Here is a 72,089-nt window from a genome sequence, read left to right on the forward strand (position 1 = left end):
TTCAACGACCATAGACCATAGCATAGAGAAGGGATTTCCTTGAGAGAGCATGAAGGCTGGAAAATATTGTGACAAGGTTTTGAATAGACATAGGAGGGATATATGTGAGCGCCCCCTTCCTCCAACTAGCAACTTGAGGTTTGATTGTAAACCACTTGGCACTGACAAGACATTAATCTCACAACAACACACGAACACAACTGGAAAACTTTAACACTTGAACTTCAAAACTCAAGGTAGTCGTGACGAAAAGCGGCAGAGTTCCACTTCTAGATGCACTAGCCCCAGAGCTTGGCACCCCTTTTGGTACTTTTTTTTTATATCAGCAATCACAAAGTACAACCGCTGGGGAGTCGCTCTACAAATGTGCAACCATGCATTGATCAGCCTGAGACGAAGGCTCATATTTTAAGGCCATTGGCCAAAAAGCTATCAGCCCAAAAGTTGGGCGTCCCCAAAAGGAACGACAACCAAAAACAATCTCTCAAAAAGCTCTTCAGCATCCGAAAAATTGGCCATGTTGACAAGAAGTGCACAGTGCGACTAGGAAAGCGCTGAGCCTTTGACTGTGAGGGTTCGAAGCAAAATCAAGCGAGTCGTAGAACCTTTATGACGCTAAAGACACACTTAGAAAGACCAAAACTCCAACCATGAAATCATCGCTATAAAAAAGAACCAAGAACAACTCAAAACTCTTGTGTGTGATGATTTGGTATAGCCTCGCTCCCAACTATGCAGATACAATGCTTATGTGCCCGGTTAAAACCCTAGCTTTACACTTCAATTCTTCATCGAGACCGTTTCATGAAAACTTCAGCCCTTCATTAGATAAGCCCAAATGCTTATTTGAAGAGGGAAAGCCCTATTTGATAGCCTTGAACACGAGGTGGAAATACCACAAGACTGCAATAGCACCTTCACTTAGAATGGTTGTATCTCCTTCATTATATTCCCAAATGAGTTCATTTTTGGGTCTATAAACTCTCCTCGAGTTTGAGCAAGGACGGCATCGTCATTGAAATGGCATTTCGAGCTAATTTTGGGCTATTTTTAACCCTTTTATATCCATTTTTAGCCTAAAAATGTTCTTTCCTGTCTGTAAAAAGCCCAAACGAGCTAGGAAAAATCCCTAAATTTGTGGAACAGTTCCTTTGGGCTCAAATTACATGCTAAACACAATTTTTTCACTTGGCAACCACTTTGGACACATCTTTATAAGGCCACGCATGAAACCTACTATTTTTGGCTGAGATCGCCCGCATTGAACTTTCTCGGCAAAAACAAATGTTCCATCTCCACGCACTTGACATATGTACATTTCTAAACCAAATTAGGCATGTTTTGATGTGATAAAACACGCAACAGTGCCACGTCTAAGGCCTTGCCTCCCTGGGAAGGTATGGGTATGTACAATGGATGCAACCGTGGCAACCGTTCTCACACATATGACACTATGTACATTGTAGCATTTGGTCCCACATAACAAAACACATGAAAAGTGAGACAATTAATTTCGCATTGTAAACATGCCACAGCACGACGTCGTGGCATCCGTACAGCCTTTTGCATTTTTCATCATCAATAGCGACGCGTTTTATGAGGACTGTCACGTCAGCCATGCGACCACAACATCATCAATCACGATCTCTTTCTCTCTTTGTTTTGTCTTCAGCTCCCCTCCTCCCCCATGCCCCCTCCCTCCCTTCTTAAAAGAAGAGTAATCGCCCTCGATTACACCTGCAAAAGTGGGCAAAAAAATAGTTCACGAGACACTGACTCTATACTTCCATGCATTTGACCACTTGAAACCATGCACTGGCACAAAGACACGAGTCACTAAGCAATGATAGTCACATTCACATCTCTATCCCCGTTGGGATCTGAGACATGAGCCGTGATCGTTATGACTTACTTAGCCATCACATTCAGACCGCACTGATCTCTCACGGATGTCTTGATGCACTAAATCTCGTCACTCTGAATTCACTTCAACATGACCAAATGCTGCAATATTCTGATATGATGATAACCACTTTTAAGATTGAGACTTCTGAAGCAAGTAGAACCCTGTAATCTATAAGTATATCATCAATCCTAGGTATTGGAAACTTGTTGTTGAAGGTAACCTTATTGAGAGCCTTGTAATCAAGACACAACCTCCAAGTTTTGTCTTTCTTTTGAACAAGCAATACCGGAGAAAAATAGGTAAGGTACCATGTTGGATCAATCCTTTCTTTGAGGTCACGTACTTGACTCATGATCTCTTCCTGTTGAGCACAGCTCACTCAGTAAGGGGATCGATTTGGAGTATTGCTGCCAGGGATCAGTTCTTGCAACAAGGCCTCGCGGCCCTCCCACATGTAGTCGGAGCTGCCCAGAAGTCTCTTAAACTGGCCCCTGAGTGTATGGATCAGTTCCAACCAAATGTAACGGACAGTCTCTGCTGGTGGGACAGGCCGAGCCCTGAAAGATGCGGAAGCGACGGGCTCACCGGATGAACCACATTGTCAGGTTGTAGATGAGCTCCCAACAACACTCTTTATCTCTGCTCCACTCCTAAGGGACAAGCTCTGTGGCGGGCTGGAGTGTAGGCCGGTCCTGTTGTACCACAATCATCTTGCTGACTGAAGCCATCTCAAAGCGAAGTGTTGGACCCGTGAGTATGGACCAAGCTGCAACACCCCAAGTGTACTGGTTGGCTGTAGAAAGTGCAAGCATCAGTCGAAGAATCCGAAGCCAAACCAGCTATGCATGGGGCAATCCCACTGACAGTGACGCTGGGTCTCAAGAGGATGGTCACACGCGGCACATCCCGCCGAGAGGCCATTATGTACCAACCAACTCCCGACTGTAGTAGCTCGATCTACAACTAGCCACTAGAACATGGTGACTCTCCTCAATTGTTTGCTGTCCCACAAGCGCTCCCAAAATCCTGCCAAGAACTCGAACGTGAGACCCTTCTCCTGTCAATGAACCGGTGCAGCGGGACGAGCCTCTCTCAACGCTGTCAGTATGTGGCGACCCAGCCAAGCCGTGTACCGGAAAAAGGTGGTCCCTGGGTGATCGGTTGGCGTAAAGGGATCCCGCCAAAACCACTCCCCCAAGTCCCACTGCACCCGCACCAAAGGGCGCCTTTCCCAAGCCCATAGCTGCCAGTGTCCTGACTCAAGATCTGACGGATTAGGGTCTGTGACACAAGTCCTCCCATTGATGCCCACAACTCGGACCCACTGAAAGCAACACTCAGCCGTCTCTGGTGCCTCGACATTGACTCTATCGAGGCGACCCTCTCTTTGTGGAGGCGACCCTCTCTCTGAACCTCAAAGAACATGTAAGAACCTGTGTCTGAGCAAGCCCTAACTAAAATGAGGACCTCCAATCACGTGAAAGCCCCCATCCAGCAAGGATCTGTCGGCTCAAGAGAGGTGCCACTCTGCCGGTAGAACCTCTACAGTATCCTGACACATGCTCTGCACTCCCCTCACGTCTCGCAACCGAAATGCTCTGAATCTCCTCAAGAAGTACTGTAAACAGCATTCATGTCTAGCAACCGAATGCTCTGAATCTCCTCAGGAAGTACTGTAAATTGCAGCCAGTCCCCAAAAGTGCGGGCTGGACCCTCTGCCATGAGACCCCAACAGACATGAGGTCTGTTACCAACCATGTGGCATCACTGTGTGCTGAGGGTTCCAAAACAAGTGGCTGTCTCAAAGGCTCCTCAATGCATGTGGGCTGGTGCTACTCAAGGCCACTCCGCAGTTGCTCCCAAGACCGAAGCAAGATAACAGCAAAGCGGTCCTCTCATCTCTTGCTCAAGGCTATTCTGAGCATCTCTATGAAAATCCACCAGCGTGTGGAAGGGCTCCATTGGCCACCCATCTGTGGGACCCAAGCACGATCCTATGCAGCAACAGCTCCTTCCAAGGATCCTCCCCTGGAAGAAGACCTCTGACAACAAGCTTCCCAAGAAGGGCTCTACTCTGCCGTGATGGGTCGATGATCCCCCAACCCTCTCTGAGAGCAAAGTAAAGTGATGACCTGCCAGGAGACTTTGGCACGAGGCGACTGTGCGTCTCACTTGACCACAAAATGTTTCTGATCAACGAAAATCCAGCAAGACGTGATGTACCACATAGTAGCCAAAAGCACCTGGTTGGCCACTAGCAAGAGAAAGCCGTGTTGAACTCCAATGGAGCAGTTTCCTCCTGAACGGAAGGAGGAGAGGAGCAATCTGCTACTCTGGAGCAGTCACTACTATGCGTGAGGCAAGGACTCCACAATATGTGACCAAAACTCAGCCGGTGCACTCGCATGGTTGGGCGCATAAATGTTCAAGAAGCCCACAAGGCTACCTTGAACCTACATGGTCACCCACAAGGCCCTGCTAAGCACAATAATACCTCTGCCCAAAATGGAATGCTGCCATGAGTCTGCAAGAGTCATACATACACCTCCTTGAATGCCTCCAGGCCCAAAAGCAGCACACCAAAAACTCTCATAATGGCCACGAAAGATCTGTCCACGACGCTGAATACGGCTCTCACAAAGGTGGAGCTCTTGAAGCATAAAAATATCTATCATGCCACCCACAAGGCATCTTTGAAGCTCCTATCGCAAACGACTCCTTTCGCATACAAACTAGGGTCCCCTCGACCCTGTACATTCCATGAGACAATACTCATGGGATCAATGGGAGAAAACCGATGCTACCGAGGCAGCCAACCTCGCAATCTTTGAGGCCAGTTTGAATGGGGAGTAATCCACATCTAGGCGACCCCGAGAGAGGGTGTCTGAAGTGACTATCCAACCCATGCCCAAGAAGAGCGTGCGATTTGTAGGGCTGCATCCTTTGTCCACGAATCCTCATATACAAATACATAACAAGGAGCACTCTGGGTGTTTGCAAAAAAGTATATCACAATGTGTCTACAACCAAAGTGTCTAAATCAAGTATGTCCCTCCCAGGTCCCCTATGTGGTGCAAGAACTCAACAGCCTCGACCTAGAGCCAATCTAGTATCATATGCAAAGTCCACGCAGTGTGATCCTTTGCACACATTGGAAAGGAGAAACTAGTCTGTAAGGTGCAGCGGAATGAATGTTGAACTTTGCTCAAGATGAGTGCTCCGAACTGTGCTCAAGGATTCCTTTTACTTAAGGAAGGGAGAGCCTTCCGTTCTTTTATGAGAGAGTGCAATGGACACAAACAAAGTGAATGAACACTGTGAATGAAGGTGCTGAGACTGAGAGATAGAGAGAGAAGAATACGACACCAGAATGTTGTCAAACCCTCCTCCAAAGGCCCCAGTCTCTATGGCGAGAGCGATCTGCTATTGATTGCACAAATCTCTACAATTCTTGGACTTGCCGACGACGATGAGGACGATGACGAGACGGGTTGGAATCTGAAAATGCTGATGGCTGAAATCTGCAAATCTTTATCTACTGAATTCTGACTCAATGTCAGTGACGATGTCGATGACGACGATGCGACGACAACGCGCTGAAAACGCGGATGCTGAAATCTGCGTTTTCCGGGCTGAAACTGCAAACTTCGATGGATCCCACCGTGCGGCGAGGAACTGTTGCGGGAAGGTGAAATCTGCGAGGTTTGGGGGTTCTACTGCGGGTACTGAATGCTGAAAACTGAAAACGCTGGTGCTATTGTGGATTCCGTCGCGGAGGAACTGCAAAACACTAGGGTTGAATTCTGCTGCTTGGGGAAAATCCACTAACGCTAGGGCTGATCTGTTGTTGCTGTGCAAATCTCCTATCGCTAGGAGTCTTCTGCTTCTTGATGTCGCCAAGCTATTGCCAATGCAAAAATGCTAGCTGATCTGGTCCAAAAACTCCAGCCTTCTACTGTGATGCAAAAACACTAGGCCTCTTGGGGGTTCTGCTGAGAAGTTGCCTGTTGAGCGTGTGCTCCTGCTGCCTCTTTTGCCAGAAAGTGCTAGCGCTAGGTTTGCTTATATACAAACTTAGCAAAATTGCCCTACCTACTTTCCAACAAAAGTCACTTAAAAATAATAAGTAAAAAATGTCAAAAATAGGAAAAATAGGTCTATGCATTGTAAAAGTGCTACTGATGGGATCTGACTGGAATTTGATGGTCATGCTGTGTGCAACCAGAGGATATGCATCTATTCTAAGTGTCTGAACATGGACGGTCTGCGAACACACTCACAAAAGTGCCAGATCACTTCCTATTCTAGACTGACTTGACTGAACTGAACCCTGGTCATGCTGTAGCTTGTCCACGGACACATGGGGTTGGATGTGTCACGTTACATCCCCTCCTTTTCAAAGTGAGGTACTGATACCGAACTGTATGGCGTCGAGGGAGATCGCCAACAATATCCGGAATCCTGGAAAGGACTCTTCGCCGGCCCACTCTGATGTGTGGGTTGTGCGATACTTGAACTTCATAAAGGTCTGCAACGCTTGCTTCTTTGGGCCGTGCCGAAAGTGACACAAAGTCTTGTGTGGCTCCTTCGATGCTTCAACTTCGTCGAGAGTCATGCTTCTTTCTTCTTCAAGAATCTCCATGGCTGAAAATTCCTGAAACCATTTCCAACACAAAACCATGAACATACCTATTCCATGTAAAGTGAGTGGAAAAAATAATGTCGTCCTAATAGACTGTGCATGCAAGATGAACAAAGAGACGGAGTGCCAAACCGTTCACCACACACACGCAAACAATGAGATCGAATCTTGTCTTGCTGATCCAAATCAATCAACTGTGGCAATTCACAACGGAAATGCCCATGCTTGATGCTCATACTTTCATGTGCTCTTTCTACAACTGTGTCGTGCCAAGGAAGAGACATGGAAGGTGACTTTCGTGAATGCAAACATTTCATCTTTTAATGAACAATCCGCATACATCCGTGCTCATTCATGAGTGAAATGTGCTCAACGTACAAGATCTCATGCCTAGGAAAAGGGATCACATAAAGACGCTAACTAAAATACAGGAAACGATCACGAATGAAACACTTGAACAATGCGTGCTGACTAATCATTCGAACACATAGTACTTCCTGTAAGGGTTCTTTCTTGCTTTGTTCTCACAATACAATCTTGCTTGTCTTTCTTTGTTCTCGTGCTCGTGCTCACGCTCTATGACTGCCATTCTTTCTTCGTATTCACGATCTATGGCTGCCCTTCTTTCTTTGTAGTCACGATCTATGGCTGCCCTTCTTTCTTTGTGTTCTGACTTCTTGTCCATAAACAACTGCGGCAACTCCTGCATAGGAGTTAGTGCGATCCTTGGCATAGATGGGGAAGGGGGAGGGTCGGAAAAACCTCCTGGTGAGAAAAAAAATTATTCACCTCTCTCATGCTCATCACCTCCAAGCGAAGTATCCATGCCGCTTCGAGTGATGACCATCCACTAAAGTCGTGGGTTTTTGTGGTCTGGGGTTCCTAAGTTCCCAAGGAACTTGGGTTCTTGGGGGTCTTGGTTCTTGGGGTTCTTGAGTTCTTGAGGTTCTTGCGGGTCTTGAGGTTCTTGCGGGTCTTGAGGTTCTTGCGGTTCTTCTTTCGCTTGCAATCTGTGTTAGAGAAGGATCTTCTCTTCACCCGAGTTCAGCTCTTTTCTGCGAGCGCACCCCTTGGCGGCCTTGAGGTCACACCAAGGTTGCTTTTTCCCACCTCACGTCGATTGGCCGGCCGCTAAGTGCACGGTCCGCTCTCAATGAGTGAAAAGAGAAACAAGGGGGGGCTGGACAAGCCCTTCTTTTTTGGATTTCTTGTCACTCTTCAAAAACACGATTAGGGATCGACACGCCCAAGAGGACTTGGGTTACGTGCGACCGCAACAAGCAAAAAAAAAAATCTTGTGGTTCTTTCCTTGAGTGACATAGAACACTGCCAAAGCTCTGATACCAATGTAAGGTGCAACGGAATGAATGTTGAACCTTGCTCAAGATGAGTGCTCCAAACTGTGCTCAAGGATTCCTTTTACTTATGGAAGGGAGAGCCTTCCGTTCTTTTATGAGAGAGTGCAATGGACACAAACAAAGTGAATGAACACTGTGAATGAAGGTGCTGAGACTGAGAGATAGAGAGAGAAGAATACGACACCAGAATGTTGTCAAACCCTCCTCCGAAGGCCCCACTTTCTATGGCGAGACCGGTCTACTATTGATTGCACAAATCTCTACAATGCTTGGACTTGCCGACGATGTCGACGACGATGAGGACGATGACGAGACGGGTTGGAATTTGAAAATGCTGATGGCTGAAATCTGCAAATCTTTATCTGCTGAATTCTGATACTATGTCGGTGACGATGTCAATGACGACGATGCGACGACGACGCGCTGAAAACGCAGATGCTGAAATCTGCGTTTTCCGGGCTGAAACTGCAAACTTTGATGCATCCCACCGTGCGGCGAGGAACTGTTGCGGGAAGGTGAGATCTGCGAGGTTTGGGGGTTCTACTCAAGTACTGAATGCTGAAAACTGAAAATGCTGGTGCTACTGTGGATTCCGTCGCGAAGGAATTGCCAAACGCTAGGTCGCCTGCTGCTCCAAAAACGCTAGGGTTGAATTCTGCTGCTGGGGGAAAATCCACTAACGCTAGGGCTGATCTGTTGTTGTTGTGCAAATCTGCTATCGCTAGGAGTCTTCTGCTTCTTGCTGTTGCCAAGCTGTTGCCAATGCAAAAACGCTGGCTGATCTAGTCCAAAAACGCCAACCTTCTGCTGTGATGCAAAAACGCTAGGCCTCTTGGGGGTTTTGCTGAGAAGTTGCTTGTTGAGCGTGTGCTCCTGCTGCCTCTTCTGCCAGAAAGTGCTAGCGCTAGGTTTGCTTATATGCAAACTTAGCAAAATTGCCCTATCTACTTTCCAACGGAGGTCACTTAAAAATATTAAGTGAAAAATGTCTAAAATAGGGAAAATAGGTCTATGCACTGTAAAAGTGCTACTGATGGGATTTGACTGGAATCTGATGGTCATGTTGTGTGCAACCAGAGGATATGCATCTATTCTAAGTATCTGGACATGGACGGTCTGCGAACACACTCACAAAAGTGCCAGATCACTTCCTATTCTAGATTGACTTGACTGAACTGAACCCTGGTCATGCTGTAGCTTGTCCACAGACACATAGGGTTGGTATGATTGAACTGTTGTATGTGGGGTCTCCCAAGACTGTCCCAATCTCGAAACCATTCCCGGATAGACGCGGGAGGTACTCTCCTCAGGCCGGGGAAGGAAACCAAAATGGGCAAATCTGCTTCCTCAATAAGAACACCAGAAGCTTGATCAACCATGGCGCCATTGTCTTTGAGTTTTACATCAATCATCACATCCCTATCCTTACTATTCTTGAGCTGAATGTTCTCAACCCTATAGTCCAGTACAACGTTGTTCTAGGCATGCCAAGGCATCCCTCAAAGAACATCACACCCTTCCGGCATAATGTTGAAGTCCTCGTGTGCCCTACGTAACCCTATTAATGCAGCCTCAGCTTGCCAATGGCAAGAGTTACAACGACTTCATGTCCTAGTGTGGCTAACGTTGCATCCATCTGTGGCCCCATGTCTTCACGCTTGATTCTCAAACAAGCCACCATACCTATCGAGATAAAATTGGCCTCGGCATCGCTAGCAAAGAAAATTATGGCTTCTTGATCTTGAACTTTGCCCCACGTCCTACATAGCTCTGTATTGGGATCAATGTGATCCTTGCACGTCCCCATGAAATCTGGTATAAGTCCGTCCTTGGTTTTCCCTTAGCTCGATCTTCTATCACTTTCGATGTTTCTAGTTTGTCTTCAATCTTCTCTTTCTTAGGATGCTTGGCGAAGATGTGCCCATTTCTTCACACATGAAGTAATTTCCTTGCAAGTAATACTCCGCTTTCTGCTCAGTAGATATCTGAGAGGTAATATATTTCTTCGTCTGCACCAACTTCTTGGATTTCATACTTCTTTCTCTGCAAGTTAGTCACTGGCTCATTTGTAGAATATGTCAACAATACTATTCTCAACTAGAAATGGTCCATAGCTCCATGAGTCGTTGTATACTTGAAGACCTCTGAAGCGAGTCATTGTATACTTGAAGACCTTTGCTTCACACAGTATCTTTATATCTCTTTAGGTAAACCGCAACATACCATTCCATTTGCTCCATTAAAGAGATTTTTTCGAAAGAAGCCATTGGAAAAAATGTATCCCAAATCCACTTATTATAAGTGGAAATAGTGTCTTCCTCTTTCATCCACAGATGGTTCCAAGCCGTCAAAATGTCAGCTTCAAGTAGCAAATAAATGAAAACAGCTTCTTGAACTTCACCCAGTTTCCAAGCACTTTCCCATGCAAAAACAACGTAGACCACCAAGTCTGGACATTCCCTTTCAGGAGGGACGCAACCTTCCGAACCTTCGAGGCTTCAGTGACATTGCCTTCGGAGAAAGCGGTGTCAAGCTGCTGAATAAAAGACGAGGCTCGAGGCGTATCCTTGTGGCCGAAGAAAGTGTCGAACTTTATGCTTTGGCTCCCATCCTTGAATTCCTTCTTGCCCTTTCTCCGCTCAAAGTTGTCGAACTTTGTTCCCAAATTAGATGACTCCTCTTTTTGTTGAAGGTGGTCCCAAGGTGTAGGAGTGCTAAGAAGCCAACGTCGTTAGTAGAGCCAATGTCTGAACAACAAAGTCTTTCGGGATCTCCTCTTCCGATACTTCCATTTTTTCAACTCCCATTGATCTTCCTTATTCGGAGGAGGAGGAGGACTGGTGTCATCTTTAAAGTGAACATGTTGACGAGGCTTGGGCTCGGGCTTTGATGCCAATGCAAGGACATGACCATGAACTGCCATAATCACAAAAATCGACCAGCTGCCTCGAGCCCTCGTGCCATGTGCACATTGCGTTGGAACATGGACAAGCTACTGCTACAAGATCTAGTGTGGCATTTTGTGAGCCACGTGCATGATCACGCACATCATACCCTCACTTGCACAATAGAGTCACTTAAGCATATAGGCATATGAACAATCACTTACGTCATTTATTAATAAGTGACTTAGACATGACATTTATAAAAAGTAGGTAGGGAAAATGGCTAAAAAACCTATAAAAGAGTCACTTGACCTTCTGTTTTTACGACATCAACTAGGAACCACTCACCCAACAGCTCAGTACCAGCATTTTTCAGCCATGAAGCACCAGTGTTTTCAACCTCAGCATGAGATTCAGCCCAGCGTTTTTGCATCAGAGCAACCATGGCGTTTTGCATCAGCATCAACCTAGCATTTTTGCATCAGTACTAGATCCCCTCAACATCAAGCATAGCATTCAGCATTTTCAGCATTTTCAGCATAGTATCAGCATTGTGCAAGTAATCTAAAGCAAGTACTTGCTATGGCAACAAAGCAAGAGGGCTCTTGAGGGTGGTTGGGACGCGCGACATTTGGTGTCGTCTCTCATTTCTCTCTCTCTGCCTCTGTCTTTTATTGTGTTCAATTCAGTTTCTCTCAAGTGAAGTAAAGTAACCTTGTGTTTGTGCGAAGCACTAGATCTAAGCTAAAAGCCTTAAACCCTTCCGCTGCACTGGACACCTCATCCCTAAACCCATAGGTTAGAGTCTGGCGAATCTCCACCCAATCATCCTATATATATATATACACTTTCTATGTATAGCCCTTGAACCGGTGAACGGAGCACACCTTAAAGCTGAATAAGGCTATGACGGGGCTATGAATGGACAAAGTTCCACCACCTAAGCTTCAATTATTTTCCCAAGGACAACAAACAGTTTTCCAAAGAAAGTAGACAGGAAATTGGGTATTGTAAACTGGATTTTCACTAATATTATGGCACACAGTTTTAAGTTAACAACATAGGCACAAATACTACTCAGGTGGTCTGCTTATCAAAAAAAATGAGAGAGAGACCTCATCAATATGTTACAAAGCACCAAGCTCCTATTTTACGCTATCTAAAAAGCTTGTGGACGACTTTTTCCCCTATTTCGGGGGATTACATTGGCAACAAAGGGATTGAAGCCCAGGTGTACAACAATATATGTGCACTAGGATTGGGGTATAAACATCCTCATTAAAGTAAACAAATACCTTGGGGCTCATATATCTACTTAACACCAGGAAATATGTGCTTACTGTAGATCTCAAGGTATTGCTCTGCTAGCCTCCTCACCTTCTCACCCTCAACAATAAGAAAATCAGCAGACTTCGCTTGCGAGTGATGCTGCATTACTTTATTGGTCGTCTTTGTGACAGCCCACTTGTATTGCTCTGTGGTGATAATATGGCTTTTATGCAGAGGTCGTATGTGCTCCTTCACATACAACTCGACCTATGGAAATCAGAAAATAGAATTGTAAACCACTCAAAAAATGTTGTCAGCAAATTGCATAAGACATAACAGCTTTAGAGATCAACATAGACACTAAAGGATTCCTTAGCAACCACTACGCTGTCATTGCTAGTGCCAATATGGTATGATAGGAAGCAAACACATTAATGCAATCGTGTAGAACTCAAAGCACTTTTTTAAATGCAAGATACAGCTACAAGAAAATCGACAAAATGTAGATCTTGTTAACGGTTGAAGATAATTGCTGTTGCAATTGAACAGGAATTGAACAATCACTACTTGAGTAATACCATTAGGAGCATCTACATTTGCCTGCTAAGCCAAAAAAGACTGTATCAATGAAGCTTAGCAATATAGGAAGTATGTCAATGTAGTTACTCGCCTGTTTTGAGATCTTTTCCATTGTTTCAAGTGTATGCTGTTCCGCCTGTGTGCTCGCATCCAAAGGAAACCCCTGTATCATATCTGATGGCTGTTCTTGAACAGGCATACTGACGGCAGAGCAGCAATGTTCAGTTTCCTTCAAGTTTCCTTCCTCGCCAGGTGCAGGTTCAAGCAATGTATGTTGGTCACAATTTGCTTCTTGGTCCTGTGCTTTTTCCTCAATCATTTCCTTTTGTGCACCCAGTTCCTTATCTTCTGGAACCTTCTCAGTATCATTGTTGGCATCATGCCTTAAAGTACCCTGTATGCACGTTTCTTCATCCCTGACATCCTCCACTCCGTTAGAACAGAATTTGTCACTTCCTGTCTCAGTATTGGTATCGACAGAGTTTGGAAGAATACCAATAGAGTGAGAATTTCCTGCAGGAGGGCTGTTGCGGTCATTTGGACTTTCTGAGTCTAAATTACCATCAGAAGGAATACAGTCGATTCTCATTCCAGGAACTTCTGTCTCTGGTCCACCGCACGTTTCTGGTGGAGAGTCAGAAATTAAACCTGCGGCCTTCCAGGCCATGAGAACAGCCCGATCATCATTGTTTGAGGTTCCTGCTGCTTCAACAGAGGTTTCTGCAGCTGAGAAAGGTGAAAACTCTGCAGCTCTAACTGGCGATGTCTCTTCTGCTTTTACAGTGGCAAGCTTTGGCAAGGAAGTAAGGGCTTGTACACATAGATTTACATACACACCCTTGGAGTTTGATCTATCATAAATCTCTTTCTCCTTGTTGATTGCTTCTCTTACGGCAGCTTGGCACTCAGGGTTATCACATACGATCTCTGTTGGTGCTTGTTGAAGATAATGCTCAAGAAAACGATCAAGTTGAATCTGCAAGACAGACATCACTATAGGGTGTATTTAGGCCACTAAAAAGGCAAACATTGAGGAGAAAGACATCAGCTATACAGAGCAGAGTTTTAAGGCAGTAACACCTGCCTAGTTGCAGAGGGCACTTTGCTTCGCCGGTCAAATTCCACGACAGGCCTCATGTGCCCAGGCAGCTCTGCCTGTATTTATCAGGTTGTCAGATCAAAAGTGATATAATCATTAGATCAAGATTAAAACATGCACCGATGATGAATGTGAAGTTGCAGCACAATTTTTAGCTTTGCTACAACGGCAATCACTCAAGGTGGATAAATAAGCAGTGCTTATGAGCAAAACTCACCAACAATGACCCATTGTTTCTTTGGATTTTTTCTGACTGCCCAGTCTTCCTTGCAAGAACTTCCAGTGCCCATCTCCGCTTGTCTGTCTTTACAGGTTGATTCCCATCAGTTTCTCCTGTATTAGAAACTCCTAATGTCGTCGCACGCTTTGGAGGCCCTTCTGGCGTCCTTACATGATTTAGAGATTTACTCTGAGGTGCGTAAACAGGATTGGTCTTGGCTGTACTCTGCTCAGACAGAGGCTTTATATCCTTCTGCCTTGGTAACAGAGACGTGTCTGCCAGGTAAACTCGACTTTTCAGGGAGTTGAGCTCAGCTTTAATTGATTTTTTCGATTCCTGCATTGCTTCTTCCATATGAGCCATCTCTTGCTGCAGTAGAGTCTTACTCGATTCCCTGGATTTCTTCTCACGTGTTATCCTCTCTCTCCAAAAGGAAACATCCCAATCTCTATCCCATGCTTGGCGCCGCTTCCCAGAACCACCATACAGCTTCTTCATGAGGTTTTGCCTTGATGCATCTAGTTTGGATCCCGGCTTTTGAACTGCCATTCTCTTCACAGGACTCGGGTGCTGCTGCCTCAGGTTTGCTTGTGAGCTTTGAATGGCTGCTTTAAATGCTACAAAGAACTTCTCGTCTGCAACATCCACTTTCCTATCATCACCTAAAATCCCCAAGGCAGCTGCTTCTCGTTGTAGGTGTTGTCGCATATCATTCACTATTCTACAAACATTTTCATCTAGTGTGCTCCCTCGATAAACAATTTTCCTTGTCCTAACACCTTCGCTTGACCCATTTGTTGCACTAGTTGTATTCTTTCGTGCAATTACAACTCTCCTGTGACAGGGAGCAGGCCCCTGAACTAATTCTTTCAGCTCGTCCATGACCTCTGATTTTGGCTTTAAAACTTCTTGCACAGATAGGGCTTCTGGCTCTGAAGAGGTACAATAATCAGATTCGTTTTTAGCTCTGACTTCCTCGTTGATTGATCGTTTGACTAGCTCCCTCGACTCAGCAGCTTCCGATGGTATGCTATCAAACGAACTCTCTCGAAGATGCATCATTTGGACCTTTGATCTGCTACTTGGCAGAGATCTCCTGCACCCACAAAAGTCAGTCACAAAACTTCACCTGAAACAAAATCCAAATAGCAAGTGCAAGCACAGGCAGTCTGAAAAGATTGCCAACTGGTCAACATTTGAAGCTGTGGTATACCTGTCTTCTAATTTAAGCTTCTTTTTCCCCCTTTGTTCTTTATCAGGAAGGCTGCATGGAGGCTCCCGTCTCTTTGGAACTTTGTTCTGTTGTTTGCCAGAGACAAGCTCTTGCTTCAGGTTTTCGTCTTCCTGAGCCCTGTGTAACTCCCCCTTGAATTCTTTACCCATGCTTTCAGACAACTTTCCTACATCTGGAGCATTTTGGTTATCTCCAGGAACTTGACTAGAAGACTGTGCACAGACAACTGTCATGCTACTGGTGTTCCCCTCATCTTGGATTGGTGGGGATAATGAAGACTTTACGACCAATTCATGAGTTGTGTTCAAATGAGGATAAGTTAAAGAACACTCTATACCAACTGCAGGCTTCACCGGACATGTTTCTGATGGTTGCTGCATGACATCTGCACACGATGATGGTTCCTCTACTGCAACATCTTTCTGACCAGTAACCTCGTCAAATGCACTTGCCTCTGGCTCAGTTACAGACACATTTGAAACCATATTGCTTGTATTGCTTAACAATTTCTCTATGATACACATAGAGGGCACCACAGGAATCTTTTCTGGATCCAAAGCGGTTTCCAGACAACCTTCATCCAGGCTGCCTTCAATGCCCAAGCTGGGACTGCCAGCTGAGACACCTCGGTCTGCTGCTTCATTGCCCAAACTGGGACTGCCAGCTGAGACACCTTGGTCTGCTGCTTCATCCAACACAGACCCCTCTGGATCCACAGAAGTTTCCAGACAAGTTTCATCCAGGCTGCTTTTAATGCCCAAGCTGGTACTCCGAGCTGGGACACCTTGGTCTGCTGCTTCATCCAGCACAGACCCAAAGCTGGCATCCATGGAAACCACAACAGCCGTCTCTCCTTCATCGACAAAAGTGAAGGAGCCATCTTTATGCAGAGACAAACTCTTACTTGAAAGTTTAGATGAAAGATTCTTGGAAGCAGACTGAAACTTAAATAAGTCCAGAACACCTGTTCCTACACATCTGCGAGAAAATGCTACTTAATAGATGTAAAGGATTAGCCTTGAATGTCAAGTGCAACTTTGGTGGAAGATAAAAACAGAACTACACAATTTTTTCCAGAATCTCAATGATAAAGACAGAAGTTTGTTGAGAAATACCTTGGGCAAATCCATGATCTTTCCCCTTGAGAATCAGGGTTGTATCCAACACAAGATGCATGATACCTGCTCACAATATCAAGAAAAATGACAGGTAATTGACAAGTTGTACTCAACAAAGCACATGACAGGTAGCGTTTACTATTACCAGCAGTCACATGAATCGCAGGCAACTGAGATATCTTCCAAACCTGACTCTGCATCCTTTTCATTAAGCCCCTTCCGCACAAGACAAGCATCTCCATCAAGGCAAACTACTGCCTACAAAATCCCAACAAGAAAGGAGCCTCTAAGTTTTCTACCACGAAATGTCAGTAAAAATTCAGGTAGTTACTCCCATAGACCTGCATAGGTGTAGACAAACAAAAGAAGAGTTTTGCGTACATCTTCATCAATGAAAAACGATGGAAAGGAGAGTGTTCCATCTTCCTCGTGTTCATCTATCCAATCGTCAACCCTGTTTATCAGCTTGACACAAAGAGACAATTAGCACTCAAGTTGCAGCAAGCCTATCATCTATGTATCCAACTGTCAGAAAATGGCCTTGCATGGCAAAGATCGATCACTAACCTTTCCTGTCCTAGGAAATCAAAAAATGCATCTTGAGTTTCAACATCACTTGCATCTCCATCATCTGCTGCCTTTAATCAATATATCCATCAATCAAATTAGAATTTATTTCCTTTATTTCTGTCTTGCTTTCCTTTTCATCTATTACTACCTATAACCTTAACAAACAAAATGCAGCCTCACTGTCCAAAAGGTCACACAACCTGAAGATTCTTACATCCTCAAAACCTGAAAATCCCTTTTTTGAGCTGAAAAATGCATGAGACAAAAACATTGTCATCATATGTGACAATACCCTATTTACAATGTACATTACAGTGTTCTTATCACTCAGAACATTTTTCTAATAGTTGTAGCAAAGCAATAAACAGCACTTTAAGTTCAGTATTTTTAGGCTATTCAGGATACCTTCACATCTTCAGAGGTGTGTATGCCCTAATAGCTTAATTTTGTTTGTATTAATCCTTTCCATCTAATGCTTTTGTTTAGTGCCAGCTTTATTTTGCCCAAGTCTGTCCTGCGTCCTCGGAGTAATGATAAGAACTCAATGCATAGGCCGTCATGTCCAAGGGTGTGTGTGTGTGTGTGTGTGTGTGTGTGTGTGTGTCAGGTTATATAGGAGCTTATGGATCCCGTTGCTAAATATGCGCTCAACGCGGTGATTCTTTTTTTCCCGGGAAGAATGCCTACGGCTTAGGATGTAGGCCAATGGGTTGATTTCCTGCTGAAACGGCAAGCAGTCCGAGGGGTTTACTTCGGCGCGCGCGGGTTCTATGAAGTCTTGTTGGCCGACATGGATGCTCGGGACGCTTTGCTTGAAATGTCTCCTCTTTTCTTCAATACGCAGATGACTCATGTACTGCCCTGGGCTCTCACCAAGGACTATCAAAGTCTCATTCGTCAAAAGTGTCCTGTTTGGGTTGAGGTGGTCGATTTTCCTCGCACCTGGCGTCACTTCCTTCCTTTGCTTGCTACTCAGCTGGGCAAAGTCATTTGCCCTCCGAAGCTGGACGCAAATACAAACCGTTTTTGTATTCTGTGGGACACAGATATCCCCACACAAGGAGGTATTTCCATCGATTCTGGGGATGCAGTGGTTGGCAAGCGTCCATTTAAGCTTAAGTGGGGCAAGTTTGCAAACTCTTGTTTCCGATGTGGCAAATTCGGCCATATGCAGTCCGAATGTCCGGAACCCAACCTGCAACCACCGCCTTCAGTTGTTCCTACTCCTCAACCCCACTCAAATTCGAAATCTTCTGCTGACGTTCAAACCAAAGGTGTTTCAACCTCCTCTCCGACAGCCGGGGTGAATAAAGGCAAGGGGAAACAACTCCAATTGTCTGCACTTTCTGCCTCTCCGAATATTAAAGACAAAGGCAAAGAACCGGCTTCAACGTCCCAAGCTTAGATGTTGCCCAAGAAACCCGTTAAAGCTGCTACAGCCCGTATTTCGGCATCTTCTCTTAATTATGTGTCCCCTTTGAAGAATGTTGCTCAAAAAAAGCTCCCTTGTAATGACAACATGTCTTTGGCTGAAGCCTGGGACAAGATGGTCCGTTCTTATAAGGAAGTTGTTACAGGCGAAGCCTCTTCATCGCAAGGTGCTTTTACTTTCAATCTTCAAAGTCCAGGTCTTGACCCACCTCCTGAGGTGATTGCAGCCAGGGAGGATGTGTCGATGGGCACTAGTACTTGAGTTTTTTCCCATTTTCTCATTTCCTCGCCCACTATATATACCATATCAGAATGCATAGTTCTTTGAAGTGCATCTCCTATAATGTGCGTGGGTTATGCAATCACGACAAGTGGCGGTTAACCTGGCACTATGTACATACATGTCAAGCAGATATTGTGGTTCTTCAGGAGCATAACTAGCATCAATTTGCAGGACAGACCTCTTACCTTGCAAGCTACTGGATAGCTTATGCAGGCTCGGCCGGCTATTCTGGTGTGCTTATACTTGTTCAACACGAACTCTTCCCAACCTTGGTTTTTAATGACCCAGCTGGAGATGGATGGTCATCCAATGTATTGTTGATGGAGAATTTTTGAATTTGGAGGCTTATATGCATACACAGCTTCTGTAGATAGGGCACGGTTGTGGAGCGCTATCTCCTCTTATTGTTGGCGTTATAATGCATTTCTTTGTGGGGACTTTAATAATGCACCTAACCATGCAGATAATACTATTGGGCATTCTCACATGCTTCATATGGAACGGCAATCGTGGGATCAATTTATGATGACATGTAATGGACTTGACTTGTGGCCCCTATCGCATGCTACTGATCCAGGATTCACTTTTCAACATAATGCTCAATTTATGTATCGCGCTCGACTTGATCGCTGATATCTTTTTCACATGCAACAATATGATAACTTTGTTTGCAAGTTGAAGATTGATTATGCTATGTGTCTTTCGGATCATTTTCCTGTATGCTTGAAGCTTCGTTTTGGCTCTTTTGATGCCAATGATCGCCTGCCCAAGAAGAGGCTATTGCATGTCAATAATGCTCATCTCAAGCATGAGCCTTTTCGGGCTATGATTGTGGATATCATCCCGCCTTTGATCTCCCAGATGTATGTTGATATGGACATAGCCTGGTTACGCTTTGTTATGCGTGTCCAATGTGTTATCCAGGATTATGGCAGGGATTATTTGTCACAATTCAAGGAACAGGTTACTCAGGCGAAGGATGCTTGTAGCAGACTAATGCACTTGGCGAATCATTCTTCTCTTACTGACACTCAAGCGACTGAGTTGTTTTCTGCTCGCGCTGTGTTACGGCACAATGATGAGAGGAAATTGGCCAAATGGCAAACTCGAGCTCGACAACAAGCTTTTGCAGATAAAGGCTGTTCTTCTAAACAATTTTTCCGGCATTTGCATCACTCCAGGCAGTCTCAAGCTATACAAAGAGTTAAATTACCATCAGGGGAATGGACCTCTACTTTACAAGAGCTAGCACTCGCCTTACATTCTCATTATGGCAAGATTTTTGAGGCCCCTTCTTCTCCCACGAGCGCTGCTTGTCGAGCGCGTCGCATGTTTCTATCCCATGTTACTCCCATCCTCTCGATGCGGCAGGCTCAAGACTTGGAGGCTGTTTTCACTGAGCCAGAATTGCATGCCAGCTTGCTTGATTTGGGTCGATGGAGGGCTCCTAGTTGGGATGGCCTCTCTGTGGAATTTTTCTTGTCCTTCTGGGATTATTTGAAGATGCCTCTGTTGTTCATGATGAATACAACTTGGGAACAGCAGGAATTGCCCTCCTCTTGGAAAGAAGGTTTGCTCAAGCTGATACCTAAGCATGCATTGTGCGAAGAATTCTCTCATTGGCGGCCTATTACACTTATGCCTGTGGTATATAAATTAATGGCCAAAATGCTAGCTAACCGACTCAAGTGCTTTTTGCATGAAGGCTTGCATCAATCTCAATACGGCTTCATTCCACGACGTCAAATTACTCATAACCTCGCGAATGTCATCATTGGTATGGAATATGCAAAATACACTCGACAGGATGTATTGGTCATGCAGGTTGACATTGAAAAGGCCTTTGATACTGTGCTTTGGGATTATATTGCAGGCACCATGCAACACTTGGGATTTGGGCCTAGGATATCCCGTGTCGTGCTGTTCTTGTATGCACATAGCACTTCTGCGGGTTTGCTGGATGGATTTCTTACAGAATCTTGGCCTTTGGGACGGTCAGTGAGAAAGAGCTGCCCTTTGAGTGCTATGCTCTATGCGATTGCCACTCACCCCTTGTTTATGTATTTGGATTCCTTCACTTCCAGTGGCAGGCTACATGGCCTATCTTTACCTTCGGGACGGCACTTTGCTGGTCAGGCTTATGCGGATGACTCTTTGTTTATGCCTCGTAACCACTATGAGGATGTACAGCAAATTATGCATACTCTTGACTTGTTTGGATTGGCGGCGGGTCTCAAGTTAACTTTAGTAAATCCAAGCTATTGCCTCTGAAGGAGTGTGACTGGCATCGAATATTATGGCCTGGGGAGATTGTTCCTCCACATGTTTTGGTTCGTCATTTGGGTTATCCGTTGGGTTGGAATGTATCGGCTATGCAAAAACTAGATTGGGTGCTCCAACGTCTACATTCCAAGTTAAATTATTGGAAACTATCCATGTGACGTGGCCACTTCATGTACGTCTCAGGATTGTCCAATGCATCCTTGTGGCTTATGTGCAGTTTTACTTGCCTTTGTTATCTTGGCCTCGGTTGTGCATGCAGTCCCTCATGTCCAATATTTTAGAGCATTTTTGGCGGACCTCATCTACCAAGAAGGGTCTTCGGCTTCTCTCTATGGACAAGCTGTGTTCTCCCAAGCGGCTTGGAGGGTTAAATATTTTGGACTTGCGACGTCATCTTTTGGCCCGGAAAGCTATGTTGTTGCCTATCTTGGTGGAGCAGCGGCAACCCTAGGCTCTCATGGTCACACATTTGTGTACGCACATTGTCACCCCAGCTTTTGGTCATTGGCAACCGACTTATTGGGATGTTGTTTTTGGGAAGCTTGAAGGACACATTCCTGGATGTCCCTTTACTTCTTCTCTCATTGTTGATTGGAAAGTTGTCACTTCGCATTTGGCTTGGAATGGTCGACCATCGGTTGCAGGTAATTCTCTTCGTTTGGAGAGTCTGCATTGGAGCAGGGCCTTCGCTTACACTTTGGTTCAACGGTCTCCTCGCCAAGCATAATTTTTTGCCCAAAAAGGAATCTATCAAGTGCATCAGGTGCTGGATGGCTCAGGTTATGTTATTTCGTTCGCTGATGCAGTGTCCCGCTTTCGGTTGGGTCCTCACTATTCTTCTCTTTGGCGGAGAATTCAAAGGATGCTTGCTGATTACTCACCCATTCCGCCTTTGGATGTGGACTCTCGCTTCTCTGATTGGAATCTGGCTCCGACTAGATTGGACTGCATCTCAGCTGGCAGTCTATATGCCATCCTTCGGTCTAATATATGGATTGTGCATCATGGTAATCGGTTGTGGTTGCTCTCCGAGTCATCCTTGTGGTGGCAACACACAATGTCTCGTATTTGGCAGAGTCATCTACCTTTGAAGGAACGGGTTTTCTTGTGGCGCTGCTTAGTGGGAGCTCTACCTGTTGGCAGTGTGTTGCATACTCGGCATATTGCACCTCCCCACTGCCCCAGATGCCTTGAAGCTGAGGAGACCGTGCCACACTTGCTATGGCGTTGTCGCCACTCCCGAGCCTTCATTCGGCAAGTGTCAACTGCTCTTCGACTGGGTTTTCCTTCCAATTCTTTTCATAGACGCTTTTGGCTTTTTGGAGTGCTTTGGCCATCGCATTCTCAGTGCTTCGGCCATCGCATTCTCAGTTTGCCGTGTTCTTCACTTGGGTCAGATTTTGGACCCTGTGGACTATCTGGCACCATCGGAACTCCTTAATGTTCCACGACACCTATGTTGACCCCTTCCACTATTTCAAATCATCTCTTGGTGAAGCACTACATTTTGCTCATGATGTTGGAGACATCACTCTTGATGCCTACAGGATTTACTTTGACTGTTTCTAGCTTTCGAAGCCTTACAATGCTCAGATTTTTGTATCCCTTTCTTTTCGTGGGTTTTCCTCGTTTTGAGGTTTCCCACTTGTAATGTAATCAAAGCAGATTTACAAAAAAAAAGTGTGTGGGTCAGGTTTTGGGCGTACCGGAGCCTGTGGCGACGGCGTAATGGCAATATGTTCCATCTCATACAGATCCCCTGCCTTTCTTCAAGCTTTCCCTTAGGCAGCCTTTGCGGTTTGCCTTGGAAGTTGGTGATATCACGACAGAGATACATCAACTTTCTTATGAATGCTTTCAGCCACTTTGTACAGCCGAACACTTTTGTGTTCCTTTTCTTGTACATCTTTTTTGGTGGGTTTTCCTCTCTTTGAGGTTTCCCACAGATAGATAAATCAAATTGATTTACAAAAAAGTGTGTGTGTGTGTGTGTGTGTGTGTGTGTGTGTGTGTGTGTGTGTTTGTGTACGTGCAGGCGTGCATGCGGCTTGTGTCTTCAAGCCTATTCTGTTGCGATTCTCTGTTGGTTTTTGTTTTAAATTTCAAAATGGCTATTATTAGGTCAAATATTTCAATGTTCTGGAGATGTGATGCTAGGTCAAACCCACAATCTTGAAATTATACAGCAGGTAATATGTTTGCTCTATTTCTACTGTTCCACGTGTTCCCTTGTCACCACACCTTCCGCTGCACTGTATTAAAGCCTAGTGCATAGTTACTAGGAAACCGCGTTTCAGACCTTAGAGACGGGAAACGGGCTTGCTTCACACCTTTGAAACGTTGAAGCACTTTGAAACGGAAGCCTTAGCCACGTAGCAATTTTTACACTCGCCTTGGTTTATACTTTACTTTTGACGATTCTCAGAGTTAGAAATGAAATGTTATATTAACGTCTTCAAAAGGCCAAAATGACCTATAAGATCAAAAAGTTACAACGCGGTGAATCTGATTTAATGTCTTGAGTACCAAAAATAAAAAAGGTATTGAAAAAAGGGGTACTATAGAATCCTAAACTACTAGATGTGAACTAAGCAGCTAGTTGGAATTGTGTAGGATATGAGTAGGGGGTGAAAGTAGTGAATGAAGGCTACTACAACACAATGTGAGAGCTGATACAAAGGTTGGTACAAGATGAACACGGTGTACAATCCTCAGAAGAGCTAAATCACAAGAGACCCATCATCGGTCGCTAGCGGATCTCATCAATCTCCTCCATGGTAGTAGGTTGACCGCGCTTCATGCATGCTGGGCCAAAGTGATCCGAATCCTCTAATGCAGCCTCCGTCGATGCTGTGTAGTCCTCCGTAGTCATGGGCGTCAGGATCTCCCTAGCTCGGTCGCTCCATCGATCAGCGTGCCTCTGGTATGAGGAGAATGTGAGCTCTACTAGCTACTCCTTCGGCTGCCCATTGTCTGCTCTAAAGAAGTATGTGATCCGTCTCTGAGACTAGCTAGCCTCTCCTCTCATCAGGCTCTCTCTGTGTTTGCACAGCTCGAGCAAAAACAGTCCCAGACATCTCTGGTCCTCATACCCCATGACTCTAGAGAGTGGCCCAAAGCCCTGCTTGAACAGGCAATGAAAGCGGCCTCGTATCTCATACTAAACTGGGCAGTGACATGTGTACTGCAACTCTGTCTCACGCTCCATGTGACAAAGGGGACATATTGTCACGAAGACATGGCAATGGCTAATTACTGTCACGAGGACGTGGCAACTACTAACCTTAGTTGTTGGTTTCTTTCCGATGATTTTCGTTTAATTTTTGAGACCCTCTTTTTGAAGTTGCAAATGGCCGCAGATTGTATGGCCAGTGTGAAACAGTAGTTTCACCCGCAGATGGGAAGTTGGTTGGCATTGGAATTCTAGTAGTAAAAGGGTGTCTAGGCTCAATTCAAAGTCATCTAGGTCCCCTCTCCGCACTTAATAAGTTGGTAAATACTAGGAAATTAACTCCATAGAGGCACAGTGACAAGGTGGGGTCACCCAGAGAAAATCACCAAAAAACTAGGCTACATTGCATTTTTGGATGTGGTCCCAATGGTGAAAGATGGCCAGATGACCAGTGAGAGTCCAATGGAAGCATCTCCTAAAATTCAGGGAACTGCTATTTTAGACCATGAAATCTGTTTGCGTCATTTGCTCCGGAATGACAAGAGGAACATTTCATTACTCTGTCGCTAAGTCAACTGAGCAACCGGTTGAGATATTTTTAGACCAGAAGATCCAAAGCGGGAATTAATGCATGAGTACCACTCGGCACATTTTTGGGCATTTTCCAACTAAAGAGAGAGAGAAGCATTAAAACAAAACGTGGGCTGCATTTTTCAACTGTATGGTGGATTGTTGCAGATACCAAAGCTATTGTGTGCTTGCCTACCCTCTATGTACAGTGAAGTGCAAGAACTGAAGCCTTGCACAGCATTCACTGCTCTCTCTCTCCCCTCCGTGCAGCTATGTGATACCCCACAAGAGGGCTCTTCATTTGACCTATGTACAGTTGTGTGGGTTCATGCGCGATTGCCGAGGCAAGAGCCTCTTGCACAGGTACTGGACTAGCTAGTTGCTAATCCCCGCAAGTATAGGTGAATTTGGAGAGGTTTCACGTGAGAAATCTCGTCCGATTCAAAGGGCAAGTAGCCCTACAAGTGCGGGAGCTGGAGGAGTTGCTACGGATGTGACCGGCTCGCGAAACAGAGCCCAAAACAGGAAAATACAGCCTATTGTGTATTTTTGCAGGTTTAGGGTTTCAGCCCTAAACGGTCCCTAATACCCCCAGAAGGTCCAGGGACACGAGGGGACCATTGTATAGGTGGTTTGACGCATTTTCAAGGCAGAAAACAAAGAATTCAGCATGCTGCAGATTCTCGCCAGGTTTTGCGAAGTGTCCGTATGCGTCGGGAAAGTCATATATTGCGTGGAGATACTGGCTCTGAAGCGTCCTAGTACAATTATGTTGCCGAAATTGGGCCAGAACAGGTCATTTTCAGCCCGGATTATGCGGGTCAGCTCGTAGGAAATCAAAGGTTTTTATTCCCTCTTAGAATACAATAAAGAAATACCGAAAGAGGCGCCAGTCTTTGGGGCCAACAAGTGTCTGCGTCTGCTTGGTAACGCTCTAGCTTCCAAGCCGTGTGTGTTTGAAGTATCAATTCCCGTTACAAGTTTTCTTTTGCAAAGTTTCTATGTGTCCTAAAGTCTAAAGTAAAGTTTCAGGTGAAAGCCTACGTCTACTGCCCTATGGGCCCGTTTCATGGTTCCGTTGCCAACACAAAATCCCTTTTTCCTCAAGAAGTGAGCCTCGGTTGGTTTGGTGAAGACACAGAGTATAGGAACACGGAATTACACTATGGCCGACAAAGGGAAGGGTATAATGGAAGAGGGTTCCTCTTCGAAGGACAGACAAGAAATTCCTACAGTGTTCGAGGTTGGCAAGAGTTCATGGCCACGTCTGTCTGTACCTCTTGTTGATGTGAATGTTCCCCCACTACAGAGCTTTATGACTGGGCAACTTGAAGATGATGCGTTCAGGACTCAATTAGTTGCCGTAGTGAACATGTTTTCATCACTGGTGCAGATTCCAAGGTTTGTGGAGTAAAATCCACGTTTCATTTTCTATAAGTGCATCATATTTTTTTTTCTTTGTAGCCATCCAATTTTTTAAATTCTCTCCCAAGCGCCACCAGTGCCATAGCAGTCAAGACATGTCACGTACACATCTAACCCTATGTGCATGTGGACAAGCTATCTCAAGTCTAGGGTTCAGGTCAGCTTAGGAAGTGTCCTGGCACCTTTGTGAGCCTGTGCGCAGGCCGTGCATGTCCAGGAACTTAAGAGTAGTTGCATATCCTCTGGTTGCACACAACATGATCATCAGCATGACAGTCAGTACCCATCATGAGCATTTTACAGTGCACAAAACCCATTTTCCCTATTTATCCATTTTTCACTTATTATTTAATAAGTGACTTTGTTGGGAAACGGGGTAGGGCAAATTTGCTAAGTTACTATATAAAAAAACTAGCGCTAGCACTTTCTGACAGAAGAGGCAGCAGAAGTTCCAGCAACTTGCAGTGCAACTTGTAAACATGAACGACAGGTGGCCTAGCGTTTCCAGCCAACAGCAAAACAGATGCGTTTTTGGCTACAGTTTCAGCCTAGAGTTTTCAGCAGTACCAAATTAGCCTGGCGTTAGCAGATACCAGATCAGCTTTGGCGTTTGGGCTAAAAATCTCCTCGCGTTTTTGCAGATTGCAGATAGCCTAGCGTTTTGCAGTTTTCCAGCGTCAGATCAGCCCATTGCAGCAGCGTTCTCAATTTTCAGCACTTAGACACAACAGATCCCGTCCCTAGCCTCGCAGATACCACCTACCCGCAGCAGATCCTCACCGTACCATTTGATCAGCCAACCTTTTCAGTTTCAGCCCGCTGTCCGCAGTTTTCAGCATCTGCGTTTTCAGCGCATCGTCGTCACGTCGTCGCCATCGCCGTCCTTGCCGACACAATGTCAGAATTCAGCATTTAGCAGATTTGCACATTTCAGCCCTAGCGTTTTCAGATTTCAGTCCATCCTCGTCGTCGTCATCATCATTGTCATCGATATCATCGACAAGTCCATTGCATCTAGACCATTGTACCAGACTTGTGCAATCAATAGCATAGACCTCTCTCGCCATAGAGAGGGGGGCCCTTGGAGGAGGGTTTGAGAACTGTCTGGTGCCGTATTCTTCTCTCTCTCTCTCTCTCAGTCTCGGCACCTTCATTCACAGTGTCATTCACTTTGTTTGTGATCATTGCACTCTCTCACTAAAAGAACGAAAGGCTCTCCTTTCCGTAAGTAAAAGGAACCCTTGAGCACAATTCGAAGCACTCATCTTGAGCAAAGTTCAACATTCACTTCCGTTGCACCTTACATTGGTATCAGAGCTTTGATAGTGTTCTGTATCACTCAAAGAAAGAACCACAATAAAAATTTTTTGCTTGTTGCGGTCGCACGTAACCCAAGTCCACTTGGGCATGTCGATTCCTAATCGTGTTTTTGAAGAGTGACAAGAAACCCAAGAAAGAAGGGCTTGTCCGGCCTCCCCTTGTTCCTCTTTTCACTCATTGAGAGCGGACCATGCACTTAGCGGCCGGCCAATCGACCTGATGTCGGTGATGCCACTCATTGGTATCACGCATAGCAAGAGGTACAGCTGACCGCGCACCTAGAGGAAGCCGAAGAAGCCGTGCCCCTTTCCTTCCATTGGGCCAACTTCCAAGACAAGCTCAAGGCGCGGTTTATGCCACCTCAGTACCTAGCGCGGTTGAAAGAAGATTGGTGCAATCTCAAGCAAAATGGTATGCCAGTCATGTCTTCCTCTAACCGTGTTTTGCAACTCGGCACCCAATTATGCAAATCAGATGATGAGCGCAAAGAGGCATTCCTTTTTGGGTTGGATGAATATCAAGTTTGATGTAGAAGTCTTCGACCCCGTGGATCTCAACAAGGCGGTAGCAATTGCTTTCTCCCAAGAGATGAAGCACAACAAAGGAAAGCCTAAGGAAAACAAGTCATCTCACATTAGCTCTCAGACTCCTCAAAATCCACAGAACGGTAAGAACGGTAACTCTTCTAGCCAATTTTCCTCTAGTCTTTCGGAAAAGAACACTCAAAATGAATCTAAGGGTAAAGCACAACAAAGGAAAGCCTAAGGAAAACAAGTCATCTCACATTAGCTCTCAGACTCCTCAAAATCCACAGAACGGTAAGAACGGTAACTCTTCTAGCCAATTTTCCTCTAGTCTTTCGAAAAAGAACACTCAAAATGAATCTAAGGGTAAAGCTAACACACCTGCTAAACCTAAGCTAACCCCGGATGAAAAAGCCGCACAAGGAATTTTAGGAGGATACATAACGGCAGAAGAACGTCATTTATTCTAAGGAAGGAAGATGTTATCAATGTCACACTAAGGGTCACATAAAACGAGATTGTCCTAAGAACGCACCTAAAGAACCCATTGAATTGACATCTTGTATTAATGCAATCAGAGAACACACTAATGTGTCCCAAGTTTCTCACGATCGTGCCGATGCATCTCTCATGCATTGTTATGGTTATGTGAATGGTCAACGCATTGCGGTCTTCTTTGATTCTGGTAGTATGCATGATGTGATTAGCGACTCTCTCGTGAAGAGCGCACGTCTAGAAGTTTGACCCATTGATCCCATTGAGGCCTCTGGTTTTACTCCTGGCATGCACTCTTCGTTTACGCATGAATATACCTTCATAAATTCAGAATAGTCTGAACTCACAAATTATAAGAGGGAATAAAGCACTCATAAAACTATAAAAGCAAGGGACACAAGAAAGAAAGAAAAAACAAAAACAAAAACAAACAAACAAACTAAATCACTTTGTTTGCTACGAAACAAAACTAGATAATACAAAACATTATTAACTTAAGAATGTTTTCAGAAAAGACATGCATAAAATAAGTTGACGCAACTTACTTGGCTTAAAACAAGTACTTAACTTTAAGCAAAAAAGGATAAGACATCTTACAAACTTAATCCTAGAAATCAAACTTCACACAACAACTTCTAAAGGAACACATTCTTAAGTTCTCAGGTAAGCTAAATACGAAATCAAAAAATAAATACTACTACAAACCTACGAAGAGCAAAGATCCAAACTTGACAATATGTGACCTCAACTTCGCTGCTTGTCCAAACAGGAAGAATACGATTATCACCTTTATCATGCATAGCTTGGACAACAACTATGACATCCCTACTCACGTCGTCAGTGCCCAAAAGTAGGTGCAAGTTTGTATAGAGGTTATTCATGCTTTGAACGTACTCTACAAAACCAACAAGCTGAGTTTCTATCACCCTCCGGAGGTGATGGACATACTCAGCCATGATAAAGGCTAGCATTTGTCAAGCTATAGTAAAAATACTAGAGTTACGCATGAATGTCCTGAAGTGACCGTGTCCATTCAAAATGTTCGTTTTCGTCAAAAGTTTGTGATTTCTCCTCTCTCAGGATACGATGTGATTTTTGGCATTAAGTGATTTAAAGGTCATAATTCACAAGTTTGTTGGAAAGAAAAACTCTCAGTCTCGCATTTGAAGGAGCACCTCTCGTGGTTCTTCAATGTGACACTAAGATTCCATCCATGTCACTAATCTCTCACTCTCATGTTTTGGACGAGGATAAAACACGTAGTCTCATTCTAGAGAAACATGATTTGTTGCAGGACAAAGAACAAGAACAGACACATGAAACGGAACCCAAAAAAGAACAAGAAAAGGACTCTCTCAGTCATTCCTTGTAAGGTGCAACAGAGGTGAATGTTGAACTTTGCTTAAGATGAGTGCTCCGAACTATGCTCAAGGTTCCTTTTACTTACGGAAGGGAGAGCCTTCCGTGCCCTTAATGAGAGAGTGCAGGCGATCACAAACAAAGTGGATAAACACTCTGAATGAAAGTGCTGAGACTGAGAGATAGAGAAAGAAGAATACGACATCAAAAAGTTGTCAAACCCTCCTCCGAAGGCGAGAGAAGTCTACGCTATTGATTGCACAAAACTGGTACAAGATGCTAATGCAAACTCATGAGGCTATGAGGCGAGGTGTGGAGACGACGGCGGCGACGTATCTGCTATAGACGCTGGATTTGTTGCTGTCTTTACTGCCGAAGAAAATGCTGAAGTGCTACTGTCTTATGCTGAAGAAAACGCTGAAGTGCTGCTGTCTTATGCTGCTGAGGAAACGCTGAAATTGATGCTGAAAAACGCTGGTATGCTGCTGTCCAAAAGGTGGTTTGCTCCGTGGAAAAAACGCTGATATGAGGGGCTGAAATCGCTGATCTGCTAGGCTTCAATCGCTGATCTGCAAGGCTTCACAAACCCTGGTCTATGGGGCTGAAAAACGCTGTTGTAAGGCTGATAAACGCCAAGCCTTCAAGGTTCTTGAGAGAGAGAGAGAGAGAGAGAGAGAGAGAGAGATGCCTGCTGCAAGGTCACTTGCCTGTGCACTTCCTACTCTTCTGCCAGATAAGCCTAGCGCTAGGTTTTCTTTTATATTACCTTGGCTCGTTTGCCCTACCCAGTTCCCAACAAAAGTCACTTAAAAATAATAAGTGAAAAATGGCTAAAATAGGGAAAATAGGTTTAATGCACTGGAAAATACTGCTGATGGATTCTAATGGTAATGCTAATGATCATGCTGTGTGCAACCAGCGGATATGCATCTATTCTAAGTGCCTCGGCATGCACGGTCTGCGAACAGACTCACAAAAGTGCCAGAACACTTCCTAAGCTAGGCTAACTGAATTCACCCTTGTCATGAAGTAGCTTGTCCACATGCACATAGGGTTAGATGTGCACGTGGCATCCCCTCCTTTTTAAAGTGAGGTACTGGTACCAAGCTGCATGGCTTCCTTGTAGTCTGCCAACAACGCTGGATAATCTTTGAAAACTCTTCGTCGATCCACACTGCATCGTGGGTTCATCGATCCTTGAACTTCAAAAGGTACACTCTCACTTGCTTCTTCGAACCATGTCGAAACCGATGCAGCAACACTTGCTCCGGCTCCATGACTTCAGCTTCATCGATGATCTCCAGTTCTTCTTCTTCAGAAATGTCCTTTGGAGGCGTTCCCTGAAACACTTTAAACCAAGAAACATGGAAAACGTTGTGCATTGACCATGAGTTAGGCAATTGCAATTTCATTGAAAACTCATTTATCTTTTTAATGACAGGAAATGGACCACACATTCGAAAAGACAACTTAGGACACTTCTTTCCAACTTGCTTAAGACGTTGCTTCATGATTCTTAAATATACCCAATCCCCTTCCTTGATCGAAACATCCTGACGATGCTTGTTAGCCTGCCGTGCATAAGATTCATGAGCCTTGCTTAGCCGAAGCTTTACACTCTCGGAAATCTCATCCAATGACTGACTTTCAGCATTGGCATCACGCATTTGACAGACCGAGCGAGTCAAAAGTGACTGGAACGGACGGCCAAAAGCTGCCTCCTACGGACTTCGACCAATGGCAGAGGAAAAAGAGTCGTTCAAAATAGCCTAAACCAATGGGAGATAGAGCTCCAAATAAGACTGCTGATCATGCACATATGACTTTAAAACATCAAAAGCCAACTGATTGTAAATCTTTATTGACCATCTGATTGTGGATGAAAAGCTGATGAAAAATTTAACTTAATGCCAAAATTTTCAAACAATGCGCGCCAAAAATTGGACATGAACTTAACATCCCTATCTGAAAAAATCGATTTTGGCAAACCACAGAGGGGGTACCAATGCTTTATGAACAACCGTGCTACATCTTGTGCAGTGATTGTGGCCTTACAAGGAATCAACATGCAAAACTTATTGAAACGATCAACAATTGTCAAACATTGAGTGTTCCTTGAATGCAAACTAGATGGAAGGTTAGTCACAAAATCCATGGAAATATCTTGAAAAGGTCCATAGGGAATAGGCAGCGGAAGCAAGAGGCCTTGCTACTTACCCCGAGGAGCTTTTACCTTTTGACATATAGTGCACTGTGTGACATAACGAAACACATTTTTTCACACTTTAGGCCAATAAAAAAATCTTTCTATTTTTTCCAAAGTGGTGTTCATTCCCCTGTGCCCACCCGTGAGAGAATCATGTGCATCATGCAATATGGTTGGCCTGAGAGAGAGTAACACACATAAACGTTGACGAAAATACAAGAAACCATCACGAATGAGATAGTTGCTTGGCCCTTGGGAAGCAAGAGCCTGCAACCACTGCTTACCAAACTCGGAATCCGCATATTGGTTCTTCATGCTGTCGAAAGACACCCCTCCTATATAGAAACTGTGGATCTTGACTCATGAGCCAAAATCTGTCCTTTGCGACTCAACGCATCTGCAACAGGGTTAGCTTTTCCAGGCACATACTCAATCAAACTTGCAAATTTTTCAAAAAATTGTGACCATCGTGCTTGGCGATCACTCCAATGTGCACTAGGCATAGACTGGAGCCACTTGAGGGCTTGGTGATCTGTGCGAACTGTGAACTCTCTACCATAAAGAAAATGCTTCCAATGCTTAAGAGAGTGAATGACAAACAAAAGTTCTTTATCATAAACTGAATAGTTCTTTTTTGCACTATCGAGCTTCCGGCTAAGAAAAGCTACAGGACGACCATGTTGCAGAAGCACAGCGCATGTGGCAACATTACTCGCATCCATCCATACCTCAAAGGGGTCATCCAAGAGGCAAGAATAAGACACGGTGCTTCTGTCACCGCAACCTTGAGAGCTGTGAAAGCCTCAATGGCTGCTTCGGCAAGTCTACGCGCTGGCGGCGAGTCTTTACCGCTTTCAAAACATCAGTCATGGGTGCAGCAATAAGTGCAAAATTCTCTATGTGCAAACTATATGCTTGACATAAACCAAGAAAAGAACGCACATTATATGCAGTTTTGGGCAAATCGCAATTATGTACCTGTTCCACCTTCGTGGGGTCTAGCTTGACGCCTTCTGCTGAAATGATATAGCCCAGATAAGTAACTTCAGTGAGAAAAAACTCAGATTTCTTAGCTGCAATGTACAACTGACACTTATCCAAACAGGTTAGTACCCTTTCGACATCCTTTTCATGTTGTTCCCACGATGCAGAAAAAATGAGAATATCATCCGGAAAGATGAACACACATACACCAACCATATCGCCGAAACGGCCTACCATGAGATGATTAAAGGTACCCACGACACCTGTCAATCCAAAAGGTATAACAACATACTCCCATTGCCCTTGCTCTGTGCGAAAAGCGGTCTTGAAGATGTCGCCTTTGAAAACCCGTACCTAAGGGTATCCACTCTGGAGATCGACCTTACTAAAAACCTTTGCCCCGCCCCATTGAGCCTATCAAGGATATACTCAATGCGCGGCATTGGAAACTTGTTCTTGACCGTCATCTTGTTCAATGCCATGTAATCAACACACAAACGAGACAAACCATCTTTCTTACGGACAAACAAAATAGGAGCAGCAAAAGGACTTACATTCGGACGTATGAATGTTCTAGCCACCAACTCCGTGAGTTGTCGCTCTAACTCTTTCTTCTGTGTCTTGTTCAAACGGTAGGGAGCCTTACTGACAGGCTGTGCCCTCTCCAAAAGCTCGATGCGATGGTCCTCCGGCCGCTCGGATGGGAGACGGGGTGGAAGATCGTCCTACAAAAAGAGATGCTTAAACTTGGTAAACAAAGCTGAATACCTGTCTGGAACCTGAATGCTCTGGGAAACTGGAGCACCATAGATGAATGCCGCTTGTGCTCCTCGTCGTAATTCACGCTTTACCTGCACATGAGAAATAACAGGCAAAGAATGCAGACCCTCCTCAGCACGAATAATCATAGGAGAGTCAGTCTTGGCATTTAATGTGAGAGTGTTGGCCTCCCAATCAATGAGAGGGTTATGCTCACAAAACCATATAATGCCCAAAAGCATATCACATCCTGAAAGAGGAGACACGAGAAATTCCTAATGAAGGCAGCCTGTTGAACTGTAAACAACACATCAAGGCACTCTTTCGTGATGAGAGAGTCCATACCGGGAGCAAAGCCAAAGCCCTCGAGAGGAGATTTCTGACTAACCTCTAGGCGGGCTCTCTCAACAAGAGAGGCACTAATCACATCATGCATACTGCCTGGATCAAACAATATGATAAAACGCTGACCCTTTACATGACCATAACAGTTCATGAGAGACTCATCAATGTGTGTGTCAGAGACATGAGAAGATTCAGCTTGGTTCATTAAAGTACTTGTGGTTGTTGTGGGTGCCTTAGATTCTTTAGGTCGGGTTGTCTTAGGACAAGCCTTCTTAATGTGACCCTTGATGTGACATTGATAACATCTACCTTCCTTAGCATAAATCACTTGTTCTTCAGCTGTTATGTAGCCTCCTATAATTCCTTGTGCGGCTTTTTCATCCGGAGTTAGCTTAAGTTTTGCAGGTGCTTTAGCCCTTAGATTCATTTTGAGAGTTCTTTTCCGAAGGATTAGAGAAAGATGGGCTAGAAGAGTTACCATTCTTACCGTTTTTACCATTCTGCGGTTCTTAGAAGTCTAAGAGGTTCCTTGAGAAGTCTTGTTCTCCTTAGGCTTTCCCTTATTGTGCTTCATCTCATGTGCGAGAGCAATCGTTACCGCCTTGTTGAGATCGATTGGATCAAGTACCTCCACATCAAACTTGATATACTCGTCCAATCCATAAAGGAATGCCTCTTTGCGCTTCGCATCTGATTTGCGTAATTGAGTGCCGAGCTGCAAAACATGATTAGAGAAAGACATGACTGGCATACTATTTTGCTTGAGTCCGCGCCAATCGTCCTTCAATCGTGCGAGGTACTGGGGTGGCATAAACCGCGCCTTGAGCTTGTCTTAAAAGTCGGCCCAATTGAAGGAAAGGGACGCGTCTTCGTCGGCTTCCTCTAGGTGTGCGGCTAACTGTGCCTCTTGCCATGAGTGGTACCAATTAATTGCATCACTGGCAAGGTACATGGCTGTCGTCAAAACCTTGCTATTGCCTGTCTTCTTAGTTGTCGCAAAATAAGCATTAAATTGAATAACAGTAGCATCCATCTTACCATCATACTTACTGAAAGTCAACTTCTCTTTGACTGGGTTGTTGGAGTCCAAATCTCGGCTTGCGCCACTTGATGAACCACCAACATTTTTGGTCGGCTCAGGTTTCGAGGTGAGAACCTGTCGGACCAGCTCTTGCATGCGTAGGTCTCTCTGCACCTCACGCTCCGCCTCAAAGGCCACTTGTCTTTCTTCGGCCGTTAAGCGCGCTTCATCCCGCTCACGCTCCAAAGCTGCCTTTCTTTCTTTTCGTTCCTTGTCCGCCAAGCACGCTTGTTCACGCTCGCGAATCATCCGTTCCTCTCAGGATGCATGTCTTTCTTGGCGCTCACGCTCCAAGGTAAAGCGTTGCGCTTCTTGTTGTGCCATCATGTCCGCCATCGACTTGGCCAAAGCCTCCATATACAATTCATGACGTAGATGGAGAAGGAGGAGGGTCAGAAAAACCTCCTTGGTGCTGAGATTCTTCTTCGCTACTGTCATGCCCATCACCTCCATGCGAAGTATCCATTCCGCTTCGTGTGATGACCATACACTGAAGGCGTGGGTTCTTAAGTTCACGAGGAACATGGGTTCTTATGGGTCTTGGGTTCTTGGGTTCTTGAGGTTCTTGAGGGTCTTGAGGGTCTTGAGGTTCTTCTTTAGCTTGCAATCTGTGTTAGAGAAGGATCTTCTTTTCACCCGAGTTCTTCTCTTTTCCGCAAGCGCACCCCTTGGCTGCCTTGCGCTCACACCAAGGTTGCTTTTTCCCACCTCACATCGATTGGCCGGCCGCTAAGTGCACGGTCCACTCTCAATGAGTGAAAACTGGCACAAGGGGAGGCTGGACAAGCCCTTCTTTCTTGGGTTTCCAGTCACTCTTCAAAAACACGATTAGGAATCGACACGCCCAAGAGATCTTGGGTTACGTGCGACCACAACAAGCAAAAATAAATTATGTGGTTCTTTCCTTGAGTAATACAAAACACTACCAAAGCTCTGGTACCAATGTAAGGTGCAGCGGAAGTGAATCTTGAACTTTGCTCAAGATGAGTGCTCCGAACTGTGCTCAAGGTTCCTTTTACTTACGGAAGGGAGAGCCTTCCGTGCCCTTAATAAGAGAGTGCAGGTGTTCACAAACAAAGTGGATAAACACTCTGAATGAAAGTGTTGAGACTGAGAGATAGAGAGAGAAGAATACGACACCAAAAAGTTGTCAAACCCTCCTCTCAAGGCCCTTCTCTCGAAGGCGAGAGAAGTCTACTCTATTGATTGCACAAAACTGGTACAAGATGCTGATGCAAACTTGTGAGGCCATGATGCAAGGTGTGGAGACGACGGTGACAACGAGTATGACAACGACGACGTATCTGCTATAAACGTTGGATTTGCTGTTGTCTTTATTGTTGAAGAAAACGCTGAAGTGCTACTGTCTTATGCTGAAGAAAACACTGCAGTGCTACTGTCTTATGCTGCTGAGGAAACGCTGAAATTGATGCTGAAAAACGTTGGTATGCTGCTGTCCAAACGCTGGTTTGCTGCGTGGAAAAAACGATGATCTAGAGACTGAAATCGCTGATCTGCTAGGCTTCAAACGCTGATCTGTGTAACAATGTCAGACTTTGTAAATAATTAATTTATTGTGTGCACATCATAATAGATCAAACAGTTACGGGGCCTCAGGTTCGCCTAAATTTGGGCCACAGCACCTCAAGGAGACCCTAGCAAAAAATACCCTGAAGCCCTAGTGATTGGGAAATCAGGTCTTCAATGAAGGGGTAGATAGTAGCCTCAGATTTCAGGCTCATACAATTACGCGCGTCAGTGCAAGCACAAGAATGAGATGGGGTCCTTAGAATAACAGTAACCCTAAGGCATGAACTATTTTTACGGCCTTAGGATAAGTCAATTAAATTATTTTAAATGATTTGTGTTGGACCAAATGGCCGGACAAGTGCGAACAGGTAATGCCAGAGCAGTGTCGGTTCGGCATTGTGCTAGGGAGCAGCTAACATTTCATTAGTAGCATCTATGTGTGCAGTCGTGAGTTAATTTGCACATTTCATTAATAGCCTAGGGAATTTTGAATGTGAAAGTTGAATGGTTTTGAAGTTAAGTGTGCCACTTGGCACACTTACCAATGCAAACTAGCTCTCTCACTCTCACTCTCACCCTCTCTCTCTTCCTAGCATCCCCTCTTCCTGCTGGCTTGATAAGAGCACTCCCTCCCCAACTTCTCAGTGTTGGCAGTGCTCCGAACAGGCCCTTGCGACATATGTGGTGGCCTAGTGCTCCCATTGTCTAGAACAAGGGTTCTCATAGCCATAGCCAGCTTTTGGTGAAGCTTCATCGCGAGAAGTTGCAGCAGGTACTCACTTCGTACAGTGTGGTGGCTGTAAATTCTCTGTTTTCAATCCTTAATCATCTCTTTTAGGGTGAATTTCAACAAAGTACACATAGAATCTAGTTCTTCTCTACCTACACTACGCATACACAAAGCTTGGTGCAATTCCATCGCGAAAAAGGTCTCTATTTCGGCATTGGAAGGTGCTCAGGTAACATTTTCAGGTTATGTGCAGAAAATTACAGCAAGCATGTGTGCGTGCATTTTGCGTGTTTCTCCCTTGTTTTTATTGCCGGAATGATTATGCATAAAGGGACACAGTTAGCGGAAGGTAGACTCTCATTATTGAGAGCTTCCGTTGAATTTTGTGGAAGATAGACTCTTGTTTTCGAGAGCTTCCCAAAATCTCATAGCAGAGGGAAAATCCTCTCAGTATTCATTGAGTAGCTTTCGCACTCTCTCAATCAGAAGCAGAAAAGAAAGAAGAGAGGACGGGCTATTGCCCCGTTCCTGTGTTTGTAACGATTCTCCCTTAGTAATAAAGATAATCTCTTTATGGGGGGGGGGGGGGGGGGGAACCAGCCCATTTTCTGGTCCCCGATGAAGTGTCAAGCTTTCTCTCTCTCTCTCTCTCTCTCTCTCTCTCTCTCTCTCTCTCTCTCTCTCTCTCTCTCTCTATATATATATATATATATATATATATATAATACGGAAGCGTAAATTGACTTTTAATTGTACTTCAACACTAGGTGGCAGAGTTGCAAAAAGCTCTCTCCCATCCAGAAGTCCAGAAGATTCTCCATACCCTTGAGAAAGGAAAGGAGAAAGTGCCGATGGGGTCAGGAGAAATCCCGCAGAACCCAAAGACGCAAGAACCAAAGAAAGATCCTTTAATTGGAACCTCCCGCATGCAAGAGAGGCAGAGGAAACCTCCAGAATGTCAGTGCAGTTTAATCCAAAGGTTCAAGAGCAGGATCCTCCTGATTCTCCTCGGTTTTCTTTCATGAAGGATCTGGATGACATAGTCGCTCGAGAAGACATGTTCCTTGACGATCCGTCGCAGCAAAAAGTGCATTCAAGGGAAAGGACTCATGTTCACAAGGAGTCTAAGCATAGAAAGAAGGAGCACCATAAGAGGAAGCACCACAAGCTAAAAACATTCAAATCAGGTGACAAAGATGTAAAATTCGACACCTATAATGGACGGCGTGATAATGACAAAGCTTTGGCTTTCATCCGCCAATTTGAAGTTGCATTTGTAGAAGGGAACTTTAAAGAAAGATCCAAGCTTCGCCATGTCAGTATGTACTTGAAAGACACCGCTAGCAGTTGGTGGTTAACCCTGATTCTAGAAAAACGCAAGCCCCAAGATTGGACTGCTTTCAAGGAGGAGTTCTACGCATAGTTCCTTCCTCCAGACTACGAGGAAGAGGTAAAGAAAGAATGGGATCGACTCTCACAATCACAGAATGAAACTGTTCCACGCCTGTGGATAGGTTTTGGGATGTTCTCTTGAAAGTCACTCCATTCAAGAAGATTGAAAATTCGGAGAATGCGCAAGTTTGAAGCAGGATTGCATGAAGCCTTGCAAAAGGCTATGAAGCTTTACCCTCGAGGTAACTTGCAAATACTTATGGAATCAGCTCGCATAGCTGATGGCATACATGACAAGGGTACTTCCAGGAAGATGGAGCAAAGCACCTATCATGCTAAGCAGAAGGCTCTCCATGAGCAGCCTACCTCTATTTCTTCTTCTCAAAAGAAGAAAAGAATCGCCTCAGATGCAGAAGCAAAGCCAAATCAGCCCAAGAAAGGGAAATATCTCTCCTGCTGAATTGAGAACCTACATCAGCGAAGGAAGATGCTTAAAGTGTGGAAAAATTGGACATATGAAGGGTGTTTGCCCTACCAAAACCCCGCAACCACCCTCTTCCAATACAGCCCCAGATGTATAGGGGAATACAACCAAGCATGGAAAAGAAAGAGCTCTTCTCAAAGCATGGGGTAGCATTAACAACCAACGGGCTCTTATTCTGTTTGATCCTGGCAGTACAGACAATTTCATCTCTACAAGCTAGCTGATGACCTAAATTTACAACCCAACCGTTTTGGAGTTTCTATTCAAGCACAATCTACTTTCAAAGGACAGCAAGGTGGTACCAAACGTATTGTACGTGGCATATATGTACGTACTGTACGTTGTTCCGTACATTAAAAATTTTTATGTACGTAAAAATACGTACTCTTGTAAAAAAAACGCAAAGTAATAAATTTTCTAGGACATTTCCAATAGAAAAACAAGAGAGAAGTCAACAACTTATAAAGACATTCAAAGACACGTTTTACAAAACAACCACATACTGTGTAACTACTGCAAGAGACTTAGATTTTTATTTTGAATCAGCACTGTACGGGCTTCTCACACCCACCCAACAAAAAAAAAGACGACGAACGGATCGTTCCGTACGGTATGGATCCGTACAGAACGTCCGTACCGTACAGAATCGATCCGTACGTACGTTTTGATCCAACCTTGAAGGACAGAACTCCAGTTCTACACCAATCATAGGGAAGCTGAATTTGAAGGTCGACAACTACAAAGATCAAGAGTCTTTCTAATTAGCTTCGCTTGAAGGGTGAGATGTCATCTTGGGAATGCCTTGGCACTATAAGATGCATCCCATTCCTGACTATGTTCAGAAAACTTTATCCTTTGATCATAAAGGAAAGCAATATCTTGTACTTGCGGATGCAGGTGATTGGCGTATCCCCATCACCAATCACATTGCAATCAAGAAAGTAATGAAAAAGTGTGTTTCAGCATACTTAATTTTTGCGAGAGAGAGATGTGTCTGCTTCACAACTTTCTTCCTCTTTAGTGCAAAAAAGAATTAAGTTATTAGAAAGTTTTGAAGATTGTTTTACAGATGAACTTCCAAATGAATTCCCACCTTCTCGACCTGAGAATCATACAATTGATTTGATCCTAGGAAGTTCTCCTTCAAAACAGCCCCCTTATCGAGTTAGTCTAATGCAGCAAGAGGAAATCCTCAAGCAGGTTAACGAACTTTTGGAGAAGGGCTTAATAAGGCCTAGTACTTCTCCATATTGTTCGCCTGTCTTGCCAGTACGGAAAAAGGATGGCACATTCCGCATGTGCATAGACTATAGATCTTTAAACAAGATCACAATCAAGAATCGGTTCCCAATCCCTCGGATTGATGACATTCTTGATAAGTTACAAGGAGCAAGTGTCTTTAGTCGTATAGACTTGAAGAGCAGGTATCATCAAATCCACATAGCTCCTCAGGATGTGCATAAGACTTCATTTGGAACAACCTTCAGGTTGTATAAATTTTTAGTGATGCCTTTTGGACTCACTAATGCACCAGCCACATTCAACAGAATGATGGATAGAATCTTTCACTCATGTAGAATATTTACAGGAGTTTTCTTCGATGAGGTCTTAATCTTCTCAATGACCGAAGAAGAACCCTATAAGCATCTTGCATTAGTGTTTGAAGAATTACGCAAACACAAATTATTTGTGAATGCTAAGAAGAGTGAGTTCTTTCTAAAAGAAATCCACTATTTGGGCCTGTTCTCACCGTCCCTGATCTTTGCAAACCTTTCGAGGTGTCCTACGATGCATCTGGAGATTGTGTAGGAGCAATTTTGAACCAAGAGGTTCACGCCATAGCCTACAAAAGTCGGCACCTTAAAGATGCAGAGTTGCATGCTTCCATTTATGAGAGAGCTAATGGCAGTAATTCATGCTCTTTCCATTTGGAAACATTATCTGTTAGGAGCTGATTTTATAATCAACACAGATCATCAGAGTCTTCGCTACTTTCTCACACAGAGAAATTTATCAGAAAAGCAAATGAGATGGGCCAACTTTCTTTCAATGTTCCATTTTTAGATTTTACATACTTCTGGAACAAAGAAGGCGGTTGCAGATGCTCTCTCCAAGCGTCCAAAGATCAATGCAATGACAACAATTTATCATGAGGAACTAGAATCTCTTAGTGAGATGTATTCCCAAGATCCAAACTTCGCTACAATTTAGGCAGATCTACAAGCTGGTCACTCCAGGCCACCTTATTCCATTCGGGATCATACGCTATATCGTCAACAAGCAATATGCATAGCTCAGCCCTTACGACAAAAGGTGATGGATGAAGCACATAATACTCCTTATGCCGGGCATCGGGGAATTGCTGCTATCACTAGTGCCCTCGAAAGATATTTCTTTTGGCCAACACTCCGGGCGGACATTGAAAAATATGTACGCGAGTGTTTAATCTGCCAAAAAGTGGAAATATAAAAGACAAAAAGTTTATGGCAAGCTTTAGCCACTCCCTATGCCTAACACGCCATGGGAAAGTATTGCCATGGATTTTATTACGGGAAGATCCAAGAATGGAAATGATGCAATCTAAAGTATAGTAGACAGATTCCGTAAGCAAACACATTTCCTACTAGTTAAGAAGACAATCAAAGCTGATTACATGGCTAGAATATTTCTAGCTCGGATTTTTAAACATCATGGATTACCAAAGACTATTGTCAATGATAGAGATCCTCGCATGACTAGTCTATTTTGGCAAGCATTGTTCGAAAACTTGGGAACTAAGCTTAATTTTTCATCGGCTTATCATCCTCAAACAGATGGTCAAAGCGAAATCGTTAATGCCACTGTTTTAGACCTCAAGTGCTATGTTTCGGAAAGACAATCCGAATGGGAACAATACTTACCGTTAGTTGAGTTTGCGTATAATAATACCATACATTCCTCAACTAGTAAAGCTCCCTTCGAAATTATTTATGGGAAGCCACTCTTACTTCCTATTATGGTTACCAAAGAAAACATCTTTGCCGCAGATGAATTTGTGCGAAATATTGATACTGCCTATCAACAAGTAAAGCAAGCGATTCTTCATACTCAAGAGCAACAGAAGAAAAAAGCAGACAAGCACAGAAGGAATCACAATCTTGAAAAACGACAATATGTCCTACTTAAGTTTGAGAAAGCTAGATTGAAAAAGCGGGTCGAAAAAGGGAAAGTTGTTAAACCTTCCCATAGATTTTACGGCCCTTTCAAGATTACAGATAAAGTCAATGACGTGACTTTTAGATTGGATTTGTTTTCTCATTGGCGCATCCATAATGCTTTTCATGTAAGTCTCCTCCGACCATATGTTGGACCTCCTCCAATGGCGCCAGTACAAGAAGATCCTCCAGAAGTCGAAGAGACTGAGGAAATCCTTCAACCTAAACATATAATACACCACTCTGAGTGACAACTAAAGTCCGGGAGCCTACATCGAAAGTATCTAGTCAAGTTCAAGAATTACACCCCTTTAGATGCAAAGTGGATGACAGAGTCCGATCTCAAGGACTACCCAGACATCTTGCACAGTTATGTTGACGCTCTACAATTGAGGACAATTGTTTAGAACCAAGAGGGATGTAACAATGTCAGACTTTATAAATAATTAATTTATTGTGTGCACATCAGAATAGATCTAACAGTTCTGGGGCCTCACGTGCGCCTAGACTTTGTAAATAATTTATTGTGTGCACATCATAATAGATCTAAGAGTTCTAGGGCCTCAAGTGAGCCTAAATTTGGACCAGAGCACCTCAAGGAGACCCTACCAGAAAATACCCCGAAGCCCTAGTGATTGGAAAATCGGGTCTTTAATGAAGGGGTAGATAGTAGCCTCAGATTTCAGGCTCAGACAATTATGCGCGTCAGTGCAAGCACAAGAATGAGATGGGGTCCTTAGAACAACAGTAACCCTAAGGCCTGAACTATTTTTACGGCCTTAGGATAAATCAATTAAATTATTTTAAATAATTGTGCTGGACCAAATGGCCGGATAAGTGCAAACAGGTAATGCCAGAGCAATGTCGGTACATCATTGTACTAACATTTCATTAGTAGCATCTGTGTGTGCAGTTGGGAGTTGATTTGCACATTTCATTAATAGCCTAGGGACTTTTAAATGTGAAAATTGAATGGTTTTAAAGTTATTAAGTAAGTGTGCCACTTGGAACACTTACCAATGCAAACTAACTCTCTCACTCTCACCCTCTCTCTCTTCCTAGCGTCCCCTCTTCCTGCTGGCTTGATAAGAGCACCCCCTCCCCCACTTCTCAGTGTTGGCAATGCTCCTACCCCCCCCTATTGTGAGTATGCTCTACGCATTGGAGCCCTCCATGGAAGCTTGAGAACAGGCCCTTGCGACATATGTGGTGGTCTCGTGCTCCCATTGTCTAGAACAAGGGTTCTCATAGCCATAGCCAGCTTTTGGTGAAGTTTCATCGCAAGAAGTTGCGGCAGGCACTCACTTCGTAGAGCGTGGTGGTTGTAAATTCTCTGTTTTCAGCCCTTAATCATCTCTTTTAGGGTGAATTTCAGCAATGTACACATAGAATCTAGTTCTTCTCTACCTACACTACATATACACAAAGTTTGGTGCGATTTCATCACGAAAAAGGTCTCTATTTCGGCATTGGAAGGTGCTCAGGTAACATTTTCAGAATATGTGCAGAAAATTACAGCAAGCATGTGTGCGTGCATTTTGCGTGTTTCTCCCTTGTTTTTATTGCAGGAATGATTATGCATAAAGGGACACAGTTAGCAAAAGGTAGACTCTCATTATTGAGAGCTTCCGTTGAGTTTTGTGGAAGATAGACTCATTTTCGAGAGCTTCCCAAAATCTCATAACAGAGGAAAAATCCTCTCAGTATTCAGAGAGTAGCTTTTGCACTCTCTCAATCAGAAGCAGAAAAGAAAGAATAGAGGACGGGCTATTGCCCCGTTCCTGTGCTTGTAAAGATTCTCCCTTAGTAATAAAGATAATCTCTTTATGGGGAGGGGACCAGCCCATCTTCTGGTCTCCAATGAAGTGTCAAGCTTTCTCTTTCTCTCTCTAATTCTCTTGAGTATTTGAAGCTTCCGTATTTTTGTGACAATCTACAGGGCTTCACAAATGTTGGTCTATGGGGCTGAAAAACGCTGGTGTAAGGGCTAAAAAACGCCAAGCCTTCAAGGTTCTTGAGAGAGAGAGAGATGCCTGCTCTGCAAGGTCCGTTGCTTGTGCACTTCCTGCTCTTCTGTCAGATAAGCCTAGCGCTAGGTTTTCTTTTATATTGCCTTGGCTCATTTGCCCTACCCAATTCTCAACAAAAGTCACTTAAAAATAATAAGTGAAAAATGGCTAAAATAGGGAAAATAAGTTTAATGCACTTGAAAATGCTCTTGATAGATTCTGATGGTAATGCTGATGATCATGATGTGTGCAACCAGAGGATATGCGTCTATTCTAAGTGCCTTGGCATGGACGGTCTGCGAACAGACTCACAAAAGTGCCAGAATACTTCCTAAGCTAAGCTAACTGAACCCTTGTCATGAAGTAGCTTGTCCACATGCACATAGGGTTAGATGTGCACGTGACATTCCTTTTCCAAAGCACTACAGACATGTTTTGCATGATAAAGATGTGATTGTTCACAAGGATGATGGTTTAGAGGATGCTTTTTTCTGGTGAAGCTAACCTCATTGCAGATGCGATCAATCACAAAGAACCGATCTTGGCTCTCCAGCCGAGGTCCAAAGAACCCACTCAGGAAGTATTGTGTGTTTGCATGATTAGTCAACACGCAATGTTCGAGTGTTTCATTCGTGACGGTTTCTTGTATTCTCGGCAGCGTCTTTATGTGCTCCCTTTCCACAGACGTGCCTTATTTTACGATGCACATGATTCACTCATGGATGAGCACGGATGTATGCGGATTTTTCTCGAAAAGAAAAAAGTTTGCATTCAAGGAATTCACATTCCATGTCTCTTCCTTGGCATGACACAGTCTTAGAAAGAGCACGAGAAAGATTGTCCATCAAGCATTGGCATTTCCATTCTGATTTGCCACAGTTGATAGGTTTAGGTTAAAAAGACAAGTTTCGATTCCATTTTTTGTGTGTGTTTGGTGAACGCTTTGGCACTCCGTCACTTTGTTCATCTGCATTGCATGCGCAGTCTTTTCGGAAGAAAAGTATTTTTCCAGTCACTCTACATGGAATGGGTATGTTCATGATTTTGTGTTGGAAGTGGTTTCAGGAATTTTCCTCCTCGGAGATTCTTGACGAAGGTAGACGCACGACCATAGCCGAAGTTGGAGCATTGAAGCAGCCACAGATCTCTTTGTGTCGCTTTCGGCGCGGCCCAAAGAAGCAAGCATTGCAGACCTTCATGAAGTTCAAGTATCGCATGACCCACACATCAGAGTGGGCCGGCGAAGAGTCCTTGTTGAGTAAGAGTAAAACTTCAACGTGCGAAACTTTCCAGAAAAACAAAAGGAAAGGGGGGAGGGGGGGGAGGGGGGAGAAGAGATTGCAAAAATTATTATGGCCAACGCGTTTCGACCCTAGGCCATAAAAAATTTTGCAATCGCTGTCCCCCCCCCTCTTCCCTTTTGTTTGTTTGGAAAGTTTTGCACCTGGAGGTTTTACTTTTACTCCTCGGAGATTCTTGACGAAGGTAGACGCACGACCATAGCTGAAGTTGGAGCAGTGAAGCAGCCACAGATCCCTTCACGTCGCTTTTGGCACGGCCCAAGGAAGCAAGCATTGCAGACCTTCATGAAGTTCAAGTATCACACAACCCACGCATCAGAGTGGGCCGGCGAAGAGTCCTTCCCAGGATTCCAAATGTTGTTGGCGCTCTCCCTCGACGCCATACAGCTCGGTACCAGTACCTCACTTTGAAAAGGAGGGGATGTCACGTGCATATCTAACCCTATGTGCATGTGGACAAGCTATCTCAGGTCTAGGGTTCAGGTCAGCTTAGGAAGTGTTCTGGCACCTTTGTGAGCCTACGTGCAGGCCGTGCATGTCCAGGCACTTAGAGTAGTTGCATATCCTCTGGGGTTGCACACAGCATGATCATGGGCATGACAATCAATACCCATCATGAGCATTTTACAGTGCACAGAACCCATTTTCCCTATTTATTCATTTTTCACATATTATTTAATAAGTGACTTTGTTGGGAAACTGGGTACGACAAATTTGCTAAGTTACTATATAAAAAACCTTGCGCTAGCACTTTCTGGCAGAAGAGACAGCAAAAGTTCCAGCAACTTGCAGTGCACCTTCTCAGCAAGACAGGCAGGTGGCCTAGCGTTTCCAGCCAAAAGCAGAACAGATAGCGTTTTTTGCTACAGTTTCAGCCTAGCGTTTTCAGCAATACCAGATCAGCCTTGGCGTTTTGGCTACGGATCTCTTGGCATTTTTACAAATTGCAGATAGCCTAGCATTTTGCAGTTTTCCAACGTCAGATCAGCCCATAGCAGCAACGTTTTCAGTTTTCAGCACTTAGACACAGCAGATCCCGTCCCTAGCCTCGCAGATACCACCTACCCACAACAGATCCTCGGCGTACCGTCAGATCAACCAGCAGTTTCAGTTTCAGCCCGCTGTCCGCAGTTTTCAGCATCTGCGTTTTCAATGCATCGTCGTCGCGTCGTCGTCCTTGCCGACACAATGCCAGAATTCAGCAATTAGCGATTTGCACATTTCAGCCCTAGCGTTTTCAGATTTCAGATCGTCCTCGTCGTCGTCATCATTGTCGTCGACATCGTCGGCAATCCATTGCATCTAGACCATTGTACGAGACTTGTGCAATCAATCGCATAGACTTCTCGCCATAGAGAGGGGGGCCCTTGGAGGAGGGTTTGAGAACCGTCTGGTGTCGTATTCTTTTTTCTCTCTCTCTCTCAGTCTCAACACCTTCATTCACAGTGTCTTCCACTTTGTTTGTGATCATTTGCACTCTCTCATTAAAGGAACGGAAGGCTCTCCCTTCCATAAGTAAAAGGAACCCTTGAGCACAGTTCGGAGCACTCATCTTGAGCAAAGTTCAACATTCACTTCCGCTGTACTTTACATTGCAACTCACACAGCCCGTGGAGCCTGTTGAGGCTCAAGCCCAAGTACTTCATGCGTCTCAACACGATAGGAAGCACTCGCATGTTGCGGAGTCAGGGGCTCCAAAACAAGTTCCTTCCGTTCTTAAACAAGTGGTTAGGACGCCTATTCTACAGGCTTTGCCAGTTCAGCCCGCCACCTTCCCAAGCCCGCATGTTGTGTTACAGGGACAGGGAACCAGTTTCCAGGCAATGCATCGGGTTTTTCCACCACCCATGGTACATCCTGGGTATTTCGGGGGTGGATCTGTGTTTCAGAGTATGGTTGGTTATGCGCCTGGAAACCAACAATATATGCCATGAACAGTGTTTGGGGGTATGCAAGGCATAATGTCAAACCCCATCTTCTATAGCACCTTGTTCTTCTCTTACAGAGCTTGGGTGCAGGGTCTCTTGATTGTCGTTTCAACCGCAATCTCGGTATTGATGTGTGCTCTTTTTTGTTGGATGTTTATTCCCGATTCACTCAGAGAGTGGGGTGATAATCTCTCGAGAGTTTTTCCAGACAGATGAGGATCCATAGCGGTTTTCACTCTCAGCTCTAATGCAATTCTTTCAAATGCAGTTCATCATTGTATATGATGGTTGGTGCAGTTCTTTGATTCTCTGTAATCAGACACTTTATTCCTTAGTAGCCTCGATTCTCCTATTCTTGGACTTCTTGTAGAGCAGCTTGGAGTTTCTGTGTGGTATATGACCAACAGATTACCTAGTCTTTCCTCGAGGGTGGAGCACTTTAGAGTTGGAAAATGATCCGGATACCAATAGTTTACCTCACCAGCAGATGCTGAATGTGCGACTTATGAGTCGGTTGGCTTGAGGAGATTCTTGATAGAGCTGGATTTACCTTTCAACGGACACCATTTTACTTCTCGGACGTCTTTCAACGGTAGCAATTGGATTGTATACTGCAAGACACTTTTTTATTGCGGAGTTTGTAGCAAATATCCTCGTCCATAAAAACCCTCGCTTTTACACTTGCAGATTGCTCACTCTAGCTTCCTAGTCCGACTTCCTTTCCAAGAGCTCAAAGGGGTTGTTAGAGTTTAGGCATCTCGTATAGTCAGTCCCAATTTCTCCCGAGGACAAGTGCTAGAGAACGAGGGCTGTCTTGTGGCTGTGCCCGGTCAGTGTGAGATAGGTTTCTCATGCCAAGGTGTGTTTAGCCATGTTTAGCTCAGGGTTTTGATGAAGGCTGTAACGTACTCATGAAATGACATCATTTATTTTGCAAGATTTTGAAGCCTAAAATATGCCTTCAACGGATTTTTTTCTAGCAAAGTGATTATTAATCTTTGCAAAAAAGTCAACCGACATCGGGGCTTTTTCCATCATATCACACTACCATATGAGTGTCATAGGTCTTAAGTACAAAGGATCGTCAAGTTGCCTACTCTGACTCCACGCAACAAGTTTGTGAAACGTGATACCATTGCTAAGCTGAAGAGCACTTACAGGAACAAAAGTGATGAACTTGAACCGCAGCTTACAGAGAGGACATGAATTTGTGAATGCTGACCACGTGTCTATACAGCTATAGCAAAATCTGTTCATCAATCGAACAATATATGAGTACGTGAATAATTCCTGAGTGATCTCTCTCTCTCTCTCTCTCTCTCTCTCTCTCTCTCTCTCTCTCTCATGACATTGTTATATTAGTGCACAGACAGCTATGCTCGTGATTAGACAAGACCTTCATAACATTGTTATGTTAGTGCGCGGCCACGAGATGTTCCCACATAATCTGCGCTCTCTCTCTCTCTCTCTCTCTCTCTCTCTCTCTCTCTCTCTTACTTACATGTCACTGCAGCAGTCTAGAACACCCCGAGTAGAAACGGGTATGCAGCAAATGCCACATTTCTCCCTACTGCTTTTTGCCTCCTGAAAAGAACAAAAACAACTTGAGAAAGAAATAAGCAAGGGAGAGAATCGCATGGGTCCAAGGTGACTAAGCGGACCAGGGCCATATCTTGTCGGGAAGCGCTAGCGATCATCATTTGCAACAAGGATCAAGCGGCAGTAGAGCGCTGTGTGTGTGTGTGTGTGTGTGTGTGTGTGTGTGTGTGTGAGTGAGAGAGAGAGAGAGAGAGAGAAGATACAGCACTAGGCCTGCTTTGTCAGCTGCGTTTTCATTGAATTAGGTAGGAATTAACCAAAAAGAGCAACCAAAATTTAAATATATGGTTGTCTTAAAAAGTGGTAAAATCACAAGGCCTGCCAATGAATAGAGCACATTAATGTAAGCTAGTCTTACCAAAAAAAAAGTTAATCCCAGCTTAAGGTTTCTTTCTCATGAAAACTATTTTCTATGTACAATCAAACCAAGGATTGATGAGATGACAAAGCACACATCAATTGATGTTGGGATGTATCGAGGCTGATCAGATTTCTCTATTGGAGTTTACAAAGTTCCAAATCAAGTGCCTATGCGTATGTCTTCCTAATGAGTATCCTCCGTGTCTTCCAACCAATCTAATTGAGAGAGAGAGAGAGAGAGAGAGAGAGATCTTGCCGTCATTTCATTTTGCACGATAAAGGTTCATTGCAATGAGTTTCTGTCCTACAAAGCACAGGTAGGTTTTCATGTTGAGGACTAGGATATCACGTTTGGCAAGGTATGGAAGTGGTAGGAATTAGTGCATTACTTCGTCCAATGAGACTTTAGAAGGGAAGGTCTGCATAAAAGTTCCTGCTGCTTCTGTACCGAGGAGCAGTTGCGACAAAGGGCCCTGTCAAGATCTACAATCCAAGAAAACCTATGATACCTTGATATTCAAATAGCAATTGGGGGTTTTATTTGGATTTCTAAGCGTCAAAAGGAAGACATCTCGGTGGAGTTCATGACCAAGTGTAGTTTTTTGTTCTTCTGCATTATGACAGATTTGACATATATTCTCCTTGTGGTTGTTACCATTGATAAGGGGTTCCTCAGCTCTGGAGGCTACACTTTTACACTCTTCAAAAATCAATATGACATATTTGCTTAGACAAATCGAGTTGCGCATAGATTAAAGTTATGAATTGCGCATGATTGTTTTTATCCTTTCCACTGTTTTTGGTCTGCCCAACTAAGGCCTTGGAGGAGACCATCCTTTTTGCTAATGAAAACTAAGATTATTTTTGTTGTTTCTTTTTAGGGGGGGCTTGAAGGGGTTAGTTGGGAGGGGGGCTCTGTGAGGATGGCAGGGGTTGGCCCAGAATGCAAGAAAGTGACAGAGGGAGAGAACGTCACATTGCTGTTGCAGGTTGTCTTTGAGTGCTCAGCAATCAGTATGAACGCGAGAGAGAGAGAGAGAGAGAGAGAGAGAGAGAGAGATGATCGGAGGCGACGCTTGTATATTAGTATAAAATAGCGGACTCATGCATTAAGATACATACATGCAAAGTACATCCAAATTCCAGAATAGCACCACTTTGGAGATACGCAAACAAAGTTGAATGCACAATTGCACCAAGCATTAATAAGGGAAAAGAACCCTTAGAATAGATGGGGGGGACCTGCTTTTATATAAATGAACAAACTGTTGTTCACCCACATAGCAAGGACTGCGATTCACTTTGATGACGCACAAGTTCCAACAACACTGTTAAGACCTTGCTGCTGTCCCCAAAAATTAATTCCTAGCCCATGCATAAGGCGCTTTAGTAAGGCTTAGGGCCAAGTAACCCACTGCAATGCACCAGAATAACTAAAATTGTATGAATATAGACCAAAGCCTGACGATGCATGGAGCACACTAAGGATTCATCATGTGCATTATTTGCCCAAGCAAACTAGTACTGCTAACATGGATATCAAACAAGGCTTCACACAATGGAATGGCACAAGGGCATACAAGACACACAGCATTAATTCATCATCGTGACTTCAATGGACAACACGTCGGCCGCATAATCCAAGGTAGCATCTTGACACAAAGGAAAAATATGTTATTTGCAACACTACATAAAACAAAAGCACAGAAGTGTCCAATTTATTCATGGAGTCCAAAATGAGTTGAGGAGAAAACCAGCTACATACATCTGAGTGTTGGAAATTAAACCTGAAATGACATTATTATGCCTGAAAACTAAAGAGGTTCAGGGGTTCCTCGTTACCACATACAAATAACCAAGTACTTTCCTATTCCTAAGTACAGACTTACTAAGCACTTTTCTAATGGTATGGGGTTGCGACTGTCAATAACCTCTCTAAACACCAGGAAGAAGGATTAGAAAGAGCAATCCTCTCGAGGATGAGAAGCTACATTGATGCTGGATCCTTCAAGCATGCTATTCCTAAGTCTTCACCGACTGGAAGGGCTGCAGACCCGATTCTTCAAAACCTGTTGCAACCATCTGCTCCAACTCCTGTACATGTTGGAGGCACCATCAGAAACAAGGCAGCCAAAAAATCTTGACTTTGGCTCCCACCAGTGGACAGCTGCTCAAAACCCGGTTCCCAAATACTTTGTTTCTCGATCCATGGAGACAAGGATAGCAATAAGTAAACCAGAAATAATATACAAGTATGAACAACCCAACCATTCAACCACAGCTGCAGGTGATTGCATCTGCAAACAATCCCTCGCTTCACATCCTCTATAAACAGTCCGGAACTTCCTAAGCTCTACCTCTATCAGGCATGTCCTGCAAGAAATGACATCTAGGACTAGAAGCTCATTAAAAACCCTTTGTTTTCTTGCCAATACATATTGACCAAATCACTGCCAAGCATAACGCATTCGAACAGATTCTCAATAACATCATCACAAGCCATTCGTTGAGCCTTAGCTTGGATCCAGGAAAATGAACTACATGATTGGCTCCCCAAACACCTGGACATGATCCAATAGGCAAACAAAGAAGATTAGACTATGAGGAGCAGCAGTAATCAATTTATTTGTTCAATACATGCCACAATGCAAAATCAACATCCTGTTGGTCACACTAACCAACATGCATAACTAAATCAGGACCTTACAATTTTTACTTGCCCAATAGAGCACAAGCATGCTTGAAACGAGTCCTAAGTGCCAACATCGGCAAAAACATGTAGCCCATGGTCGCGCATGAGCATGCATTGTGATCGGCAGCAATGTCTTCGACTAGATACTTTCTTTTTGACCTGCCCAACACAAAGCAATCATGGTTAGGAATTCTCTTTTGAATCCACAAAAATAAGTTGAGTATGAGCTAGCAATTCCAAATATCAAATAGTGCCATACATAGAGAGCAAATAGAGCCCTAACACGGCCTCAAAGGCAGAAACAAAAAATAGGAAAATGCAAGGCATAAAAGAGCCCAAATTTTGACAAATAGAACCCTGGAATGAGCACATAGGAATGAACCAAAAACCCTAATACATGACTGGAAATACGATGAAGGTGCACAAATTGCACTACTAGCAGAGCAACAACCATGTCAATTGCAGGAAAATTTTGGTGAGCCAGTAGAAAAATCATGGGTATACATTCACAAATTTCTAAACAGCTCTATACGAAGTAAGCAGGTGGGCATAGTTGAAGAGCTACCTGGGGCATGTTCTGGTGTAGCTTTTTTCAGCAGCCGCTTGCCACCACATCGCAATTAGCTAAAGCAAAATATGGGAGGTCTTAATGAGAACCAAGCCCACCAGTAGACATCAAGCAGAAAGTACTCACCTACAAAGAGCAAAGGGCTTGTCCACCTGCAAACCCCAAGACAATGAAGGCTTCGAGAGAGAGCCATACTAGCATAGATAAGCATACATTAAACTTGCTCCAACCCAAATAGGAGTCTAGCACAATCTTCTGTAGGCTGTCACATCTCACATCACCCCCTTTATAACCTATCACCTCTCCATGGTCTGCAAACATAAAATGACTACCCTTCACAAACCCTCTCAAGTAACAAGAAGCCATAATAAAAGGCCAATAAACACTGATAGCTTCCTTTCAAATGTCAAATGAAAATTTGCTTTCTGGATTGAATGGATTTGGTGGCCTTTGCATGTATGTGCTTGCATTCAACTCATAATAGTTTGCCTCGCCCATTCGAAAACACCAAGTGCCTGGCACATCTATGGAAGAAAATCATACAATAATTAGCTTAAGTAGCAACAAACCATGGTTTGCATAGAGACACAATTGTAAAAACATGGCCAATGCACATCCACGTAGCCTTCCTCATAGAGATTTCCAACTGCATGGCATAGACAACGCAAAACTCGTCTTGAGCCTTGAGGCTGTTCTCGTAATGGTGGGGGTTTAAAAAACTCCTTCTAGTCCCCAAACGAGTGAGGGGAAACTGTTGTAACGCAAACATCATAAGAAGATAATAACGCAGTTTTTGAGTTGGCCCAAATGCTAAGTGCAAGTAATGGGCGTCACAAATTTTTTGATGTTTAGAGAAGACAAGCTGCTAGTTGTTCATGCAACGCTATAATGAGTTTTGCTAATTGAATATGGTAGATAGATAAAGCGACCTATAAGCTTCTTCATGCTACTCATACTCATCCTTGTTCGTTGCTTATAGCGGTATGCAAACGTCCTCACCCACCCTCATGGCCACTTCCACTAGCATGAAGCCACTGCAGGTGCAATCTCATGTTTACACTATCATGCTATATTGCTTCCCCGCTACGCTTTAATTGAAGCCATTGGCACCTCGCTTGTGGTTGCCATTGCACACCCACCAAGCTTTTACCTATTTCCTTGTCCACCCCATAGAGCCACCATGAACCCTTCTCATAAGATGGCCACCATGCAACTGGACGTTGGTACAACATTGTCGAGGTGGCATGGCTTTGGTGAGAAGAGGTGCATATGACTGTCATTAAGAGCCACAAAGCCATCAAGAGGTGCAAAGTCATAACGAATCCTATCTCACACTTGCAACTTTATGCCCATATAGACTGCAGCGATGCTAAGACAAGACACAGAGGTTGCAAATGGCCACATGGAGGTAGTTTCAAGCGGAAATGGAACGCGGACAGCTAGACCAGCAAAGTCTAGTGATGAAACCACACTCCTAGTGATGAATCATGGTGTCGAGAACCCCCTAGTCATTCTCTTTACAGCTTGATCCATGCAATAATTTCCCACTACCTTCAACAACCAAGAGGAGAGTTTGCCCATGCACCCACACTTTCATCCTCAACCTCCTTGATTACCTGCAATTGGTTACTGTAGAAGCCCCACACCACTCTCTACCTCAGATTTGCCCACCGCCTCTTATGTATTCACTATCTACACCATCAACACTTCGATATTGATAACATCCACCAGATCAGTTTCCATGTGAGCTAGAGAGCCTTTGAGTGAGTAGTTCAAAGCAAAGATAAGGATGTGAGCAAGTTGTGGTGTTGTTGGGGCATGCGGTGTGCCTTCTAGATTTCCAAGCCAAGGGCCGGCCCTATCCACCACTCTCCTCTTCTACACTCTGCATGTCGCCTTGCTACCTCCACCTTCCTTCACTCGTCGCCTTGCTGCCTGCTGTCGTCAGAATCTGTCAACACCACTAGGTGCTTTTGTTAACTCCAAAATGGATCATCAAACGAAGGTTCGAGAGAAGGCCGTAGTATCTCATCGGTAAAAGATGTAGGCTGTGAAAGGAAGGCTACCCTTCTCCCACTAGTGCAAGCTACTCGTGCTGCATGTCGCGATGACCTGGTCGGGAATCTGATTGCGTGCCTATGTGGATGTCTTTGCAATGAGTATCCTCCACGTCTTCTATGTGCTGAGGGGGATTGTGTGCCTATGTGTATGTCTTCCTAATGAGTATCCTCCGTGTCTTCCAACCAATCTAATTGAGAGAGAGAGAGAGAGAGAGAGAGAGAGAGAGAGAGAGAGAGAGAGAGAGAGAGAGAGAAACATGCCGACAAAGGGGACTACCCTATTTTATCACACAATTCGAGACAAAAAGAGAATCCTCTATGAATCATGCTCGTAGAAACGTAAAGGGTTTCAAAGGCCCACATTCAGTGTACATGGAATAAATGAATGCCCACTACCTTATTTCAACCAATCAACATTTTTTATCTATTAATTTTTTTTAAAAAATAGAACTCAATTTTTTCTATTTTAGTCAGCAAAAAGAGAAGGCATCTCTATAGCCTTTGCCCTTTGGACAGGCCAAAAAATAGAGTAAAGATCATGTAGGCATGCTAAAACATAGAAGGCAAGTGGATGAAGCCCCCTCCCCTTAAGGGTTTGCCACCAATGTTGCGGAAGCCTGGGGCTTGTTCACAGCCTATAAGGCCTTTGTCACACATGGACATTATCCATATGTGACAAAGTTGTGGTTGGACAAGCGACTGTTTCTAGAAGTTTTGCATCTGGGAGCACTCTTAGCACACAATGCGCATCTCTTTGTATAGAAATTGGCTCTACGAGAGAGCTGCGAAGAACATGATTGATTGAATTTGTTAAAGGCAAAGCTTTGGCAAGTTGAGGGGTTAGACGCATTCTCTTTGTTGCTACATGCGACCCGGAAACCTGCTTAGACAGGAAGCTAATGACCGTCAACTCTGTGTGAAAAGTGAAAGCGAAGACACTCCTTCTCGTTGGTTCCAGGTCAGCAATTGATATGTCCATCCACTTGCATGTGACCGGGGCCTAAGCTTTGAAAAAACCTCATTCTCATCTTCCCTTGATCATAACCTTCAAGTCAGAGGCTGAACACAATGTGGACAAGATGCATGCATGCAAGATTTCTTAGGTAACAATCATTGTCGTGTTGTGGCAAGTACATAGTGGGAACGAATGTCAAGAGATTTATTTTGTGACTTTTAGATACATAAGTATATTGTGCGCTCCTTGCCGCACTGTCGAAGCAAGGGACTTGCTGTTACACCGTGTGCGAGCCACAAATGGCTCCAAGCACACAACAAGACTAATCTAGCAAGCTCAAGAGAGCAAAGGGTGTGTCACTCACCGCTCTACGCTCGCCTTCGTGGTGGATTCCTCGCCGCGATGAAGAAGAAGCTGCAGTCGTGCCGCGCTCAACCGCTTCGCCGCCGTCGTGCCTTCGTAATGCTCGATCGCACACACACTCTCCCTCTCTCTCTCTCTCTCTCTCTCTCACACACACACACACACACACACACACACACACAAGGAGGTGAAGAAGAAGAAGATGGAGATGGAGATGGAGCAAGAGCACTCTTCTATTGCACAAATGAGAGAATGAGTGAATTTTAGGTTTAGTTGGCTTTTATATGAGCTCACCCCATTCACACTTGGGCGCCCATGCTTAGCCAACTAATCCCTTGAATGTCCCAGTTAGAGTGCGCCTCTCATCGGCGATCACTCTTACCCTTTTCCTATTGGTCCGACAAGCCCTGTACCTGACTCTACCAAATACATAATACACGTCCGTCGTAGGTGATGGGGTGTCCGTGAGCCGTGAGGGTTAACATGCCCCCCTTCCTGATGTAGATTCCGTCCTCGAAAGCTATTGAGTTGAAGCTCGTTCGTCGAGGTGGAAGAGCATTTGAGATGAATGTCCTTAGCCTTCTTCAGTCACTGCAAAATCAAACAACATTGGCACAGTAATTGCATTCTCATAAGTGAGTAAAAAGCATATGCAGTTTTAGGTAGACAAATTGATTGGTAAAAGAATTTCAAACAATTTGTCAGCAATGAACATTAAATTGCAATGTAATCAAATGCATAAACACATGTAAAGGTAAAAAATTAAACAAGTCTGGGGTCGCTAATTTGACGGTCGAAAGGCACTAGAGATCGAATATTAATACCATGGGTAAGCTTCTTAATTTTATGTGGTTAATTAAGTTGTTTAATCGCGAGAGCCATTAACAAATGAACTCCATGGTGTACTTCTTGTCATGCTCACCACTGGGATATGCATGGTAGCCGTAGTGTCATTAAGAGAAAGATGAGCTAGATCTGGGAAGGTAAAGCTGCCACTTGTGGGCTCAGATTGTACTGAGGCTCCTGACGAAACAACATATGGAGGATCAATGGGGCTCACTGAGGGAGTCTCCATTTGTGACAGGGTTGGTTGGTTGGCCTTTCCCGTATCCAAGAATCTCATTAGGCCTGTTGAAGGCATGTTGATCCCTGTGTTCTGTCTTTCTAACTCGACAATCCTATGGAGGACATCACAGACTTTCTGTTGTTGCTCATCTATGCTAGTAGCACCCGATGTGGATTGTAGAACATCTAACCAACCCACATGATAGGTGTGTCCTGTGTACCGATCAGTTAAAGCTTCTGCTTGTAGGTCATACTCCCAATTTTCGTTTAGGAATATCCCATCTAGGCCTGGCGTGCTGGAGGTTTCCCTTGAAGTGGAAGCATTATTGCTCCCCATAGCTTGCCCCTCCGTGACTGCTACCTTGGGAGAACTCGGTTGCTCGGCTGGCATGATTGTTGTCATAGGAGCCTTTGCTTTCAGGGCTCGACTTTGTTCTAGCCTTCGTAGGTTCTCAATTTCCCTCTCCCTTGTTGCTTGCATATAGCGTTCGATCTCTTGTACTTCGGCAAGACTCCTACCATCGGGTAGTAAAACCTTAGAGGGAGATAGTCCTAAAGGATCAAGAGGTGCAGTGGATGGAACATTCACATGCACACTCTCAAGAAGCATAGGGTCCATTTTAGGCATGAATGACGAATTTACTTCCCCACTCCCTTCATTTATTTCATTAACCGCATGTTCGGAGCGAGTAGCTCTACTAAGGGTCTCTTTTAAGCGGCTAAACACGCTGGACCCGGGCCGTGGGCCCATGGCATGCATGTCTTGACTTGAACTATCAGGGTTTGGTGTAGGATACCCCTCCATGACTTCGTAGTCAGAGGAAGAATCACTAGACGCGATATGAGGATCTTGGGTCGCGCTACCTTGAGTCCCGGCCGAAGGTCCAGAACCTAGGGTGGAGGAATAATGGGTGCCCGCGTAAATGGAGGCACTACCAATATGCTCGTGCTCTAACACTCGTCCAGAGCGTAGGTTCATATGACTTGGATCCCCTAGAAGTGTCAGTGAGTGCCCGTGAAGGTTGCTCACCTAGTATTTTTGGGTGTTTTGCAACCCAAGTCTTTTTTTTAAATTATTTTTTGGTCCTTTTTTTCTGACCCAGCTATAGAATAGAACGTATGATAGCTCAAAACGAGCGTCTTGGTCAGAGGGACATGCCGTGCTTTACAGCCCTCCGTTTGGTCACTTTATGCCCTCGGAATCCCTAAAACCGTCAATTTCTAGTAGGGAACTAGGCCCAAATTAGAAAGTCTAAGGGTGCAAGTGGGAAGAGAAGGGAGGAGAATGGAGGACTTGCCCCACATGCTCTCATTCCCTCTTGAGGGGGTAGGGTATATATACAAGAGTGAGTCTAGTATATATCATGAGACTGAGGACTGAGGCCTGGGCTTGGGCTTGGGATCCCGATCCCGATCAAAATTTTAGTGTAGCCCCCCCAGTCACTCATGCTTAAATATTTTCGTTTTTTTTTTTTAAATTTAAATTAATTAATTAATTTTTTAATTTATTTTTTGGGCGATGACCACGCGTGGTTCAGGTGATCTTTTCTTGGCCACACACACTCTCACCTACCTAACCTCCCAGTCAACAGCTCACAGACAGCTCACTACCTTATCTACTTACTAACAGTGCTGCTAACCACTGACTAACCTATTAAGTGCTTACTGGCAGTGAGCTAACTGTCCACCTACTTCCTCTCTCACTACCTTGCTGTGCAAAGACTGTGTGCAGCCAAACCTTGACAGAAAACTGTGTACAGACTGTGTGCAAACAGAAATTTCTAACTGCCTTCCTACTTATTCATTCACTGCAAACAAGCTAACGACTACTAATTGTGCAAAGACTGTGTGCAAACAGAAAACACAACATTATGCAGAAATCACAGAACTTGCAGATAACACAGAAATTAACAACTTACAGAAAAACAACTCATTCCTCTTCCTCTTCCTCTTCTTTCCTACTACAAACAACTCATAGGAGAAGCACAAAGTGCCTCTTGGGCTTAGTGCAGGGCGATTCCCCGGCAGCGGCGCCAAAAATGTGCGCTCCTTGCCGCACTGTCGAAGCAAGGGACTTGCCGTTACACCGTGTGCGAGCCACAAATGGCTCCAAGCACACAACAAGACTAATCTAGCAAGCTCAAGAGAGCAAAGGGTGTGTCACTCACCGCTCTACGCTCGCCTTTGTGGTGGATTCCTCGCCGCGATGAAGAAGAAGCTGCAGTCGTGCCGCGCTCAATCGCTTCGCCGCCGTCGTGCCTTCGTAATGCTCGATCGCACACACACTCTCACTCTCTCTCTCTCACACATACACACACACACAAGGAGGTGAAGAAGAAGAAGATGGAGATGGAGATGGAGCAAGAGCACTCTTCTATTGCACAAATGAGAGAATGAGTGAATTTTAGGTTTAGTTGGCTTTTATATGAGCTCACCCCATTCACACTTGGGCGCCCATGCTTAGCCAACTAATCCCTTGAATGTCCCAGTTAGAGTGCGCCTCTCATCGGCGATCACTCTTACCCTTTTCCTATTGGTCCGACAAGCCCGGTACCTGACTCTACCAAATACATAATACACGTCCGTCGTAGGTGATGGGGTGTCCGTGAGCCGTGAGGGTTAACATATATTTTTTATAATGTACATATGCATATCTAAGTATATTAATAAGCTTTCTATCTCATCTTAGTATTTATCCTAGTATTTATCTCAAGGGTAATAAGTATTGTGGGAAAAAGCGTCAATAGTTGCACCTCTTTAACTTGAAAAAAAAAGCATTGGTTATTTCTTTCTACTATCACATTATTACCTCATACTCTAGTAAATCAAATAGCTAGTGTGATTTTCAATATATATATATATTATATGTATTTTTTCTATTTATTTTTAATAGTTACTAGGAACTAATCAAATCCTAGTGGGACATTAACTTGCATGATTCTCAAAGATACTCTTATTTTAATGCATTGTTGAAAGGATACTTACAAGACTTTGTCAAGGAGCAATGTCATGCTTTCATATTATATGAGGTGTCTATTGGAATCAAATGAAAATTTAGGCTAAGGGGACCACAAAAAGACTTTTGTTGCCAAAAAGATATCTTATTTTGATGATTTTTTTGCCACGTTGAGGAGATATGCTCAAAATGGTGGACCCCAGTCCCATTTCAAACTTTGTCAGCTCCTGTTCACACTGGCTCCTCTCTTTATTGTGTAACACTTGGGGTTCCCTTCACCTATAAAAGGGGACCTCTTCTTCCTTGAAAACCATTCGTTAGAAAGTGAGAGAATTAATGCCTAATTGTACATAAACATAAGCCTAAGCCTACACTTGCTCCTTGAGAAAGACTATCCAATCTTGTAAGCAATCTTTGGAAGATCAACTCTAATCAAAGAAAGACTTGAACTCGGTGCATGAATCAAGGCTTAAAGTCTTCCCTCTTCTCCTCTCTCCATCAAAATGGTGAACTCCCGAAGGGTTTGTCAAGTAAAACGTGTTTTACTTTGAGGTTTTGTTGATTCCTTGTTGTTTTCTTTTTCATCTCTAATCTAACCTATATCTCTAACTTTATCTCCTTCTCTAACCAAATCTATCTCCCTCTCCCTTACATTCTTTGCTAATTTATTTCTCCAACTATCTTGCTCCATAATCACCTATCTTTCTCTACATAAGCCTCTACCTCTATCTCTAGCTACCAGCCATAACCAGATCCTTTTTTATATGCTTATATTACTTTAAATGAATAACCCACACAATGCCAACTTTCACCCTTTCCATAATGTACAATCTCTTAGGATTAATGTGTGTTTAAGTCGAAAAATTCACTCCCAATAAAGAATTGTATTTCTTTTTGGACCTGAAAGACTACAAGAAATTATTTTCTCTCCACTCCTTATTATTCTACCTCTCCTAAATTATTCTAACTCATTCGATGTGCACATATTTATTTTGTTCTAGAGGGTGAGTCTTGATTGATTATGAACCATGAAGACTTATATACACAACTCATTCCAATCGCTAAGGAAAACATATACATCTTTGTGAGTGCAAAATTACGGTTTCAAAGAACAATTTGGGGTTTGTTTGCTAAGGACTTTGAAGATCAAGGTCGGCAAACCATTGAATCATAATCTCTCTTTGGGTACTCTTCATTGGATCTTCATTCACCTAGTGTCAACAATGTTGGGGCCTCTTCTCAACAAAAGATGCCAACCTTTTCTCTTGCTCTTTTCACAAAGCTACTCCATGTAGTGCAAAAGGTGCCCCTGAAAGCTTGCACTACGTCATTCGCTCGACTAGGAGACTTTGGAGGGAGTCTTTTCACTTTTGGTGGACACTTTTAAAATCATGCATTGCTAGTACATTAATAGTACTTATAGGCGAGACTCTTTTGCAAGCAGTTTGATACCCGTTTAAACCCCCCCCCCCCCCCCCCCCCCCCCCTCCCCCAAGCCAGATTTTTAAACCCAATCCCATCTTTATAAACCCTCTATTAAATCCTTCCTTGTTTGAATCTAACGAACCGGCTCAATTCAAAACCATGACATGTTTGACCCTACCTTCAAGATTGCATAAACACCAACCGAGCATGCTCTTCAACCTCCGCCTAAGCATTAAATCAATAGCTTTATCATAGTCAATTTCATATACCACTCAATACCTTGGTTAAGATAAGAGACTACCTATAAGCACAATCTCATTACTTACCTAAAATGTCAAACCAAAAGGGATCTTGCTTCAAACCGAGATTACCTAACCCAACCTTTTCTTACCAAAGAGCACAACTAGATTTGGTTGCAACCCATATCTGTACTATACAAACCCGTATCTCGGAGTCCTCTTTCCCCCTCTCTTACTTTGAATGAATCCAAAGTCATACCATCTCCTCAAATCCTTTGTTCATCTTTTTGAGCTCAACTCTTTTACTCTTTTTTCCATTCAATCAATCCTTTTCCTACTCATAAACCTTTTAAACTTATCTTACTCTCCTGACTCCCCCAAAACGTTATCTTTATCTTGTTATAGTCATGTTTAACTCTAAATCTATCCCTAGATGGTGTTGGAGCCTTTTTTTGCACCATCTATACCTATCCCTTTCAAATCAACTTTGCTCATACCAGAGAAGATTATACACTTATTTCTCCCATCCTTAGCCTTTTGAGCTCTATGTTTCTACCTTGCTCCTCCCCCCCCCCCCCCCCCCCCCCCCCTTCTCAACACACACACATATACCACCAAAACCTTGGTATTTCCTTAATACCTCCCCTTTACAAATCAAAATCTATTAAGACTTTGAATCCTCTTGAGACACCCCACTCTCCCTTTGATCCTTTAAGCTCCTTTGTACCAACCCCTTGAAGTCAAAAACCGCATCTCTCTTTGAAGATAGCTGCACTATCCTTACACTTCTTTAATGTCCTAAGATTTGATGCCACTATCCTTACGCTCCTTTATTGTTGGTACTTCTGAGCTTCCCTTAGTAAATTTCCAATTCAACCTTGAAGTTTGAGAAAAATCTTGAAAAGCCTTGTCGTAAATCCTTGATAGTGACTCCCTCCCTTGTTCCTCCAAGCTCAAACCTATATAAGCTTAAAGAGAGTTTGTATCAATTTCCCTGATGAGACCTAATAAGGGTCGAAACGAGTTGGCCAATATCTATACACTCTCTCTTTCTCTTATCATGCTTTTAACCCTTCTAGTTTTCTCGCTCTCTTACATTGCCTTTGAAAGTTCGGCACGCTTGACTTTTTATGTTTAAAGACACAAAATTTTCCACTTGCATGTGACAGGGGCCTAAGCTTTCAAAAAACCTCATTCTCATCTCCACTTGATCATAACCTTCATGTCAGAGGCTGAACACAATGTAGACAAGATCCAATTATGCAAGATTTCCTAGATATAACAATCGTTGTTGTGATGTGGCATGTACATAGTGGGAACGATTGCCAAGAGATTTATTTTGTGACTTTTTAGATACATAAGTATATTTTCTATAATGTACATATGCATATTTAAGTATAATAATAAGCTTTCTATCTCATCCTAGTATTTATCTCAAGGATAATAAGTATTGTGGGAAAAATCGTCAACAACCGCGCCTCTTTAACTTGGAAAAAAAAACATTAGTTATTTCTTTTTACTATCCCATTATTACCTCACTCTCTAGTAGGTCCTATAGCTAGTGTGATTTCTAATATATATATATTATATGTATTTTTTATATTTTTTTAATAGCTACTAGGAAGGAATCAAATCCTAGTGGGACACTAGTTTGCATGATTTTCAAAGATACTCCTATTTTAATGAATTATTGAAAAGATGTCTACAAAACTTTGTCAAGAAGCAATGTCATGCTTTCATATTGTATGAGGTGTCCATTGAAATCAAATGAAAGTTTAGGCTAAGGTGACAACAAAAAGACTTTTGCTACCAGAAAGATACCTTATTTTGATGATTTTTTTACACATGGTTTCAATCCAATTGGAGAAAGTATATAAAATGGGGGTCGCAGCTTATGAACTGAATTTTTTGTCCCTATTTTTTTTTTTTTTGGGAGCCATGTTGAGGAGATATGCTCAAAAATGGTGGACCCCAATCTGTCCACATCATGTAGGGAAATCTACACTTGCTCCTTGAGAAAGACTATCCAATCTTGTAAGTAATCTTTGGAAGATCGACTCAAATCAAAGAAGACTTAAACTTGGTGCATCAATCAAGTCTTGAAGTCTTCTCTCTCCATCAAAATGGTAAATAACTCCCGAAGGGGTTGTCAAGTAAGATGTGTTTTATTTTGAGGTTTTGTTGATTTTTTGTTGTTTTCTTTTTCATCTCTAATCTAACTCATATCTCTAACTTTATCTCCTTCTCTAACCCAATCTATCTCTCTCTCCCTTACATTATTTGCTAATTTATTTCTCCAACTATCTTGCTCCATAATCACCTATCTTTCTCTACATAAGCCCCTACCTTTATCTCTAGCTACTGGTCATAACCAGATCCTTTTCTATATGCTTATATTAATTTAAATGAATAACCCATACAATGTCAACTTTCACCCTTTCCATAATGTACAATCTCTTAGGGTTAATGTGTGTTTAAGTCAAAAAATTCACTTTCAACAAAGAATTGTATTTCTTTTTGGATTTGAAAGACAACAAGAAATTCTTCTCTCTCCACTCCTTATTATTTTACCACTCCTAGACTATTCTAACTCATTCGATGTGCACATATTTATTTTTCTCTAGAGGGTGAGTCTTGATTGATCATGAACCATGAAGACTTATATACACAACTCATTTGAATCGCTAGGCAAGACATATACATCTTTGTGAGTAATTTTACATCTTTGTGAGTACAAAATTACTGTTTCAAAGAACAATTCGGGGTTTGTTTGGAAGACAAAGATTAGCCACTATAAATGCATCAATAAATCCTTTCATGCTACCCTTGATTAGATATCATCAAAACTTGGATGTTTTTATTATTGTATTATTTTGAGAGTTCTATGTGTACATAAGAGGGCGAGAGAGTCTTCTATGGCTCCACTTTAAGTATTCACCACCAAACACCACACTTCATGGGCACGCCAACTTCTCGACATATTTTTGGCGAACTTGACATGAATCTACCAGGATAACAGATTGTGGGCAACAATGGGTGATCATGCGGAGCAACATGGTATGCAATTTGACCCAGCAAAAATGCAAATGTTTCAAGCATTTGCCTCATTCTTGCAACATCAACATCCTTCAGAAAGACGAGAGGCCTCAACAACCAAATCTATTCAAGTTGTTGTCAACAAAATGGATCAGTTTGATGGGAAAGATGTGACAAAGTACCTTTGCGGATATGTGAAGGAAATGGAGCTGCATCGAGTACCAGAAGGTGAGATGATTCAAGGATTTGAGATGGTTGTGACTCCTGAAATTAGGGAGCATGTAAGAGCAATCAGGGAAGGGCATGGGGTAAGTTGGAAAACATTAAAATTGGCCTTAAAGGAAGAGTATTTCACGGAAGATTCAGAGTGAGTGACAAAAAGAATATTTTTGGAATGGATAGCCAAGTCAATGGAGGGACTCTCTCCAATAGAGTTGCTCAGGGAATTCGAGCGACACTATTCTCAACTAACAAGGACGAAAAAGGCCACACTGGAGTCAGAGAAGACAAAGCTTTTCTTACAAGCAATAGGAAAATAACTTCAAGAAAACTTGGAGCTTCTACTTAAAGACAAAGATGTTGAGCAAGGGCTAAAGAGTAACTGGAATGATGTTGAAGATGCAATCTCACTACTTGCAAAGAGGAAAAGAAGAAGAGACAAGATTGTAATCAATACTTCTACACCAACCTCCTTGGCTCCTAAAAAGATGGTAAAACCTTCTACTGTAGCTCCAAAGGTTGATGAATCTGTGCTAGATGAGATTGTGAAAGGCATGCGTGAATTATAGCTAAAACTTGCAAAGCTTGAAGAAAAGGGACAACCATCAACACCATCTTCAAGGCAAAGCAAAGAAGGGTTTGTTCATAGATGTATATGGTGTGATAGCATAGATCATGTAAGAAGGGATTGTGATAATTTTAACGATGCTTTAAGAAAAGATGTGTTTTTTAAGGATGGTAAAATCCACTTAAAAGAGATAGGTCTACCCTTGAGAACTAACTTTGACAAGGAGGGAAATCAACCTTAGTTGAAGATATGGCAGCTAACCCTGCCACCTCTTCAATTGAGGCAGCTACTTATGGAGTGAAAATTAGGCATCTTAGTGAGATGAAGAGGTGAATGATCACCATGCTAGACTTCGGCCACATGGAGTTAGCTAAAAAAGGAAATCTTACAAAAGAGATTTTGCACGAAATAGGTGATTGTATACGTTTAGAAACAGGGTGGAGTGATCCAGTGGACTCAATGTCCGTGCATGTCTACATTACAAACTACCAAAGCCATGAAGCTATTGTAGAAGAAAAGCGTAGACGTGAAAATGGTGATGAAGGGCCTTCAAAAAGAGCTACTAAAAGAGGAAGAAGGAATGATGTAACACCTTCGTGAGCACCACCAACACAAGAGCCACCTTCACCAGAAGTGACCATGGAGGAGTCTACAACAGGGAAGAAGACGGAGCCAACAAAAGGTAAGCCAAAAGGACCAGTTTACAAACTACAGTCTCACATGAGCTTGCTACAGACTTGAAGAAAGTGTTAGAAGAGAGGGTTTTGAATTGCAAGGTTGAGTTTACTTTGGGGGAGGTGCTTGGCATAGCCAGCCCTGAATTCCACGAAGAAATTATCGACATCATCAAGAGAAAGAGGCAAACACTTGGAGAGGCTATTTTCCCACAAGCTGAAGGCGATACTGTGAACGCACAAGGAGTACAAGTTCAAGCTAAAGAAGCTGATGAAGCTATGGTAGGATGCTACCAATCTTCTGGGAAGGTAAGACAAGTGAAATTTGTTGATGATGGGGAAGAAGCTCAAGGCATTCCTAGGAGCCACTATTCTAGAAGCCACTGGGCGTGGGCTACTACAGAGACATTGGTCAAGGTAGATGATCTTGAAGAACCATTTGTTGCCTTAATTGACCATGGTTTTGAAATAAATATAATGTCAAAAAGTCTTTACAACAAATGTAAATGGCCAATGGACACAAAACATGGTTGGATGGTTAGAGTGGCAAACAATTCATCAGGTGAATTGTATGCAACATATCCAAGGGTAAAGGTGAAAATAGGTGATGTAAAGGTTGAACAAAATATTTATAAAAGACACATCTTCATATCATCTTATCCTTGGACATCCCTACATTGTGGGAATTCAAATGGAAATAAAGGTAATGGATGATGATTCAGCTTATGTCAGGATACGAAGCAAAGATGGTAAACGTGCTGTTCAATTTCTCACAGTTTGTGTAAACCATGAAAGAAATTGTGACAACCTCATAGATCATCCTCTACCAAAGATGAGTAAAGAGCCCGGGGCGGTCACTTATCAAAAGCTTCATATATCACGTGCGTTCAAGAGGTTATTAATAATACCTCAATATACATACTATATTTACACTACGTGCCTATTTAAAAAACCCCCACCCCCGTCTGTATGTATACATTTTGATACATTTTGATCTTTTAATAATCCTCTCCGGTTAACTCACATGATAGCATACACATCTAAAAAGTGACCGCCCCAGGGTAAAGAGTTTCACGATCATAGGGAAATGAAGAGTTTTGGCCAAGTACCATTGTAAAGCAAGATTGCAGTGGTACATAAAGAAAAAGAGTCTCCCCTGATCCAAAAATAGGTGAAACTTTTTCAATGGGCTCCTTGGTAACAAGGAATGGATCAGTATGTTTTACAAAACTTGAAGATTTGAAGAGATGTGAGAAGCAATATGTACATAATGTACAAATAGGCATGAAAGAGAGTGGTTATTAGAGCCTACTAAAAATGTTTTGGGTTTGTGTGAGCAATTTTCTTTTGTAGATACTATGGGTGAGCTTGATGCTATACTGGAGTCTAGTTTGCGTCTTGATAATGAAGTTGTGGAAGTATGCTCTGTGAAAATGTATCGTAGAAGCCTTTAACAAAAACCAATGTTTCAAGCAAACATTTGTCCCAGAGGTCCATGTTGAAACTAAATACAAGAATGTAGCAAAGAAGGGGAAACCAATAGCTTCACCCTTACCACTCAAGAACATGGAAAAAATTGAGCAGGCTTCTTTGCAACCAAGTTTGAGGAATCCTAAAAATATTGGACACACCTTCACAAATGATTTTTTTCAAGAGTTGCAGATTGGCTATGAGGAGTTTCTAACACAAGAGGAGACAAGTCACAAGGTGCTTTAAAGAAATGCTTTCAAAGCATGGTAAGGTTTTTGCATTTGAGCCACATGAGATAGGATGTGTTGATCTTTCTATTGTCGCTTCTATGGTAATTTTTACAATACCTCATGTGCCTTGGAATCTGCGGCCTATTCCGGTTCCAAAGGCTCATTTGCCAAAGTTAGTAGAGCTATTGAATGAATATCAAAATGGGGATTTTGGAGCCTTCTTGTGCTCCATACTCAAACAAGTGGTTCATAGTTCCAAAGAAGAATGGTGCTCTACGCTCCATTCAAGATATACAACTAGTGAACAAGGTGACAATTAGAAATGTAGGTACATGCCCAATTGTGGATGAGTTTGCAGAGGCGTTTGCAAGGAGGGCAATCTACTCAATGGGAGATCTCTACTTAGGGTATGATCAATTTCAGCTTGCAATTGAAAGTAGAGACTTGACAACCATGAGAACACTTTTAGGTTTGGTAAGAATGTGTACCTTGCCGCAGGGAGCAACCAACTTGGTTGTACATATGATGAATAGGATGAATAAGGTCTTACGTGACTTTATTCCTCAAATCACAATGCCTTTCATTGATGATTTGCCTATCAAAGAATTTGAAGAAAGTTTTGGATCTCAGGGGGTGCCGCAAGTTTGTGGCAAGTCACATAAATGATTGTGATAAAATTTTGTCTAGGTTGGAAGAAGTGAATCTCAATTTGTCAGGGAAAAAGGCTATGTTTGGTGTTAATGAAGTGCTCATTGTGGGGCACATGTGTGGGCCATATGGTAGGAAACCTTGTCCAACAAAGATAGACGCCATCCAAAGAATGAAAGAAACATGCACTAGCATCATTGAGGTTAGAAGGTTTCTAGGAGCATGTGTCTTTTATGTTATTTGGATTCCACATTATGCACACATAGTTGATCCTCTTTATCAACTGGTTAGAAAGAATCAAAAGGTTAAATGGACAAATGCTTATGTGAAAGCCATGAAAAAGCTAAAGGAGTTGCTCTAGTCAGCAATAACCTTGAGAAAGGTAGAGTATGAGTGTAAAAGGCCGATAATTGTGATAGTAGACACCATTCCTACAGGAATTGGATGGGAAATAGGGCAAGATTATGAAGAAGGACACAGATATGTAGTGAGATTTGGATCAAAGGTACTAAGTGCTCGCCAAAGAAACTATCCACAAATAAAGAGAGAGTTATGAGGTATGGTTATTGCCTTGAAAAATGGGAAAGAGTACCTAATTGGTGCATGTGTGGTTGTAGAAATAGATTGTCTACCACTTCTTGGGATGATTACAAGCTGTTCAACGCCATACATTGCTATGTTGCAATGGATTGACTACATTAAGTCCTTAAATCGCGAGTTTAAGCACATTGCAGGTAAAGACAATAGAGTGGCAAATATGCTATCAAGGGCAAGGTATGAAGATGAGTCACAGATGATTGATGAGGGAGATGATGTGGGTGCAAAGTTCTATTCTATCTCTCATGTCAAAGGTAACAATGTCTGCATGTCTAATCCACTTGAATTGTTCTTGAAAGAGCTTTATGAAGGTGATTGGAAGCTACTTGAGTACTCTTACAAAACTGGATGATTGGTCTGAACAGGAATTCAAGAGGATATGCAGGAAAGCTACTTATTATTGGAAGTTACTTGAGTACTTTCACAAAACAAGATGATTGGTCTAAATAAGAATTCAAGAGGATACGTAAGAAAGCATATGGGTACTTTTTGAGGGATGGTTACTTGTGGAAGCATCCTAAAAAAAAGGGTGTTACACCACAAAGAGTTATATGTAAAAAAGAGACTCAAGTAAAGCTCATGCAAGAGTTTCATGAGAGTCTATGGGCTGGACACAGGGATAAGTGGGAAACCTTCGGCAAGTTGAAAGAACAATATTGGTGGAAGGGTATGTATAAAGATGTATCTCAATTTGTAGAGTCATGTGTAGCTTGTTAAATATATTCAAATGTCTAACATTGTGATGGGTTTCACCCCACATATCCACTAGCCATGCACTATAAATGGGTAGTGGATTTACTCACAATGCCTTTGGGATCTGGAAGATGAGATACTTAGTTCTTGCACAAGAGGACCTAGCTAACCAAGTTGAAGGGTGAGAATTAAGAACCAAAACCACAGAAGCTGTATACAAATTTCTTCTTGATGAGGTGATTTGCCGTTATGGTTGTGTGGGAAAGATCATTGTAGACAGAGGTGAATTGGATGCCGAGGAAGCAAAGGAGTTCTTTTCCAGATTAGGAATCATGCTTTCCCTTACTACAACTTACAACCCTGAAGGCAATGGAAAGAGCGAAAGAGGGCATCCTCCTATCATCAAAGCTTTGGCCAAGGCTTACGAAGGAAGAGTTGATGAGTAGCCAAAATTGTTGCCATATGCTTTATGGGCTGATCGTACAATATATAGCTCAATAACTGTCTATATGCCTGCGGGGTTGATGTATGGTCAAAAGCCAATGATGCCAATTGAAGATACAATTCCCACATGGAATGTACTACCTTGACAAAAGGGGCTTAGCAGGGAAGGTCTCCTTGCATTACATATAAGGCAACTAGAGAGAAGACCTGGAGACATTGAGGTTGCAAAAGAGCGACTCAAAAATGCAAGGTTGAAAAACAAGGACTACTTTGATAAGTGACATCGGCTCAAGAGTAAAATTGTGACTGGGTTTTAGTGTATGATAGTAGCCTTGATAGCCAACACAAAATCATGCGTAAGTTCTCAAAAAGATGGTTTGGACCGTATGTTGTAAAGCATGTGCATGAAAATGCTACTTACATCTTGTTTGAACTAGATGGCAGAGAAGTAAAGGTTCCTATTGCAAGGAAAATAATGAAAGTGTTTAAGAGAAGAGAAGACAGTGATCCAAAAGATGTTGAGGAAGAGGAAGAGCAAAACACAGGTGAAGATCAAAGTGAAGATGAAGCATTGGAATCTATTAATGAAGATGAAAGCATGAAAGATATACAAGAGGACTGAACCTACAGAAATTCAAATGTGGCACATATCAGAAGATGTGCAGGTTTAGAGGGGATGGATGTTGTGTTGTGGCACGTACATAGTGGGAACAAATACCAAGAGATTTGACTTTTTAAATACATAATAAGCTTTCTATCTCATCTTAGTATTTATCTCAAGGGTAATATATTCTTACTTTACCGTTTACAAAGTATCGTGGAAAAAAGCATCAATAGTCGCACGTCTTTAACTTGGGAAAAACAACATTGGTTGTTTCTTTCTACTATCCCATTATTAACTCACACTCTAGTAGATCTTAAATCTAGTGTGATTTCCAATCTATATATATTTTTAATAGCTACTAGGAAGGAATCAAATCCTAGTGGGACACTAGCTTGCATGATTTTCAAAGATACTCCTATTTTAATGCATTATTGAAAGGATGCTTACAAAACTTTGTCAAGGAGCAATGTCTAACTTTCATATTGCATGAGGTGTCCATTGGAATCAAATGAAAGTTTATGCTAAGGGGACCACAAAAAGACTTTTGTTGCCAGAAAGATACCCTATTTTGATGATTTTTTACACACGATTCCAATCCGAATTGGAGAAAGTATATAAAATGAGGGTCGTAGCTTATGAGCTGAAATTTTTTCCCCTATTTTTATTTTTTTTATTTGGAGCCACGTTGAGGAGATATGCTCAAAATGGTGGGCCCCAGTTTGCACACATCATGTAGGGACATCCCATTTCAAGCTTTGTCATTTCATGTTCACACTAGCTTCTCTCTTTCTTGTGTAACCCTTGGGATTCCCTTCACCTATAAAAGGGGACCTCTTCTTCCTTGAAAACCATTCATTAGAGAGTGACATGATTAATGCCTAATTGTACATAAACATAAGCCTAAACCTACACTTGCTCCTTGAGGAAGACTATCCAATC

At 43.2% G+C, this 72,089-nt stretch overlaps 1 protein-coding gene across 2 annotated transcripts; it reads right to left on the bottom strand.

The window, feature by feature from the left end:
• Positions 1-11,854: 11,854 nt before the first annotated feature.
• On the bottom strand, positions 11,855-49,533 carry LOC147449780 (RING/U-box protein). 2 transcript variants are annotated; one of them, XM_086522136.1, is made up of 12 exons: positions 49,347-49,531; positions 49,187-49,269; positions 48,844-48,934; positions 16,878-16,948; positions 16,692-16,764; positions 16,456-16,568; positions 16,308-16,373; positions 15,172-16,170; positions 13,956-15,054; positions 13,720-13,794; positions 12,731-13,615; positions 11,855-12,327 (listed from the first exon to the last, which is right to left on the bottom strand). In XM_086522136.1, exons 1-12 carry the CDS (start codon positions 49,383-49,385, stop codon positions 12,103-12,105), a joined length of 3,819 nt encoding a protein of 1,272 aa, XP_086378262.1. In that variant the 5' UTR covers positions 49,386-49,531; the 3' UTR covers positions 11,855-12,102. The 2 variants fall into 2 exon arrangements, with proteins under 2 accessions (XP_086378262.1, XP_086378263.1); XM_086522137.1 differs by lacking the exon at positions 11,855-12,327 and having other exon boundaries at positions 12,882-13,055; positions 13,135-13,615; positions 49,347-49,533.
• Positions 49,534-72,089: the final 22,556 nt, after the last annotated feature.

Source organism: Adiantum capillus-veneris, chromosome 10 (assembly GCF_014529385.1).
Source record: "Adiantum capillus-veneris isolate H3 chromosome 10, ASM1452938v2, whole genome shotgun sequence".
NCBI lineage: Eukaryota > Viridiplantae > Streptophyta > Polypodiopsida > Polypodiales > Pteridaceae > Adiantum > Adiantum capillus-veneris.

Coding starts and splice junctions, on each gene's coding strand:
- LOC147449780 (XM_086522136.1), bottom strand. CDS start 49,385: ATGATGATCGCTAGCGCTTCCCGACAAGATATGGCCCTG. Junction 49,270..49,346: donor CCCGACAAGATATGGCCCTG/GTCCGCTTAGTC, acceptor TGTTCTTTTCAG/GAGGCAAAAAGCAGTAGGGA. Junction 16,569..16,691: donor CGTTTTTCATTGATGAAGAT/GTACGCAAAACT, acceptor GGGATTTTGTAG/GCAGTAGTTTGCCTTGATGG.